At 50.8% G+C, this 70,653-nt stretch overlaps 2 protein-coding genes across 9 annotated transcripts in view; one reads left to right on the plus strand and one right to left on the minus strand.

Moving 5' to 3' along the window:
• The first annotated feature begins 3,476 nt into the window (after positions 1-3,476).
• On the plus strand, positions 3,477-38,904 carry ANGPT4 (angiopoietin 4). Of its 5 annotated transcripts, none has more exons than XM_072943960.1 (9): positions 3,477-4,384; positions 19,123-19,278; positions 20,668-20,789; positions 23,362-23,594; positions 27,187-27,302; positions 28,475-28,576; positions 30,036-30,202; positions 34,941-35,071; positions 36,044-38,904. In XM_072943960.1, exons 1-9 carry the CDS (start codon positions 4,076-4,078, stop codon positions 36,202-36,204), a joined length of 1,497 nt encoding a protein of 498 aa, XP_072800061.1. In that variant the 5' UTR covers positions 3,477-4,075; the 3' UTR covers positions 36,205-38,904. The 5 variants fall into 5 exon arrangements, with proteins under 5 accessions (XP_072800061.1, XP_072800066.1, XP_072800063.1 ...); XM_072943965.1 differs by having other exon boundaries at positions 3,477-3,825; XM_072943962.1 differs by lacking the exon at positions 34,941-35,071 and adding an exon at positions 30,722-30,801 and having other exon boundaries at positions 3,838-4,384; positions 36,044-36,171.
• A 25,619-nt stretch (positions 38,905-64,523) lies between these two features.
• Positions 64,524-70,653, minus strand: part of FAM110A (family with sequence similarity 110 member A) — a 10,270-nt gene continuing 4,140 nt past the window's right edge. Inside the window, exons 1-2 of one of the 4 annotated variants that reach the window (XM_072943972.1) lie at positions 69,433-69,556; positions 64,524-66,098 (exon numbers count right to left, since the gene is read on the minus strand). In XM_072943972.1, the coding sequence (XP_072800073.1) occupies positions 65,112-65,999 (888 nt within the window). In that variant the 5' untranslated portion in view covers positions 66,000-66,098; positions 69,433-69,556 and the 3' untranslated portion in view covers positions 64,524-65,111. Of the gene's footprint in view, positions 66,099-69,432; positions 69,557-70,653 lie in introns of those variants that run through there. The other 3 variants (XM_015241786.3, XM_015241785.3, XM_072943970.1) reach the window with 3 other exon arrangements.

Genomic DNA, 70,653 nt, shown 5'->3' on the forward strand with positions numbered 1-70,653 from the left:
ATTAAACTGATGGTGGGACTCTTCTAAGCTCTTGGCCCTGTGTGACTCCAGAGGCCACACACCCATGAAGGCGGCCCTGCCTCCAGATTTCTGGCCCAGGTGCCTGGTCAAGATTGGGCGATTCAGAAGAGGCTCATATGGGGTGGAGTCAGGGGAGAAGATGAGGAGTTCTGTTTGAGACTTAGCAGGTCACTTCCAAAAGGTAGATGGTTCTGGGTCTTGTGCTCAGATTTCAGGGTCAGGAGTCCACAGCGCAAAGCATGCCGGTTACCAAAGGCCCTTCCAGGTCCAGAGTTCAGTGCTTTCTTCAGTCTCCCTGAGCTTGCTAACTAACCTCAGATGGCATCTTTCCAATTACCTCTCCGGGTTCAGTCACCAGCTCCTCCTCCCTGCTACCACCTGGGCACCTGCTGCTTCTCATGGGAGCAGCTGGCTCCCTTTCCCTGAAGGTCAAGAGGTGGCTTTGTAGGCCCTCCACCTCTGGGCTAGACTGATGCCCAAACCACCTCCACCACTGGTCATGAGGCCCCATGTTCAGAGATCCTCAGTGGTCTGGCAGCTTGTAAACTTTCCCCGGGGCTCACCCCGCGTGAGAGCTCAGGAGACGTGGGTAGATCTGTTCGCGCTCTCTGACTGAGGAGCAGAAAGCTTCCGCCCCAAGCAGTCAGATCTGCTGCCCGAGGTCTCCCAGCATCTGTCTCAGCTGGATCTTGCCCTGATGCTGCAGCCCCAAGGCAGCTCCACAGAGCTCCAGCCTCCTGCCCCTCATCAGCCTGACAGGGAGATCCTGGCTCAAGCATTCACTCCTTCATTCATTCATTCGGCAGATATTTATCTACTGAGAACATACTATATATCAAATGCTGGGGATAAACAGAGAGAGATGAATAATTACACAAGTAATTAACCTCTTTGCACCTTGAGAAGGGTTAAGACAAAGGGAGAGGGCTCCAAAAGGGGAGGTTCTGGTTTAAGACATGATCAGGGCTGAGGGGTCTATGTGAGCATATATCAGTTCCCCTGCCTGGAGCATTTCTCAGAGACGGCTACATCCATGTTACCCCCCACCCCCCATCCTGTATGCTCCTCTGGTGACACTGACACACCTACATCGAGAGGTAGGGTCTAGGTTCCTGCTTTGAACCCAGGCAAACACCAGCCAATAGAATACGGTAGAGGTTCCACTGAATGACTTCCAAAGCTTGGTCACATAACTTCCACCTGGCTCTCCGGGCATGCGCCTTTGTAGCTGTGAGGGACCAGGTAAGAAGTCCAGCTGCCTGAAGTCACCAAGCTGGAGACTCGAGCATGGGGAGTGAGGAGGATGCCCAGGTGCTGACAGGTGAGAGGAAAAGCTTTCAGGATGATCCTGGCTCAGCCACCATCTGACTTCGATCTCATGAGAAACTAAAGCAGACTGTCTAGCTGAGCCACTCCTGACCCACAGAAACCCTGAGAGATAATAAATGGTTACTTTTTTTAAATCACTAAGTATTGGGGTAATTTTCTGGCAGCCACAGTAACTGGAACACTGCTGAAAGCTGGACGTGAGGGCAGGTGGACAGCAGTGTTCTGGACAGAGAAAGCAGCATATACAAAGTTCCTGAGGTGAGAAGGAGGTGTTGAAATGAAAAGTACAGAGGTTAGCAGGGCCATCTCCCAAGCTTTCCAAAACTCTTCTTTTGATTTTACCTGCATTTCTCCTGTGAACAGACAATCCTCTTCTGTGCAGAGAGCCATTCTGTATTAGCATAATTATAGAAACTGTCTATTTAATTAAGCCTGTGTTGGGGGTTGTGGGATTAACATTCATTCTTTCTTTCACTCAGTAAGATTGAATGCGTTGCCTATGCTGGGAGCTTCCACAAGGAGGTATTAATGCACCTTCTAGTGCTCAGATGGGGTGACTGAGGCTGGTGGGTATAGGGGAGAAGGCATCCTCATGCACTGCCTTGAGGGGTAAGTAGGAGGAAGTGGGATGGGGTCAGGGGCCAGCCTCGCTGTTGAGCCTACCCTCCTCCCCCAGTTCCCGGTCAAGCACCCCCAGGCTGTGTGACTTTAGGCAAATCACTCTCCTTCTCTGGGTTTCAGTTTTCTCCTCTATAGAATGGGGTGAATAATAATGCTGGCCTCATTGAGATTATCACGAAGTTCAACCAACACAATCCTAACAAGAGTCGCCTTTACTCTGGGCCCATCTGTACCAGGCACTGTGAAAAACTCATGATCTGCATTAACACGCTCTTCCTCACAAGGTCGGCAGCGGTATGACCCCATTACAGTCATGGAGGCAGAGATGGGCAAGCAGGGCTCGGCGCCCGTGGGAAGCTCAGAGAATGCTGGTGGCTGATGCCCAGCTGCCTTTCCTTTTCCTGCCAAAGCCTCACACACCTGGTTTCATGTTCTCAGTCCTCCGGATGAACCCCCAGCTTGTGCTGTCCCAACCAGATTGCCCAGTTCACAACTCTGTCAGGATTTGGGAAAACAAAGGGAAAAAAAAGAAACAATACCAAATAGCCGGATAGGCACCCAGTCTGGGAAAATAATCAGAGAAACCCAGAAGACTGCCCACCCAGCTGAGGGCCAACCAACTCCTGGGCACCTTCTGCCCAGCAACAGGGTCCCCAAGGACGAATCCTTGCCCTCCTGGGGTTTACATCCCAGCAGCTTGGGGGAGGGGAGATACATAATAACTATGACACTGACAACAAGAACAAAAAAACATTTATTTAGTGATCATCTGGTGCCAGCCCTGCTCTATCTCACATAGTTTTTTGTATTATTTCTCTCAGTTCACCAAGAGGAAATGGAGGCACAGGGATGTTAAGCAACTTGCCCAAAGTCACACAGCTGGTAAGTCATAAGTCAGGATTTACATGAGTAAACAGGTAAACAAGGAAATCAAAAAGCCCTCAGTCCTCCTGCAGAGAACCCACATACATTCCTCATGCAAGAAATGGGGTTTACCTGGCTTAAACTTTAGGATGGGGAGGCTGAGAGAGGTGAGGCTGCCTACCTGGGGTCTCAGGTCCCAGCAGCTGGGGAAGGGGATTTAAAACCAGCTGCCTCTAACTCGGGGGGCTGGTTGAGACACTGCTGCACCCCAAGCTCTTCTGTCCACTTTTCACCTCCCAACTCCAGCCAGAGGTGGTCCCAGATCAGTGTGTCCTAAGATGAGACAATCTCTCATGACTGTCACAGCAACGGAGCCAGGGACACCCCAGGGCTCAATGGCCCTCCAGGCCCTGAGGGAGAAGGGAGGATGGGAGCCAGCTCCTAGCCAAGGCGCCCGCTTCCCTGGCTTTGCAAGGATTTTCTGTCTCTACAAACAGATTGGACTGGCTGCCTCCTCCCCAGCCTCAGCCCTCTGCCCCCTCCCCTTTGCTCTCTCTAGGGTCACTCTGCTCTCGCTTGCTCTCTCTTGTTCTCTCTCTCGGTTTCCAAGGCTAACATGGAATCAGAGAGGGGAAGGTGGAGGGGGGAGAGAAGGGGAAGGCATGAGGGGCTGAAATTTGAGATCCCAGCCTGGTGGGGGTTAGGTTAGAGAGAGAGAGAGAGGAGAGACAGAGACAGGAAGAGAGAGTTCAGTTGTCTTTGGTTTTCCAAAGCGGGCAGCTTGGGGGTTTGGGGTGCGTGTGTGTGTGTGTGTGTGTGTGTGTGTGTGTGTGTGTGTGTTGTTTTCTTTCCTCCTCTCTCGCAGGGAGGCCAGGCCTCCACTGGATAATAAAAGGACTCAGACGCAAGGCAGGCAGAGCACGCAGTGCTGGGACTGGCAGCGTGTGGACAAGAGTGAGGAGGCAGGAAGGGAAAGAGGCAAGAGTAGAGGTGAGGGGGTGTCTGGGGGCGGGGGGCGGGAGGCAGTGGGAGGAAGCAGAGCAGCTGTGGTATTTGGAACGAGTATAAATAGCCGCCGGGACAGAGCTCCGTCAAACAGGGCTTTGCAGCTGCAGCAGCCCCGCGGGCAGGCCTGGCCACTGTTGGCCACCGCGGGTGCACCCCGGGCACGGAGACGGCGGCGGGCAGGCTCGGCCCCTGGGCTCTGACCAGACACTCCTCGCCATCGCCCCGTCTCTGGATGCCCCCTCGGCCAGCCATGCTGCTGGGTGGCCTCCTCCTGGTTGTGGCCACCACGACTGTGGCCCAGCGGAGGGGACAGGAGGCTGGCGGACGCCGCCGGGCACACCGAGTCCAGCACGGCCAGTGCAGCTACACCTTCGTGCTGCCCGAGCCTGAGCCCTGCCCCCCGGAGCCCGAGACCTTTGGGGGCTCCAACAGCCTCCAGAGGGACTCCCCAGCGGCTGCGCTGAATCTAGGGGACTGGCCGACCCAGCGGGTGCGACAGCTGGAAAAAATGCTGGAGAACAACACGCAGTGGCTACAGAAGGTAAGGGCTGGGCCTGCAGAGGGGTGGTGGGCAGCAATCAGCAGGTGGAGCAACCACCTCAGAGGCCTGTCCTGGACACAGATGGCCAGGCTGATAGGACTCTTGTCTCTGAATTGTGCAGACGGGGATGATGAGGCCCAGAGAGGGGCTGAGACTGGCCTGAGACCACACAGCAAGACTGGGCAGAGTCAGAACTGGAAATCCAATTCCCTAACTGCCATTCATTCATTTGTCCAATAAAGATTCTTTGAGCACTACCACAGACCAGGCCTATCTCAGGTGCCAGGGATATAATAGTAAACAGAACAGTACATCCCCTTCTGGACTAGTGGAGGGAAGGAGGCAATAAAGAGATGAGCAATAAATATCTACTACATCAGATGGTGAAGCAAAATGAAAAAGGGAAAAAGGCAAGGAGTGATTGGGCGGCTATTTTAAGTCAGATAATCTTAGAGGACTTCTCGGGAGAGGTGGTATTTGAACCCAGAGAACAAGCGAAGGAATGGAGCAGCCCATTCAGGTATCTGGGTGAAGGGCATTCCCAGCAAAGGGTCCTGCATGTGCAAAGGCCATGTGGTGGGAATGTAGTTGGGATACCTGGGGAACAGCAGGGTGGCCAGTGTGACCGGAGCAGAGAAGGAGAAGGAGACAGGAGTGAGGGAAAAGATCTGAGAGGTGAGGGGAGGATAGACCATGTTGGGCCTTGGGAGCAGCCACTGGAAGGACTTTGGCTCCTGCTCTGAACACCACAGGAGCCATTGAAGGGTTTTGAGCAGGTGAGATACACCTGATTTGGTTTTAACAGAATAGACTGTAGAGGGCAGAGTAGATGCTGGGAGCCCAAGGAGGAGGCCACTGCAGCCACCAGGCAAGAAGGGATGGAGGCCTGAAGCAGGATGGAGCTGGGGGAGGGGGTGTGGTCAGTCAGATTCTGATATATTTTGAAGAGAGAACTAATGGGCTATGCTGACGACTTGGATGTGGAGTGGCAGACATCAAGGAGTGGAGGACCCCACTGCTATTGTGGCCCAAAGCCGGGGCCACTCTAGTCTCTCCTATCATCATTCTTTAAGCAGACACTCTGAGCACCAACGGTGTGCCAGGCCCAGGATGATGCACTGAGGTCCAGACGCAGGTGTGGTCTGCTGTGGGTGTCAGGAAGGGAAAAGCATCCTGTGGTGTCCAAGACTGGGAGCCATCCCTTTGTCCCCTCTGGTTTCCAAATTGTGCAAATCATTTGCCCAATCAGCAAACAATGTCCACTCCCCTGATAAATGCATATTTATTTAATGTTTACATGCAGGCCCCCAGATTAATATCATACGTACAGGTATGGCACCAATGACGTTGGAACTTTAAGAAGATGACACATGAAATTAGGTAAATTGAAATTCTGGTAGTTTCCTCCTGTTTTCCAAAGGATTGCCTTCTGCATATCCTGAGTTGATCCATCCTCCAGGTGGAGAGGTTGCACTCCAGTGTGTAACCAAGCTGTTTTGTGCACACACTCGCATACACACTCCTGCACACACATACTGAACCTCCTGTTTCATTCCTGCCCCGACCATCTATCTCCTCAGCGCCCCACTCACCATCTTCCCACAGTCCTCTGCCTACTTGCCCCCCACGCCTACTGCCCAGCAACACTTCCAGCTGTCACCATCCTACCCCTGGCATAAATGATGGATTTAAATCAATGGATTTCAGATCAGGAAGTCACTCAGCTCACCTCTTCAGCTGTCAGTGGCGTGTCCCCTGATAATCCCGGCCAGGGGTCACCGTAGAATGCCGTGGGGCTAAAGATTGCAGATTTGGGAATCAGGTGGACCTGAGTTCAGGTCCCAGCCTGGCCGTGTGGCTGTGGATGAGTGAGTCTCAGTTTTTCCATCTGCAAAATGGAGAACACCTCAGCATGGAAGGACCGGTAAAAACACTCACGCCCTGCTCTCAGCCTGCTGCCCAGCTGCTATACGTGCTTCACCTCGGCAAGAATACGGTAGATCCACAGGCTTTTGCTTACTTCACATAATCTCTATTTTGAGCCCTGCACCAGTGGGCAGGGGAAGCTCAGTCATGGTCAAGTCAGTCCAAGGGTGACAGGTAACCTCGGGGCTGAGGATGTCACTTGTCCATGCTGGTATTCTGGAGGGTCCCCTATCCTGCCTGGTCGCTGGTAGGGTCCAAGCAGGGGTTTGTGGTACATCGCTTGGGTGCCCTTGGGTTGAGTGCCCCCTTCATGCCCTTTGGCTTTTGGGTCATTGCCAGGTCACCCTGTGTAGGTGGAACCTGCCACAAGATCAAACCCATCAGCCTAAACACATCTGGCAGTCACTTTCCTCTGGTTCCTGTCACCTCTTTGGGCAACAGCATAGCCGAGAAGATGAGAGCCACGAACCTGGAGCTCAGTTTTTGGGATTTGAGACCCGTTCTGCCCCTTTCTAGCTGCGTGACCTGGGGCAAGTTGCTTCACCTCTCTGAGCCTCAGTTTCCTCACCTATAAAATGCAATGACAGTACTACCAACATCTATGAATATTTAACAAGATGATGCATATGAAGTCCTTGGCCCAGCAGCTGGCACACAGTAAATTCTCGTGTGCGTCAATTGTTCCCATTAGGAGCTCTTCCAGGAAAGAAACACAGATCCTATGATTCTTGAGTCCTTCCTCCCCCGCCAGATGAGACATGTGGCCTCTGACTCAGGGATATGTGGCACCTGAATAGTCATGCCTCTCCCTCCAGCCAGGGATGCTTGCTACCTTCTATGACCATGACCTTCCTCTGGCTCTTCTCTTGTACGTTCTCTTGGTCTGAGTTTGTCTCAGAGTCCTTGAAACTTGAAAGCCTCTTTCTGGCTTCTGCTCTAAACTCCCAGAAGAGAAAAAAATGAGTTTCAAAATATTCTCATCTAGTAGCATTACCTACATCATCATCATCGCCATCTGGGATGACCAGGGATGACTGGGGATGACTGGCCTCCCAGACCAAGCTTTTAGCAAGACTCATTCATCTGGGAGGGCCCAGGGAAAAGCCTCCCTGTTGCAAGCTTGCTGTGGCCAACACTTGCGCAGCCCGTACCCTTGCCCCAACTCCCTGTCCCTAGTGTCCAGGGGAGCAAACTGAGGCCAGAAAGGGGAGAGGACTTGCCAGAGTCACACAGCAGCAAGACCCAACCTGGCTTCTCACTCCAAAGTCCAGGTTCCTTCTCCAGCTCTGGAGGGTGGCAGGGAGGTGGAGGAGGCAAGATCTGAGACAATGGGGTGCCCCTGTCTGGCTCAGAATTCCCAGATCTCCAATACCCATTCTCTTCTTCCAGGACTCTGCTGTGGTGTCCTCCTTCCTGTGCTCAGAATGCACGGGGGGCACCCCACCCCTGTGCCCTCACCCCCTTCTTCACTCCTCTTCCCCTCCTTCTATGGATCTCTCCTTCCTCCTCCCTCTCCCTCCTCCTTCTCCCTCCTCCTGGAAGCCTCTGCCACAATGACTCACGTCTGGAGTCCACTATCGGTGGGCTGCACATAAGCTCTTGGCTCTGTTCTGCCCTCTCGTCTGGGTGAAGAGCTGCAGCAGGAATGCGACGGGGGGCAGGATGGAGTGGACAGAGCCAGCTGGAGAGCAGGCTTCCCTTGCTGGGCCAGACAGCACAGTGGTTAGTGCATGGCTCCTGGGTCCAACATGGACTAGCTCTGGGACCTGGGACCCGGGGCCAGCCCTTCACTCATCTGTGAGATGAGAGAATGAAAGCACCTCCTCCTGACCTCTGATGTGGGGTCAAGAGAGGCAGAGCCTGGAAAGCATCTGCCCACAGCAGGTGATGGATAAAGGTCCACCGTTGTCCTGTCATTGCCCCAGCGGCCCCAGGCCTTCCAGCCAGGAAGTGCTATTCTCTGCCCTCTCCCATGCCCCCAGCAGGGACCTTGTCTTCTCACAGGAGTGGGAGGAGACAAGCCCCCAAGCTTTATTCCACCCCCAGCACCTGAGGACAGTAAAGCTACTCGATGTCTCCCGGTTCCCAGAATTGGGGCAGACTCCGAACCCCGAACAGTTGGATCGTCCACTTTCTCGACTGTGTGGAAAATGCTGGCCATCTGTCTCCCTGGGTGTCTCTGCCTTGCTCTTTCTATCTCTGCACCTCCATGCCTCTGGTCCAGGGCTCTCAGGTGCCCCGACTCACTCACTCTGCCTCTATCACTCTGATCCTCTCTCCTGTATGGCTGGCGTTCCCTGAGCCTCTGCCTGTCCCTTTCTCGGGTACCCCCTCATCCCTAGGCTGTCCATCCCTCCTGCCGCTACCTCCCCAGGCCTCTACACGCTTTGTCCACACTGGACAACCCAGGACACACCAGCCCGATGGCCAGTGTCCACTCCTCAGCCAGGATCAGCTGGGGCCTCTTTCTCGTCCCCTTCTGCACCCAAGCCAAGCAGAGAAGGGTCAGGGGCTGGGCAGGAGACCCCCAGCCTCTGCTGTTCGCTCCAGGTCCCTGACGTCAAACCTCAGAATAACTCAGCCCCTCAGCCCACGGTCACAAGGCCTCGCCTGGCTGGACGCGGGTCAGAAGCGCATCCAGCAGGAGCACAGCGTGGGGTCCTGGCCCAGCCAGAGATCCTCCCAAACTGGCCAGGGCTCCCAGCTGCCCCGGCCTCCCCAGGCTGCCCGTAAATTCTTGGCATTTTCGGCCTTCGGTTATCCAAACAAAAAATGAATCTCGGTTGCCGAACAAAATGTCTTGGGGTTTGATTTCCTAACCTCACCGCTGGCTCCTCTAGACAGTTTGGGGCTGGGGAAGGGGGTGGGGAGAACGGCATCTGCTTCTTGGAGGAACTGGGGTTTTTCTTCCCAAAAGGGAGCCTAGAAACGACTGGCACAGATGCCTGAGCCGAGAGATGACTGGAGAGCAGTGGCGGCGGCAGCCCCTCACACGGCCTCCCCTGGGGGAACAGGCCATCCCACGTGGGCTGGGCCCTGGGTTTCTGGCTCTCTCCTCCCAGGCCCCAGAGCTCAGCCGAGCCGGGATATTTACAGACCCTCTCCCCTCCTCAACTTGGGCAGGAAATGTGAGAGAACAGGCCCTTGGTCTGCCCCCTAAGCCTGCATCTCTGCACAGACTCTGGCCTCTGAGCGTTTGCTTGACCCCAGAGTCAGCTCTGAAATGTCTGGAATGGAGATTGAGTCAGGGGTTCTGTCCCAAGGGTGCCACCGACCAGCTGTGGGCCCTGGGGAAGCCACCTGCATCAAGCGGTTCCTCTGTCAAGTGGAACTTAAAATACTCCGTGCTTCCCAGCAAGTGTGCAGGATAAACAGGAGTCATGGCCAGCATTTATTGAGCACTTACTGTGTGCCAGACACTGTCCTACATGCCGTGTGAGAATTATTGCATTGAGTTCTCACAATGAGCTCATAAAGTAAGATTGTTTGCCCATTAACAGATGAGGAAACCGAGGCACCAAGAAATGAGAGTGCTTGTCCAAGTTCACACAGCCAGGAAGGGTGAGGTCCAGGTCACACTTAGGCTGTCTGATGCCAGAAACCTTGCTCGCAGCACTTAGACCAGTTCCTGGTTAATAAACAAGACACTGTGACCTGGTCCCTGGGTACCAAACTGGGACCTGGGGAACAGAGTCCCCTGACCACCAAATGGGAAACTCATAGGTGCTAGATTTTTCCCTTTTTCCAGGAGGCCCTCAGCCAAGGAGAGCTTATCTAAGGTTCTTCTGCCAAAGAAGATTCAGTAGGACCTCAGTCAGCAGGACCAGAACTTGAAAGCTGAGAGGATCCCAGAATCTCCATCTAGGCTTCCTCACCATTACATCCTCCATCTTCAGCCCAAGGCCTGGGGTAAATCCCACAGAGGCTGGGTGTGGGCCTTGGGGCTCCACTGACTCAATTTGACCTGCCTCTCTGCTGCTTGCTGGCTGTGTGTTCTCAATCACTTTGTCAGTCTGTGCCTCAACATTCTTGTCCATGAAATGGAGCCACTAATCAAAGCCACTTTGCAGGTTGTCACAGAGATAAAATGAGTTAATACACATGCAGGGCCGGGGACAGTGCCTGGCATAGGGTCAGAGTCCAGGAAAGTCGGCTGTTGATAATAACACACTTGGGATGCTCGGCACAGGAAGGGAATTCACTTGGAGTCAGCGCAGGAGTCCAGCTCTCACTTGTCTACATCCTGCCTTGGGTGATCTTGGGAAAGTCCCTTTTTCTGCCCCCTGGCCTTATGTTTCCTCATCTGCAAGGCAGGGAGCATGAAAACAAGTACCTCAAGTAAGGACAAAAAGAAGCAAAGCATGCAGAGGTCTGGCGGGGTCTGCAGGCGAGGAGATGACTGGGGAGCCCTGGCCCTGAAACTGAAAGCAAAACGAATTCCCCTTGGACACAGGAACAGAGCCTCAGAAGCTTAGGCTGGCAGGACCTTATGGCCTTTCACTCCTGACTTCAGTCTAACACTCATTGGTCTACAATGTGGCCACCAAGTGGGGCGGAAGGAGGGAAGGCGATTCCCTGACAGCTGAGGGGAACCCCCATAGGGAAGCTCTGCAGGGGCTGGAAATGGGCCCCCTGGGCGCAGAGATGAGCTGGAGGGCGGCTGTAAGTGGGGCAACTGGGGCCTCTTTCTCCAGGTCCCGCTGAGCTGGGTTCCGGTTTCAGCTCTATCTCTTGCTAATAGCCTAGCTGTTTTTCTCAGCTTGTGACTAATTTTCAGTGTGCAAAAATTGGGAAATATGGAAGTGTGTGAAGACACAGAGGGAGAAAAATCACTGTCTTCCCAGTCCCTGATCATCTCCTGGTTAATTTCCTTGCTGTTCATTCTATGCATTTTAAAATTTTGTCTGAAATATTTTAGATGTAGGAAAAGGTAGAGAGAAAAAGCAAATGAATTGTCTTGTTCCCACAACCCAGCTTAAGAAACAAAACCTCCTGGGTTCAATCCCCAGGACCTCCATTAAACAAACAAACAAACAAGCAAACCTAATTACCTCCCTTTCACTACCCCCTCAAAAAAAGAGTAAGAAAAAAGAGGTAATAGCTGAGAATCTTTTTTTAATTAAAAAAATAAAAACCTTCCTAGATCAAGGTTTAGACACAGACAACCACAGAAGGATAGCCAAGCCTGAGGCCGAGGCCCTGGCAGCCCCTCCCCAGCTTGTGAGAAGCACCCATATCCAGGTGGCAGAAATACCCACGCCAGCCCCTCTGCAAGGAGGAATCAATGAGCCCCATTTTCCGATGAGGCCACTGAGGTTCGGAGAAGCTACCTCACTGTAAAAGAAAGGAAGCTGCAGGGCTGTGACTGAACCAGCGCCTGACCCTCAGCGCCGCCGTGCACCAGGCCCACACAAGCTCAGCGCTGCAGCTGAAAGTTTGGCGAAGCCAGGCCTGTGCCGGGAACCCCGGGTGGGGCGAGAGTTAAAAAGCACTCCCCCCCTCAACAGCCCTCTCATCCCTGACCCTCTCTACCCCTGGCTCCCTGCCCACTTGGTCTGATCTGGTCTGCTCACTCACTCGAAGCCCTGACCCAGAAGAAAAGCAACAGAATCTGCTACAGGGAGGAAAACAGCTGAGAAGGCCGGGCCTGGTTGCTCAGAAAAAATAAGACAAACCTCCCCTCTGCCATGAGCCAAGGGTCAGGGCCTGTGTGGGCCCCGAGGGGATGGGAGGGGCTGGAGCTAGGCAAAGAGGGAGGGGCCAACCTTGGCCATTGGGCTCACAAGCCACAAAGTTAGTGCCACTGGAAAAATGAGGCATCTGGGGCCTGGAGATGGCAGGGCGGGATGTGATGCCAAGCAAGGAGGGCAGGGCCTTGGAGCAAGAGGGTCTGAGCTCTGTAAACTCTGCAAAAGCAGTGCATTAGTTACGTGTTATGACATAACAAATTACCCTAAGCCAGTTAGCAATGTAAAGTCACCGCAAGCATTTATTATCACTCATAGTTTCTGAGTCAGGAATCAGGAGCAGCTTGACAAGGTAGTTCTGACTCTATTTTTTTCACTCTGACACTTGGCTATAAGCTGGGACTGTGATCATCTGAAGGCTTGACTGGGGCTGGAGGATCAGCCTCCATGGTGCCCAGGCTGGGAGAGTGGTTCTGGCTGGTGGTGGGAGGCCTCTAATCCTCCCCAGATAAGCCCTTCCTCAAGGGTGCTTGAGGACCCTCAGGACACGGTGGCTGGCCTCTCTCAGAGCGAGAGATTCACCAGGTAGCAAAGCAGAAGCCACAGTGTGATGATGCCATCAGGGGCTCACCTCCAGCGTTTCTACAGCATCCCTTTGGTCAGCCAGTCCTGACTGCACTGGGGCAGGAGTACCGGAAAGGGGGTCACTGGGGCTGTCTTGGAGTCTGACTCCCTCAGGCAGCCCACCCAAGTGGTAAAGGCTATGGTCTCAGGAGCACGAAGGCCCGGGTCCCAAGCCAGCCTCTGTCACTCAGCTGTGTGACTTGGATGACAGGCTCACCTTCTCTGTGCTGCTTTTCCTCACCTGGACAATGAGGGCGGGCGATGAGAGAACCAAGGACTAAACGAGCTATATTTGTAAGGCCCTTGGGGCCACGCCTGGCACACTTGGTGCTGCTGAGATCTGCCTTCGGAGGCCCTGGCGGCTGCGCAGATCTCAGCCCACCCCTCAAGTAGGAACCCGCCTCCTCTGATCACTGCTCTCTCCCAGGGCCCCACACAGGTCCTGGCACTTGTGAATGAGTTTGTTGAACAGGCAAAATGACAAAACAGACGAGCAGACAAAAGAGCCTCAAGACTGGGTCAGGTTTCTGGAACATTTCTCTTGCAAGTGCCCTGAGCTCCCTCCCTCCCTTGCCGTGGGCCTCCCTCTGTTCCTCTTCCCTGCCCTCCAGTCTCCATGCTGTGATTACTTCCCCATTCCTCCTGCCCTTGGACCCTTTTCTCTCCCACTCTGCCTTCTGGCCTCGCCTCTCACGGGGCTCCAGGAGCAGATGGAGCTGGGTTGGGATGTCCAAACTTATTTCTAGCCACCAATCATTCATTCAGTGGAAATTCAGTGCCCCTGACATAAAATGGACCAATTTGTTCTGTTGACAAATCCTTATTGAGCACTTTTAAGGGCTCAGCGAAGGGGGTGCTGAACCCTAGGTCCTGCGCTAGAGGAGGAAGGCACTGTTTCTACCTGCTTCGCCCCTGCCCTCCCCTCCTGTGCCCACCAGACCTGACCACCCGGCCTCCCAAGTCAGCAGAGCTGCGTATGAGTCCAGCAGCCACCAACTTGATAGGTGACGTCAGGGAAGTGACTGTGTGTCCGAGCCTCCATTTGCTCCTTTGTTAAAATGTGGTCAATAGCAGGGCCTCATAAGGGGACGGGGTAAAGGGGGACTGAGAGGCGCTGTCTTATGTGCCCAAGCACACCTAGCACGTCGTGGGGTGCCAGAATGGAACAGAAGCTCCAAGCATTTCTATTAACAGGGCCCTTTTGTATGAGCTGCACATGCCCCCCTCACTCCAACCCCCCAAAGTGGTACTGTCACCACACCATCTATTGATGGGGAAATGGAGGCACAAAAGCCAGACGTACAAGCCGTGAGGCAGCTCAGTCTGGGATTTAATATTTTTGTAAAGGCGCTTCTTTCCTTTCCTGCTGTTCTGTTTCCCAGTGGCTGCACCACAGAGCCACGTGAGGCAGTTTCTTTCAAAGCGAACTGTTCCAGGAAAGGAGATGTCCAGTTCATTCATTCATTCAATCAATAGAGCACCTACAGTTTGCCAGGCATCCTTCCAGGCAGCAGAAGAAAAGACAGGCAAATCCCCTGCACTCTTGGAGTTAGTGGTCTAGTGGGCGGGCACTGGGCTGGGACCTGTGGGGGAGGAATCTTCAGAGATCTCAACTTTTCCTGGGCCCAGGGCCCCTCTGGCATCTGGTAAAGTTCAGGACCCTCTCTCTGAAGCATGTCTTTAAAAACATAAAATTAAAGGTACAGGTTTACAAAGGGAACAAATTGCCTTGAGACACAGATATCAAGTATCTTTAAGAACGGATTTGTGTTACAGCCACATATGGCTTCTGTATTCACCCATTAAATAACAAGACCTGATGATGGACCTAGTACCTTCCATCACTTCGAGGTTGTAATGAGTATAAACAATATGATGTAAATGTCCACAACACCGTGGTGGGACACAGGAGTATCTACGATTTCTACTGACGACGAAGTTACAGATGCCACCAGCACTGCAGTCGTTTGTGGCCTATATTCATCACTGCAGGAAAGCTTGCTTCAGTTAGAGGTTAGCAAAACAAAAAAGCAAAACCCAAAACACAATTTCCCATCCAAGTCCATAGATTCCCCGAATTCTATTCACAGATCCCTCGGGGTTCCAGAGACATCTGTTAAGAACTCCTGGTTGATAAAAACTGGCTTTTAGATATGTTAATTATATCTGTACAAGCACACTTCGGAGATACTGTGGATTTGGCTCCAGACCACCAAAATAAAGCCAATATTGCAATAAAGCAAGTCACATGCATTTTTCAGTTTCCCAGTGCATATAAAACTTATGCTTACACTATACTGTAATCTAGTAAATGTGCAATCACATTATATCTTTTTAAAAAGTACATGCCTTAATTAAAAAATATTTTCTTGCTAAAAAATGCTAACCATTGTCTGAACCTTCAGCAAGTTGTGGTCTTTTCACAGTAGTATCATCAAAGATGACTGATCACAGAGCACTATTAAAAATATAATAATAATTTAAAAGTTTGAAACATTGCAAGAATTACCAAAATGCAACACAGAGACATGAAGTGAGCAAATTCTGTTGGAAAAATGGCACAGAGAGACTTGCTCAACACCAGGTTGCCCCAAAACTTCACTTTGTAAAAATATGCAACATATGCAAAGTGCAATAAAATAAGTTATGCCTGTATACATCTTCATTCTATCTTTTTAGAATCCAAACAATTTACAGGTATGGAATGTAAAGTGAAAACACCATCGCCATCACTTCCATTGTAATCTCCTCCCCGCAAGCAAATCACCGCTAAGAGTCTGTCTCCAAGGTCTTTATCTGAGTACATGTAAAAATAATCACTTGCAATTTTCTTACACACATGGGTCCAAACTGTAGGTGATGTTCTGCATCTTGCTCTTTTCTCTCAAGAGTGTGTCTGGGGCATCTTTTCACATCTGCCCCTGATGAAGGTCGACCTCATTCTTTTTTACAGCTGCTTGGTAACCCATGACACGGACATACAGACCTACCAGAATTTGTCACATTTTGATCACATAACCATGCTCCCGGCCCTTTACATGCATCGGGTCAGGAAACCTCCCTACAACCTGGAGGTAGGAGCTGTGCTTATCCCCTCTCTAGAGAAGAGGCGTAGACAGGTAGAGGTGCTTGCCCAAGGTCACACAGCCACTAAGCTGAGAGCTGGGTTTCCAACCCAGGCTCATCATATTCAAGGCACTCTTCTTTCTGTGTTGGCTTCTATCTGCAGTTGACAAAATGTTTTTCCCAAACATGAACCATGTGCACCATTTCCATGAAAGGGACAGGTAGGGCATATTGTTTTATTGATCATCTTTTTGCTTCTCTAACATGCCAGGCACACTCCCACCTCAGGGCCTTTGCACTTGCCTATCCCTCCTTCTGGAATTCCCTTCCTCCTGACTTTCCCACCACGGACTCCTTCACAACCTCTCAGCTCCGATGACTCCCTCTGGTGTGGATGTCCCTGCCACTCTGGCTAAACCTGGCTGTACCCACTCATTACCCCATCTTATTTCCTTCATAACACTCATCACTACTGGAATTTAACTGATGTAGTCAGTGGAAGTGTCCCGAAATCAGAAAACTTGCCGATTTTGTTCATTCCTGATTCCTTAGTACCTAGGATAGGACCTAGCACATAGTAGATGCTCAAGTAATAATTCAATGACATACAGAGGGTGAGGGATTCATTTGAGGAAATCTATTTATTATTATAATGCATATTTTTATATAGAATATCCTCTAGAACCTTGTGTTGGTGGGTTTGTTTTCTATTGAGACATAGTTCACAGTGAAATTCACCCTTTTAACGTACAGCTCCACGAGGTTTGGCAAATGTATACACTTACGTAACCACCACAGTCATGATACAGAACACTGGCAACACCCCCAAAAGTTCCCCCGAGTCCCTCTGCAGTGAATCCCCTCCCCCAGGCCCTAGCCCCAGCAGCCACAGATTCTGACTTTTCCAGAAAGTCAAATAAATGGAATCCTACATATGTTGCCTCTTGAGTCTGGCTTTTTTCCTGCAGTGTAATACATCAGAGATTCAGCCAGAGTGTTGCATGAATCACCAGTTCATGCCTCTTATTGCTGAGCAGAATCCGCTAGAGGAATGGACCACCGTCGTTTATCCAGTTGAAGTCTCCTGTATTTAGATCATACAGGAGACAAGCAGGCCCGAGCAGCTGTCCTTGGTCACTGGGACTGCGCATCCCCACAGGCTCGTCTGTAGTCTGTCCGGAACACCCTCCTCCCCTCCCCCAGCCCCTGCCTGTCAAAAACCCTTTCCCTTCCTTCAAGGCCCGTTTCAAATGCCCCTCTCCAACAAGGAGCAGGATTTACTGTCCCCATGTCACAGGTTGGTAAACTGAAGCTCAGAGAAGTGTACCCCTCCACTACTAGAGGTCCACAGCCAGAGTGTAGCAGAGCCCAGACTCAAACCCAGAGATGGACATAGAAGTGTCCCTTGATTCTCCCTTGTCAAGGGCGGCTATGAGTTACAGAGTGGGGGGGCTCCCCAGGCCTGGGAGGCAGGTCGGTGTGTCATAAGATTCAACAATATGGCCTATATTTTTTTCTTGAGTGTGGTAAATACACAGATTTTATTATATTATTCTTTATATGCTTTTTTGTATGTGTGAAGTACACCATAATAATATTATTAATTTTTTTAAAAGGTGAGAGTGAGGATGGAGGTGAATAAATGGAGGCAACTTGTTCAAGAATTTTTTTACTTGGAGGAGCAGAGAAATTGGAGGGCCCTGTGGAGTTAGAGATATTTTTTCTTTAATGTTTGGATGGGAGCCATTGACGTACATTTGTCTGTTGCAGGGGACAGCGCGTGGGGGGCTGATGGTGCAGAGGAGGAAGGATGGGGCCACCGGGACAGACGCTTGAGAAGTTTGGACGTGCTTCTCTCTCTGGTCCTTGGGCCCCTTTGTGACCTCTACACTATGAGTTCTCACACTCAAGTGAGCGTCTGATGGCTGGGCCCCTCCTCAGAATTTCTGACTCAGTAGGTCTGAGGTGGGAGCTAGAAACTTGCATTTCTCACAAGCTCGGAAGTGATGCTGCCCCAAGGACCACACTTTGAGAACCACTGCTCTAATCAGTGCTATGTGCGCCCCTTTCAGGATGTGAGGTTGCACTACAATGGACCGTGCCCCTTCAAGTGCTCTCAGGGAGGAAGGTATGGGAGCAGACAGTTGAGAAGAGGGAATAAGCAGCTGGAGCCAGGCCCCACCCCAGCCAAGGTCACCATCTTTCCCAGGGGAGCACCAGTCTTCCCAGAGACACTGGGAGCTGCCCTTGGACCTCCTGGAAGACTGAGTGACAGAGGAAGGGAAGGAGCCAGGGCTCGGGGGTAGAGATTGTGGCGAGAGGCCAGCAAGTGTGCCGAATGGAGAGGGAGTGGAGGAGGGGCACCGGCGCTCTGACCTTAGGCACTGAGCCTTGAGAACACGCTGTTCACCTTTGCAATTTGATCCTGGTCTCACTCCGGACCAGCTTCTCCTGCTCTTGGGAAAGAGAGCAGTCCTGTCAAAGAAATGAACATCAGCTTGTCAGATCCGAAAACATCCAAGCTGGGAGAACCCCTGGAGACTGGCCAGTTCAGCCCCATTTGGCAGATGGAAGGGACCAGAAAATAGAAAGTCCAGCGTGGTGGATGGACCCACAAAATCCTGTATGGGAAAGATGTGGCCTCACTTCCTGCTGCTGGCTCAGCCCTAGAAGGCTGGGTAGTGGGCATGACATTGGGGGCTATGCTCTGACCCTTGCTGTTTCCCCTTTTCATCAATTAGTTGAACATATATCTTTTGAGCACCCTTTGTGTGCTAAGCATTGTGTTAAACATGATGATAAAGTGGTAAGCAAGCCCAAGCCTTTGGCTTCAGGGTAAATAAAACAGGCAATAAACAGATAAATATATAATACAAAGTCACAGAGTGATAAGTGGTAGGAAGAGACCTGAAATGACATGAAGGAGTGAACCATGTAGATTGGAGGAGGGGTGTCCAGCCAGAGGGAATAGCATGTGCAAAGGCCCTGCGGTAGGCATATCCTTGCTATAGAGGGGGTATCATAGAGGCCAGTGTGTCTGGAGCAGAGTGAGGGAGAGAGTACCAGGAAAGGAAATCAGAGCTGTAGCAGGAGACCAGGTCATGGAAGAATCTGCAGGGAGGAATTTAATTCTCCCTCAGAGTGAGATAGAAACCGTGGCAGAGTTTTGAGCAGAGAAAGAATGTGACTTGACTTAGGTTTAACACTATTCCTCCAGCAGCTGAGTGGAGGATGGGCTGTGGATGGGGAAAGGATGGAGGCAGAGAGGCTAGGGTTAGAAAGCTACTGAAACAGTCTAGGCAAGAGGTCATGGTGACTTGACCTGGTAGCACGGCCTCCCCTGATTGCTCTGTGTCCTTTGATGGGGCCATAATGAAGGGAGAGGCGCTTTCCCCAAGTCCCTACCCATGACGCCAGCACACTGTCTTCCCACAGATAGAAAGGTACATCCAGATGAACTTGAGGTTGGAGCTGGCTCAGGCCCAGCAGCACATGGTCCAGAACCAGACGGCCACCATGCTGGAGCTGGGAAGCAGCCTCCTGAACCAGACCACTGCCCAGACCCGCAAGCTGACCGACGTGGAAGCTCAGGTACCAGAGTGGGAGGGGGTGGCACTGGGGGTCTGCGGTTGGCCAGGCTGGCTCACAGCCCTGGTCATCTTGACCCCTGTCCCTGGGTGAGGGCAAGGCCTCCTCTGGGCCTGTTCCTCCTGGTGTCCCTCCCTGATGACCCTGCCACAAAACTGTCTCCCACCAGGCCAGGAGCCTGGAGGGGGTGGGGGTGGCTTTGGCTCTATGCCTCTGTGACTTCACATCCCCCTCTGCCCTCAGGGGCTCACAGTGCCCCAGAGGAAGAGGGTACAGTGGGTAATAAACAAATCATTAGACCTCAGGGGCTGTAGGTTCTGAAAGAGGCCACGGGGAGCAGCAGGAAGCGAGGGAGGGGACAGGTATACAAACGAGTCAGTGAATGGCTGAAAAGATCACCGACAAATGGGCACGTGTTTGTTAAACCCCACTTCGTGCCAGGCAGTGTTGGAAGTGCCTGGTTCTCGTTTACAGCAGTAAATAAAACAGGCCTGCATCTTTAGCCCTGCGGAGCTTCCTTTCTAATGAGCACCAAGAAAACAGACAAGATAAGTAAGATCTGTGTATGAAATGGTGAAAGCACTAGGGAGAAAGGAGCATAGGCGAGGGACCAGTGGGGAGTGTGTGCTGGGAGTGGTGGGAGGGATGAGCTGCAAGTTGAGCTGGTACAGCCAGGAAGGCGGCATTGGGAAGGGAGGATTGGAGCCAGGCTTACTGGGAGGGCCTGTCAGACAGGGAGAACAGTATTGCAGAGGTCATTCCAGTGTAGCTGGAATGACCAGGGGAGAGTGGTGGGCCAGGGGTCAGAGAGGCGACGGAGGCAGAAGGCATCACAGGGTGCTGCAGGCCACCACTGGGTAAGGTGGGAGCCACAGAAAGATTCTGAGCAGAGGGGCCACATTTTAAATGTTTGTCTCAGACTACTGAGCAGACAACGGTGTGTAGGGGGCAAGGGCAGAAATAGGGAGCCCAGTAAGGAGCTGGCACAGGACACAGGACAAGAGATGATGGAGGCCGGGGCCAGACTGGGGCTGTGGAGGGACAGGGAAGTGGTCAGGTACCCATTTGGAAGGCGGAACTCATGAGAATTGCTAATGGATTGGCTGTTGGGGCGGGGAAGGTCAAGGGTGACTCCTCCTGGGGTCTGAGCAGCAGGAGAAGTGGCACTATCAGGCACAGTGACAGGGAACAGCAAACTTAGGAAACATATCATAAGCTCAGTTAGGGCCTGTGAGTGAATGACTTAATGAACAGCCACAGGAACTAACAGGTGGGAGGGTGGAAATAAGTCATCAAGTTTCTGAAACGGCAGGGCCCGAGGGCAGGTGTGTGGCTGCTGGGCAGGGCTCCTGCAGGGCTTATGTAGCTCCCCTCATCCACTTGCCGGGGCAGGTCCTGAACCAGACATCGCGAATGGAGATCCAGCTGCTGGAGACCTCACTGTCCACCAACAAGCTGGAGAAGCAGCTGCTGCTGCAGGGCCATGAGCTGCACCGGCTGCAGGGCCGCAACAGGTGGGCACTGGCCCCCAGCACTGGGCGGGGACCAGGGCCAGGCTGGGACCCAAGTGGGTTTGGGGACCCTGGGTGAGCATCAGAGCCAAGGCTGGGCTTGGGCTGGGGCCAAGGTTGAAAGCTGGACTTGGGTTAGTGCCTGGGACGGGGGCTGGGGCCAGAGCTAGGGGCCTGGATTAAGACTGGAGTGAGGGGGCCTTTGGGGGACTAGGGCTGGAACTAGACCTGGGACGTGGCCACAGTTGGGGTAAGGACAGAAACTAGGGTTGGAGATAAGACTGAAGCTGAGAGTGAAGGTGGACACAGGGGCCGGGCTGAGACTGGGGGGCCCTGAGGTTGGCCAGACGGGCTCACAACCCTGGTCATCCTACCTTGACCCCTGTTCCTGGGTGAGGTCAGGGCCTCCTTGAGGCCTGCAGCCCCCTGGGGGCCCTCCTTGATGACCCTGTCACAAAACTGTCTCCCACCAGTCCAGGAGTCCAGGGCAAGGCTCTTCTGCCTCTGTGACTCCAGTGCTATTCAGCCCTGGGTGGGGACACAGGACAGGGCTTTTCCTGGGGCTCAGAGCACCCTAATTATTTCTCCATTCTTTCTATCTTTCTCTTTCTTTCTTCCTTCATTTATTTTGTAAAGTTTTAACAGCTCTGTTGAACTCCAGTTGACACACCATATAATTCACCCAGTACATTTTAATTCAACTTACTTATTTGTAAATAAATAAATCTGATCTCATCCACCAACTCCCCTTCCCAGAAGCAAGCAGTTACCAGTTTCTTGTTGGCACCAGCAGACAGTCTCTGCATTTATAAGCAAATACACACATGGAAACACACTTTAAATTACAAAGAGTCATGGGGTACAGATAAGGCAGAGACATGGACATCTGAAGCTGATTTCATCTCGGTTTTGAGCTGAGTGGAGAAAAAACTGCCAAGGTCAGGCTGCTGGAGGAAGCAAAACCCACACACGGAAGTAGCCACAGGCCTGTGGATGGGGTGCGATGTTACTGTTGGTCGTGTGCTGGGTCAGGAATAAAGGCATAAGGCTCCTGCAGCTCCCTGTGATCTGGGGGCTGTTAATGTTAGTGTGTGTATCTTCTTAGTCTTATTCCCTGACCCCAGGTGGGGAGGGCAAGGACTGGGACACTATCAATCACTCTGAATTGGCACTAGGTGTCCAGAAACCAGTGAAGATGGAGGATGTCATTAATAAGCTCTTGGCCCATGGAAACAGCTAAAATTCCAGAATCTGAGAGTGTCCAAATTCTTCCTCTTCCTGCAGCATCATTTGGGGTCAAGGGGAAATTCCTCCTGCCCTAGCTGGACTCATTTTAGTCTCGAGAATAGGTTGGCATAACGTCATATATAGGAGAACATCTCCCTCCTACTTCTATTCCTCAGCCACACACCCGCCTGCAGCAGAGGCAAATACATATGCATAGTCCCTTTTTTTACCCTTCTTAAACCCCAAAGGTGCTTACCACTCCTTGGTACCTTAGTTTTTTGTTTTGTTTTGTTTTTTTTCAGTTATCCTGGAAATGGTTCCCTAACTCGATGACACACTTGCTCATTCTTTCCTTCAGCTTTATGATGTCCCACTGTCTGGCTGTCCCCACATTTATTTCTCCATTCCCAGTTAATGGGTGTTGAGGTTGTTTCCAGTCTTTCACGCTTCCAGCCAGTGATGCCGTGAATAACGTTCCCATATCTCCCACACATGGGAGCAAATCTGTAGGTTAAAATGCCAAAGTGGAAGAGCTGAGTCAATACCTGTGCAAAAGGAAAAGGAAAGTCAGACCCCCCCTCCCCTCCCCCCTCCTCCATCTCCATCCGCTCAAACCTGCTCTGCAGAAGTAACAGCACATAGTGGATTTTTTCACCTTCTCTATGAACAGAGGTACCACCCTGTCCTTCCACGTGTCTTTCAATGCCTTTTCTTATAAGCTTTCCAGTTTCCCTCTACATTTACATTAATACCTGTTTTCTTTCCCTTTTAATTTCCCACATATGGGGTTAGACTAGAGGCACCGCTGCGCCCGGGCACCCACTCCAAGTCCTGGGCATCTTTCCGAATCTGTGCAAATGTACTTAAGCCTCCTTCCTCTTCATGAACGTTTCCAGGGACACCAGAACAGAACAGACTCAGCCAGTCCCGAGCCCAGTGGCTGTTGGGCATTTAGGTTGTTTTGTTTTCCCCTAATACAACCCAACCCCCATCAGGCACTCTTGCCCATGCGCCCTGGAGGTTATCCCCTGAGAGTGGTTGGCTAGGTCAAAGGGCAAGCGTATGGCTACCTGGTTACTGGTGTGTCCCTCCCACCCCATTTCTTCCCTCTACTAGACTCCAGTCTATTTTACTCCAGGGCCAGGTCTCTCTTTCCTCCCCCTCCTCACTCTGTGCTGTCGGTGGGCACGGACTTCCGGGCTGTGTAACCCTGGGCAGGACGCTCTACCTCTCTGAGCCTCAGCGCCGGTTTGTACCGCAGAGTCACCCCGGGCTGCAGGGAAAAGCCCGCGAGTGTGACTGCACGGTGGGGACGGCGGGTTCACCCCTGTGCGCCCCCGCCCCGCAGCGCGCTGGAGACGCGGGTGCAGGCCCTGGAGACGCAGCAGCAGGCGGAGCTGGCCAGCCTCCGCGGCGAGAAGGAGCGGCTGCGGCGCCTGCTGGGCCGCCAGAGCGGCGCCCTCGCAGGCCTCGAGCGCAGCCTGCGCGCCGCCAGCAGCAACTCCAGCCTCCTGCAGCGCCAGCAGCGCCAGCTGCTGGAGTCCGTGCAGCGCCTGGTGCGCGTCGTGGCCCAGGGCCCGGGTGAGCGATGGGGGCGCCCTGGTGCGGGAGAAGCGCGGGAGAAGCGCGGGAGAGGGGAGGGAGACCCCCGCTTCCCCGCCGGGTTCGCTGCGGGGCCTGTAAGCCACCACGGGAAAAGCCCCACCCACCTCCCACCGCATATGAGAGAGAAATAACACAGTAATCATCATGGTGACGACAGCAGGCCTAAGAGGACCAGGAGCTTCCCCCTGACTCCATGAGTGACCTTGAGCTGCCCTTCTATCTCCCTTGGCCTTCGTTTCTCCACCTGTTTAATGGAAGTGGTGACAATAAAGACACCACCAGCCCAGACTGACATGGTCAGATTCCCAGATCCACTCTCCACCCCAACTGGTTTGGCTTTGCCTAACCCGTCCCACCCTAGGCCTCAGTTTCTCTACCTGTAGAATGGAGAGGTTGCACTCAATGCCCCCCAAGGACTTCTCTCACCCTGATGTCTCTGCCTCTAAGCCCAAGAAGGCCAAACAGAAGTGGTGAGGCACCTCTGGCCCCGGCTTCTGAGAAAGGAAGATAATGGCTGGGCCTGGCTCCCCAGCCCTCACTTCTAATGGGACCCACTCCAGGTGGACAAGGCCCTCCCGGTCCAGCTTCAGTCACTTGGTCAACAAGCACTTACTGAGTGAGCACCCACCATGAGCCAGTCCCAGTGCTGGGGGCTGGGGTTACACAGCACAGTTGGAGCCCCTGTCTCTTACAAAAAATACCCAACTCACGTCTGTGGGTCTCTGAGGGAAGGAAGAGGAAATGCCTATTTGTTAAGTGCCTACTCTGTGCCAGATGCCCTGCCAGCAGTGTTCCTGACGATTCCAGACCACAGAAGGCCTAAAAGGCTGTGCATAGCAGAGGGGATTTAAACTGAGGGCAGCCACGGAAGGGTTTTGAACAGCATGGGACTATGTTTTAGAAAGTGTAATTGAAACCAGGGAGGGGAGAATGACTTGGTGAGAGAGAAAGACAGTGAATGAAAAGTGTTCCTACTGCTGCTGGGTCCCCATAGGGGAGGTTGGAAAGCCTTTAAGGCATAAGAAATGACAGTAGTGATGGATTCCAGGCACTGTGGCTGTCAGTGATTTGGGGACAGAGGATGGCACCACGGCTCCATCTAAGTCAGGCAGGCTTGGCCAGGTAGGGGCGTGAGGCCTGAGGTAACTCCAGGTAAGAGAGGTGGTTATCTTCCAAACCGTGAAGTTATGAGTAACCTGAACCCATCACTGGCTTGTGCAGAGCCCTGGGAGTGAGGCTGCCTAAATCAATCCCATGTGTGGGGTTCCTGTAGCTCAGCCAAAGGCACAGGGCCTGGGCCCAACCCCTCTCCCCACAGGCTCACTGCTTACCCTGTCTCCAGCTGTGGCCCAGTGTTTGCTCACCAGTCTGGGTGAGAGGTTGTGTAAGGGTCCTCACCTCAGACACCCTTTGCCCAAATGCCTGCCCTTTTGTCCCACTGTCACCAGGGAAAGGCACTATGGGTTATTTCTCCCCACTGTCTAGATGGAGAAACTGGAGGAGGATTAGTCACTAGATATAGATCAGAAGATTGGATGGAGACAGGCCCAGGCACCAGGCATCCATGAAGGCCAGCAGGAAGCCTGCATCCCGTCTCTGCAAAGCTTTGTCCTTGGCAGGTAGAGGCTGGCAAGGGGTGGAGAACTCAAGGTGTTCAGAAGTTAGACAGACGGGGACACAGTTAGAAAAGACCTCACCCGTGCAAGGTATCAGAAGCAGCTTCGTTAACGAGGTCTGTTTGCCCAGCCTTACATAGGCTCAGTGGTGGAGACCCAAGTGGAGGTGGGTAGTAGGAAAGGCAGTGGCTCGCCAGTCAGATGGATCAGAATTCAAGCTCTGTCTCCTTCACTTACTTAACACTGGGACTTTGCACACGTCATTGAATATCTCAGACCCTCAATGGGTGAAGCTGGTGCAAAGATTCGGGGGATTCCAGACTGGGGCCAAATTATGTTGCATGTCGATGCTAGTCCATTCTTGCTCTTAAGCTCCCTGAAAATACTTGTCCTGGCCCCAGACTGCCCCTTGCAGTACCTGGCCAAGAAACACTACAATACATAGTGGATATTTCACTTTTATTGCTACTATTGTTGTTAAGACTATTGTTAACTAAGGAAAACACTAATGAACAGAGCCTTGGGAATCGTGGCTGGAAATCTGAGGCCAACTCTTAGCTCTGTTCCCTTGCCTGGCTGAGAAAGTTGGGCCTCTCCGAGCTCGCCTCTAGGTCAGCACCCTACCAGGCTTGGCTGGACTCCAGTTCTCAGGACTAGGGGGCTGGCAGGTGGGGCCATGGGATCCTGTCCAGGGAATGTTTGTACACAGACTGGTATAGATTTGTCACTTCATTTGTGATCTAGGAACAACAGCATCCTTTCAACAGGGTCCCAGCTCGGGGATTCAGGATCCAGGTTCAAGAGTGAGGCCAAAATAGGAAGTCCCACTCCTTCATAGTTTTCTGGTTTCTCATTGGTGAGAATATCCATCCATCTGGAACTTTATCCTTAGATACCCACCTACCCAAAAACTAGGTTCTGGTGGAATCATAGCCCAAACCTCTAACTGAATCCGACAAAAGGAGCCAGAGAGGGGATTTGAATCCTCTGTAGTTTATTTACCAATAGTCACTTTTTCAGGCTAGGCCTGGAGGCCACTAGGGCCCTGGTGGGATTTAGCCATTAAATTAATATTTTCCCTTAAGGCTCATGGTCAGCATTATGAGGTGACCCACCTCCAAGCCTGCAGGGATATACAACTGGAGGAGTGGGCTGTGGAGGGGCCCCGCGCCTCCTACCCAAGGGAGCTCTAAGGACAAATCCCCCATAAACCTGGAGAGAGAGAAAGCTCTGCCTAGCCTCTCCCACCCTACTCAGCTCTGTGCCCTTGAGCCAGTTACCTCACTCTTGGGCCTCAGCTTCCTGGTCTGTGAAATGGGGAAGTACCTCAGTGGAGTCTAGACCACAATGACCTGTCCTAGAAGACTCTTGCACCTCATCTCTGGTCTCCCTGCTTTGAGTTTCAGCCCCTTCAGTCTCTGTTCTACACTCTGGCCAGAGTACTTTTCCTTGGCACAGTCTGGGCTCCTCGGCCTGGCATTCAAGGCTGACCTGGCCCCTGCTGAAATCCCAGCTTCATCTCTCCTTCCTGATGCGTGTATCTGTGCCAGCCTCTCCCTGCTCCTTTTGGGTCCATCGAACAACCAGACTTCCCTCTGGCCTCAGTTCTGCAATCAGGGTCTGAATCATCTCCGTTCCTGTCCTCAGTCAGTCACCCTCACCACACTCTGTTCCCTGCGAACAGCAGGACTTTTTCCCCCTTGGAGCCTTTGCATGTGCTGTTCCTTTCGCCTGGGATACTCTTTCCTTCTTCAGCTGGGTGCCTCCTGCTCCTCTTCCAGGTCCCAGCTCACTGCCAGCTCCTCTAGGAAGCCTTTCCAGGTCCGATACATCTCCCTGTCCCCAGAACCTCCCAGCCCAGAAGCTGGCACAGAGCAGGCAGTAGTGCTGACCAGGCCCCTTCCCTCTCTCCTTAGCTCACCTCCAATTGTTTTGATTTTGTCCCATTGCAGCCTCCATGAGGGCAGCTGAGCAGGTGTTCCAGGACTGTGCAGAGATCCAGCGCTTCGGGGCCAATGCTAGTGGCATCTACACCATCCATGTGGCCAACATGACAGAGCCCAGAAAGGTTAGAGGGTTCCCTGGGGGGCTGAGGCCAAAGCACCAGAGGGTGCTGAGCTAAAGGCCTTTCAGACAACCCTCCAGTCTCCAGCCCTCCCCCTGCCAGCCCCCGCCCCCGCATCAGCTTCAGACCTTGTCCAACGTCTGAGATTTCGGAGAAGGCGGGGCTGGCTCGACTTTCTGGAGTCCCCACCTAATGAGGGGTCAGATCATGAGGTTAAAGCAGAAGTTCCCAAAGCTGGCAATGCATCCTTCTCTGGCATCTTTACCAGAGATCCTTTTAAGTTGGAATAGTAGGAAATGGTTCTGTGTTGGTTCAGGTAATGCAAGGTGATAAAACAGACAAACCCTGAAATTCCAGAAAAGTTTATTTCTAGTATACATCTTGTCCAGTTGAAGGCAGGTGTGAGAGCTCCCTCCACATGGGAAATTAGGGGCCAGGGCTGATGGAGGCCCCACCATCTTCAATGAGTAGCTCCCAAGGTTGCCCTGAACTCTGAGGTCTGGTTATCAAATGTGCAGGGAGATGGTGGTCAAGGCAAAGTGTGGATGTCAAGAGGGAGGGTTTTCAGGGCCAGGCCCAGAAGCAGAAGAGTTTGGGGAACAACTAACCAGTCTTCCCACTTCATATTCCCTTTCCAATTTTCTTTCAATTCTTCTGAATATATCAAGGAGAATGGCTCAGATTGTAACACTTCTCGCACACCTGCTAATCCCATTTCCTGAGTCTACACTGTGTGCCAAGCACTTTACATTTCTTGGCATTTAATTCTTACAGCAACCCTGCAAGAGTAGCTAGTGAAAAGCCTCCATTTACTTTGTTCCTAGTAGGTGGTGCCAGGCTCTGTTCTTTAGACGAATGACTCATCTCGTTTAATTCTCACAATGATCCCAGTTTGCACATGAGAAACTGAGACACAACAAGGTTAAGGTATTAATATCCTCATTTTACAAATGAGGAAAGGAAGGCTCTGAGAGGGCATCATTTGCCCACCACTTTAGAAAAACGAAGGCAACAGGTGGGGAATTTGGACTTGGATCTTTCTGATGTCTTTGAATACCAGGCTCACCTGTTGCTCTGTGAAGCTCTATCAGCCAAATCACCCTTGGGCTGGCCCAGACCTGGCTTCTGGCTGCCTCCAGGAGCCTCCAACTCCCCAGCTCCCCAATTCCCTCCAGGTGTTCTGTGACATGGAAGCCAATGGAGGTGGGTGGACCCTCATCCAGCGCCGAGAGAATGGCAGTGTGAATTTCCAACGGAACTGGAAGGATTACAAACAGGTAACATTGCTGCCCTGGGGAGGAAAATTTTTTGCCCTGAAAACCAGGACAGGAAGTGGGTTATGGGCAGGGGTCTGATTTGCCCTCAATCCTTTCCAGAAAAAAAAAATCAGCACACCTAAAATCAACCATCTTCAAGCAGATTTGCCCAGTGCACATTTGCTGTCAGGACTCCATCACCTGAAATTGAACATTATTTTTGAAAGTTCTGACATATATCTAAGAATGAAAGTTTGATTTTATTTTCATTCAGTTTGGGGAAACACTAACACATATACATTGCTAAAAATTTTTAAAGAATACAAAAAAGGGAACAGAGAAAAGGGATCTCCCCTGCCCGCCTCTGGCTGCATTGCTTAAATGAATGCTCTTGTCTTAGCACACATATGTGACAACATCTGCAGAAGACATTTTTTTTTAATGCAGAATTGCTGGCTCAAAGACCCTATGCATTTTACAAGACAAGAGTGCCTGATTGTCTTCCAATTTTTAATTACATTTTGAATAAAAACTTTTTGGCAGACTGACCTAAAAGCTCTTAAAGTTTTCAAGAGCAAAAGAGATAGGTAAAGATACACAGAAATACAACACAATTTTTTTGTGTCTGCTTGCTGTTCGATACTTAAATACAAATTAAGCTATGAGTGTCCTTTAACCAATTGGGTTTTAAAGAATCATTAAGATGCAAAGAGATATAGGGTGCTCAGAAGCAGAAATATACAAAAGAGAGCTGAATATTAACCATAAAGCTAATCAGTGGTACAGCATGACTAAAATGGGGAGTGGGGGGTTGAGGTGTGCCCTGTCCTTGGTGCTGAATTATTGTTCCGGCCAAGGGCGTTGATTTCTTGTCACCCTGGGACATTGGTGAGTCCCAACACTCTTAGCTTTACATTTCTACGTTACTGAAGCCTTGCAGTGGCTGCCATGTTGCTGAACAAAGTTTGCACTACCATTTATGCAGCTGATTCAAGTTTTCATTTTTTTAAGTTGAAATTTAATATATGTGCAGCTGACTATGCAAATCTTAAGTGTAAAACTCAGTGAATTTTTACGTATGCATTCACCCACGTGACCACCACTCAAAGCTAGATATACAACACCTCCAGCACCCCAAAAGTCCTCCTTGTTTCCCCTCCAAGTCAGTACTCCGCTAAAGGTCATTGCTATTCTGACATCTATCACCACAGATTTGTTTTGCCTTATTCTTGAGCTTCATAGAAATGTGATTTCAATTATTTTTAACAGGCTTTTATATTTACAAAAGTCTTAGCCTTTTTGCTCTAGGAGGTGAGGTGCTCCCACCCCTAGGCCTGCCCTCACTGTACTTTATGAACTTGGTCATTAGGCAAAATGGTTTGGGGTAAGTGTCCCTGGAGCCTGACTCAACCCAACTCCTTAACCAGAGGCATAGCCTCCTCCTTGGCATGCAGCCTACCCCCATTCTCCCCTTCCCTAGGGCTTTGGCAACCCAGCCGGGGAGCACTGGCTAGGCAATGAGGTGGTGCACCAGCTCACCAACAAGGCAGCCTACTCTCTGCGCGTGGAGCTGCAAGACTGGGATGGCAACGAGGCCTACGCCCAGTATGAGCATTTCCAGCTGGGCAGCGAGGGGCAGCTGTACAGGTGGGCTTGGGGCCCAGGCTGGTGGGTGGGCTGGGGTGCCTGGGCTAGTGGCCACAGAGTCTGCACCAGGGGTCAGTCCCTGGGCGTCTCCTGTTTCGCCATCTGTCCCCCATTTGGGTGCACGTCACAGGATCTGGAGGCAGCTGGTTAGCACTCAGCACATCCCGGCCACTGGGTAGGGTAGAGAGAATGTCACAGATGCTGCCATCCCGGGAGCAGGAAGGGGCTTTCAAAGGTCAGTCACCCCAAGTGGGTCATTTTACAAAGGCCCAGAAGCGGGGAGGTGACTTTCCCAGCCTGTCCGATGCTGTGGAGTGAGGCAGAAACGTCCCAGGGCTGGCAACTGGGGGACCCAGGATCATTCTGATTCTGCTCCCACTCGCTTTGTAAACTCAGGCGAGTCAGGTGGGCTTCTCTGTACCTCTGCTTCTTAACTGCAGGATGAGCTTAAATACAGCATATTATAAAATCATCAGGGTGTCCCATCCCTCCCTCAGCCTGGTTCTTGGCTCTGTTTAGGAAAAGGAATGAGCATTTATTGAGCATCTACTGTGTTCCAGGCACATGACTCCATTTAATCCTCCTCACAGCCTTCTGAGGTAAGCATTGCTGGACCTGTATTAGCCATGTGGAAACCGAGACACAAAGCACAGAGCTTAAGTCCCCTGCCTGAAGTTACAAGTTAGGTAGGGCCTGGTTTTGAACTCAGTTTTGCTGCCAAAAACTCATGGTGTTTCTCCTACATGAAGTTGCCTCTCTGAGAAACTCAAGGACTTGAAGATAAGCTATCTTGGAGCCAGGACAGAATTGAATTCATAGGCTCATGCTCCAGGATCTCAAAGGACCTAATATGTTATCTGGTTCTTCATGTGATGCTAGAATCTCCTCCACAGCCACAGTCATCATCCAGCCATGCTGGAATGCCTCCACTGATGGGGAGGTCACCTCTTCCCAAAGAATCTCTGATGACTCTCTGTCCCCCTGCACTGTATGCCTAACTCTACATCTGAGGGCCTCAGGTGATGTGCCCCCAACTCTTCTCCTCTGTTATATGCCCTGGTTCCTCTAGCTATGTGGTTCTGACATCCTTCCTTATGGGACCCACCCAAATCTGATAATATTCCTCTTTAAAGTGGAGGTCCAGAGATGAATGAAATGTCCCTGATTTAGGCTAGGCAGGGCTGAGGTGGAGACCCACCCGACTCCTCAAACTGATCAGTGAGTAGCCACAACACCCTGCTGACTCCTATTTTTTAAGCCACTGACCACCAGAGCCAAAGCTTAAGTCCTAACTGCGTCCCTATCTCCCTGAGTGACTCTGAGCAAGTCCCTTCACCTTCTCACCTGCAAAATGGGTGTCCTGGCTGTACCCACCTCATTCGAAGTGTTGTGAAGCTTGAATGAGATATTACACATACAGCATTAATGGTGGCACTTAGTAAATATCCAGCAAATAACATAATTACTGTCCCTGAGCCAGCTCTTCACACACTTGGCTGGCCTACTCTGTGTGAGTTCACTGCTGTTCCCATCCCTAGTGCCTGGGACATGGTAAGTGCATCACGGGAAGCTAGGGGAGCCTCCCAAGTCTTTCCTACACACAAAACAGTTAAGCCTCATCTCCATGACCCAATTCTTGGGTGGCAGCTTCTGGGACCCTAAGTCCAGGATCTGCCATTTTTCTTGTGAAAGAAGGATCAGGAGAAGCATCTCATGGCACTAAAGCACATGGCCCTGGATCCAGACTGCCGAGGTATGACTCCTGATCCTTATGACCTGTGGGATTCTTGACCTTAGAAAAAGACCTTAGAGTTAGTTAACCTCCCTGTGCCTCAGTTTCCTCATCAATAAAACATAATATATATGCCAGAATTGACATAATCTTTGGAAAAATACCTAGCATATGGTTAAAATTAAATAAATGTTGGAGATATACAAACAATATATTCAAAGACAGAAATAAAATATTCCTGCATCTATGTATATCTCTGTTATATATGTCCATTTATACAAACATATACATGTATGTTAACTTTAGAATCCCTTGCCTTGCTCTCCTATGTGAATTTCACACACTGCCTCTGGCTTTTTATCTGAGCCATGGAGAGCTCCCTGCCCATGATTCCGGACTGTTATGCGCAGGCCTCAAGGGATCCACAACTACTTGACCTTCTGCAGAGCCCTAAATAATAACAGTATACTGAACACTTGCCCTGTGCCAGGCATGGGCTGGCTCTGTTCATTTGGGAAAGAATTAGACCTGCTCTCTACCCCTCAAAGTTGTTCATCATCCAGTGTGTCCTGTCTGTCTGGGGGTATGTCTCCAGTAATCCCACACCCCCAGGAAGATGGGAGCTGCCTAAGAGGAAAGCAGAGGGGCACAGAGATGCTTGTGCAATCAGAGAGGGCTCCCTGGAAGAGGTGATGAAGAGTAGGCATTCTACAGACAGAGAAGATAGGGAGGACATCCCAGGCAGCAGGTATGTTCTGGAAAAAGGCAGAGAGTTGATATCCAGCTGACTACAGAATCCCCAAACCTGAGCAAGGCTCTTTCCAGGGCTGCTGGGATTATAAGGAAGAGACCCTGCTCTTTCAGGAAAAGCTTGGAAGATCCTGGAAAACACGGGGCAGGGCTGGAAACTGCCAGAGAAGGATCAAGGGGAGAGTGACAGAAGCAGATGCTGGTCCTTGCACCCCCACCATACAGAGTGGTGAGTGCCTGGTGAGGTGGGGAGGATCCGCATAGGAAGCCCAGAGGCGGCGAGACATGGCGGTCAGCAGCTGGGCATGGGCGTCAGAGTGGGCGGGGCACCTTGATTTTCAGACCCAAGGATGGGGGCCCTCTGGAGCCCAGCTGGGGTACATGCATAAGCCTGCAGAGAGGTGGTCCATGGGGAGGGGTGGAAGAGGCACAGACAAGGGACAGGCCTTGTGTGTAGTGACACAAGCAGACACACACCACCCAGACATGTGTGCAGAAGTGCCTCAGAGAAGCCCTCGAGGTAAACATACACAATCCCAGGCACAAAGACAGATTCCAGAGCACACACTCAGACTCACCGTAGATGCTGCAGCACAAACTCGAAGCATGTGCACACATTACACACGCTGGCACAAAGACTCGTATTGAAACGCTCGCTACTACAGACACACAGACTCCTGCACAGATCCATGGACTCATGGAAAACACACCTGGGTGTCTGACTTAGGGATGCTCAGAGACTCGTGTGCAGTTTGGGTTCCCCAGGCCTGAGCCATGCATCTGATCAAAGTGCATCTGAACAATGAGTCAAGTGGGATTTCCCAGCCCATGACTTGAGGGTCCCGGAGATCATAGGTCCCCATTCCAGCTCCCAGAGGGGAGGGGAAGAGAGACAGAGACCATGGGTGGGAGGTGCAGGGACTGAGCTAGGCCATATGTTCAGGCCCCATGTTCCTTCTGGATCCCTCTGGGAACATCTCCCAGGCCTTGCCCCGGGGAACCAGAGCTTCCCTGAGCTGCCTGGCCTGGCTGCATCTGGTGTTCACTTGCCTTTACCTGTAGGATTTTTTTTTTAATGGAAGTACTAGGGATTGAACCCAGAACCATGTGCATGTGCTCTACCACTGAGCTATACTCCCCACTCCCCTGCCTACAAGACCTTCTTGATTGCTCCCAAATGGGCTCCTACCTTGACTGCCAGAGCAGCCCCTCCCCTGCTCCAAGCACCCAACACTCTCTCCAGCCAGGATCAGTGGGAGCCTGTGCCAGCCACGTGCCACAGGGTGGGAACACAGGAGTAGGACAAATAACAAGCACTGAATGCACTGGGCACTTACCGTGTGCCAGCACTACTCTGCGCTCATCACACGCTGAGGTCATCCAATCACAATGACCGAATGAGGGCATCACTGTTAATATACTATTACCATTTGAACAGATGAAGAAACTGAAGCTGCGCTGCAAAGCAATCTGCCCGAGGCCACGCCGCTGATAAGCGGCAGAGCTGGGATTTGAATCCAGGCATTTTGCCTCCAGAGCTCACGGTCCTAATCACCACACAACCACCATGGCCTCATAGCTTGACAAGGAAATCTAAACCTTCCCCAACCAGCTGCAGAGGTGGAAGTCACGAGGCTGGGGGTGCCTCAGGGCTCCGATCCATGTGGGCTAATGTAGTAAAGGAAGGCTTCCTGGAGGAGGTGGGTGGACATGAGGAGGTGTGATGGGGCTGGCTGTAGGATGGTCAGCTGGGAAGGAAAATGCGCACAGCTTCTGAGTCAGACCAGACAGGACTGGGATCTGGCTCTCATCCCCATTCGTTCTGAGACCTCGGGCAGGCTCCTGTGGCTCCTGGGACCTCTATTTCCTCTTCTGTAAAGTGGAAGTCATAGGGTATGGTGAGGATTAAATGAGAATGAGTTAATCCATGGAAAGCACTTTAAACAATGCCTGGCACATAGTAGATCTTCAAAAAAAAAATAACTTTAGCCATTGTCCTCATTATTATTATTATTATCATGATCATTCTCACAACTGTCCAAGACTTGGATTCGGCGAGCTGAGGGAGGCTTGGCACATGGTGGGTGCTCTGTCCCTGGGAAGCAGCAGACTGGGGGGCAATCCAGGAGGGGAGACGGCTCAGCACCCCAGGCTGGGGCTCCCCTTCCCAGAAGAACTGGAAGGGAGCCGCTTCCTCAAACAGCCCCGACCTGACTCTGGGCCCCTGTCCCATCACCACCTCCGGGTGGCCTCCAGGCTTTCTCTGAGCGGGTACAGCGGCTCGGCGGGGCGCCAGAGCAGCCTGGTCCTGCAGGGCACCAACTTCAGCACCCGAGACGCAGACAACGACAACTGCCTCTGCAAGTGCGCCCAGATGCTGTCCGGAGGTGGGTGGGCGGCAGGGTGAGGCCCCACCTCCCCACAGGTTCACCTGGCTAGACACCCCTGTTCCCTCCCTACTCAGGTCCTCATGCAGCCAGATGCCGTCAGGAAGTGGGTGCAGATTGGGGTCTCACCTGCCCACAGGCTGGTCTGGCTGTGCCTCATCCACATCAGGTCCTTGAGGTGCCTTCCAGGGTCTCACCTCCTCCTAAAGCTGCCACCACCAGGTCTCCTCTGAGACCAGACTAGAGGAGCACTGAAGGTGGGGCCCAGGGTGCAACCTAAGGAGACATAGTGCCTGATCAGTCCCAACCCCAGGCCTGACACTTCCTCCCCACCCCCTACACCCCAAGCCAAGCAGGAACAGGATGAGGAAGACCTGGGTGTGGGGCAGAGGGGCAAATGCCCACCAACACTGGCTCAGGTAGTGTTTTTTGCAAGGAGAGGGGTCAGAGAAGGGGAGATGGGGATGAGTGGGAGACAGAGACAGAATGGGAGGGACAGAGATGGGAGGAGACCTCCGGAGACACAGTGACGGGGACAGATGGAGGCGAGAGAGACACCAGGAGTGACAGACAGAGCGATGGACACAGAGCTACACAGGGACAGAAGTGCAGAGGGAAAGATGGAGAGAGATGCAGACCACGGAAACACAGGTGGACACAGTATGTGAAAGAGAGACCAGAAAGGCAGGGCAACGGAGAACAAAGAGAGACAGAGACATCAGAGAAAGACACTCAGAGAGACAGACACAAGCACGGAGCTCATCAGAACGCTGCCCTCCAGAGACCCCATGCAGAACAGAGGGTCTGGGAGCTTCCCTTCCCTCCAGGCCTGGTCCCACCCAGGCCCATCTCCAGCTAGCTGGCTTCCCAGAGAAGCCAACAGCCCTGATTAAATCTTTGGGGTAGGGGGCTGCCCTCACCTCACTGGCTGGGCCCCCGCCTCCCCAAAGCCTCTTTCTCCTCCTTCACCAGGGTGGTGGTTTGACGCCTGCGGCCTCTCAAACCTCAACGGTATCTACTACCCGGCTCGCCACCACGTGCGCAAGCTCAACGGCATCCGCTGGCACTACTTCCAGGGCCCCAGCTACTCGCTGCGCGCCACTCGCATGATGGTGCGTCCCACGGGCATCTAAGGAGCGGCGGCGCCTGGAGGCTGGACTCTCAAGAGGACCTGGACACGGTATCGTCTGGACAAGACAGACCCAAATACAGGACACAGTGCCAGGACCTTGTCCTGAACACCCTGGCTCCCCTGAGCCAGCCCTCCTTGCCCCAGGAGTCCGGGAGAGTCACCTGCCTCCCTATTCCCCTCAAGTTGTGAAACGGCAGGTGTTGGGGGGGGTTCCTGCCTCTATAGTATCCCTCTTGCCCCTTCCCTCCTGTCTCCTGCAGGGACCTCCTGCCAGCTTGAGGGTTGCAGTACCCTGAATGAGCTGAGAACAGACTTAACTGGGCTCCGCGAAGGAATACATGACTTGTGATGGAATTTCAGGCAGGTGGGAAGGCATTTATGGGCATGAAACTACCCAGATGTAGGCCCAGATTCTGTCCCCCTTTTGTTGGGCAGGCCATCTTGTGTTTCAACCTTTCTCAGCTTTGAGAGGTCCTTGGACTTTCTCTTCGAGACTGAAGGAGCTGCATCCACCCCACAATGGGAATCATTATTTCCACCCTCACTGTCTGCCAGTCCCTGGCGCCAGCGTCTAAAGCTCAGACCTGGTTCCTCAGGGGCTCCAAGAGATCTAAGAGGGATTCCTTTACCCCCCAGAATGTCCTAGAATGTGTTCCAGACAGAATAACTAGAACTCCCCTCTAAAAGTACCCAGGGTCAAGGGAGGGAAACACCAGGTTAATCAATGTGAACAGGCATTCTCAGCTGCAAGACTTGTCAGAGCCATTAATGTGGTCATGTGCTTTGTGACTTACCCATGAAGGGGCTAGAGTGGGCAGCTTTCCCCAGCTTTGCTTATTTGAAAATGGGGGCTGTTTATCCCAGAGTATCTCTCAGGGCTGTGGATACCCTTGGAAATAGCTAGTCTTCGCGTGTCATGAGCTGGAACCCCGGGTTCACATCCCCACCCACAGCTGCACTCACCATTTCTAGCTGCAATGGCCACGGTGATGTTCTCAAACAGCCTCTAAAAACAACTGGAAGAAATCTTTGGGTTAAAGCAGACACACATCATCCCTGAAGAAGGGTCTAGAACTAAGTTTCCTGTCTGTGCTAGGGGCTGTTGTCCTCCAAGGCTCCTCTGGCCCCAGGAAGCCAGATCTCTGCCTGGGGTCTGCCCTCAGCACTTCCTCGAACTTCCTGAGTCCCAGCTCAAGTTCAAGGACTGTTGGGGACATCCACTCTGCCTTGAGCAGGACGCCAATCCCTGGGTCCAGATCCTTCCTGTCTCCAGGCTAGAACCCCTAACGTGCTCCTGCCTCACCCAACAGTGATGCTATAGCTGAGGTCCACGGAGACTGGGCCTTTGCTGAGTCTGGGAAACCAGGGGCTCCTCACGAGCTTCCTTCAGATGATAGGGGCAGAGAGGAACCACACAGCCACGCTGCCACCCACTTCCATTACTGTGTCACCCTCCTCAGTCCTGGTGAGGCCACCATAGTCCTGTCACCTTCAGCCAACACACGGGCCCAGCCAGGACCGACTTGCCCCACCACCAGGATGTGCCTCTCTATTAAGAACACTTTCTCCTGGATAAGGCTATGGGGTGGAAATGAGGCACATTTGTCCTGCCTGGCTCTGCCCGAGCCCCTGAGTAAACCTAGCACAGATTAACGCTGACCTCCTTCTGGGAAACCAAAGGATGTGACTGCTGTTGGTGACATTTCAGGTAGGAGGGAAAAATACTTAGGGGCAGGTTGCTACCCAAAAGGCTGATAAGGCTTTACCCAGCATTTGCTGGGTGGGCCTTTATTTAGCATCTACTGTGTGCAGTGTGATGCTGTAGGCAGGACTTTGAAGTCAAACAGACCTGCTCCAGCTCTTGAACTTGAAGCCTGGGGCTCAGCCTCTCAAGGCCTCAATTGTCTTATCTGTCGAATGGAGACAGTGGTACGCCCCCGTTGCTGCACTGGGCCAAGGAGGAAGTGAGACCATGCATTTCACCTTCTTAGCAGAGCCTGGCATGAAGCAGATGCCTAATAAATGTTACTTCCCTAAGGGGTGAATGGGGTGGAGAAGTTGGCCCCCTAGTACAGGCCAGCCCTTCTCCTGGACCCAGGGGAGGTAAGCGTTTTATTTTGGCAAACATCTACAGTATTTATTTTTGTACTGCAAGTATACAGAGCAGCGCTGTGAGCGCCAGGGACAGAACTCCTCTGGGTGGGGTGAAGGCCCCAATCCGTCTCTGCACCCCCATTGTCTACAAAGGCCAAGAAGCTGATTTGGGTGACCCTCACACACCTGTTCTTAAAAATATTCATCCTTCCATCTTACTTTCCCTCCTTCTCCATGCCAGGACTCTCAAATGCAAGGGATAGAAACCTTACCCTAAGGAATGGATTGATTCATGTACAGGAAGTCTAGGGGTGGTTTCAGGTGTGGTTAGATCCAGGTCCTCAAATGATGTGGCCCTCCCCACCTCTCAGCCCTGCTATCCATCATGTTGACCTCATTCTCCATCAGGTTCTCTGCCAACAGATGGTTCTAGCAGCCCCAGGCTCATGTCCTGCCTGCTCAGCATCCCTAAGACAGAAAGCTTCTTTGTCCCAGTGATTCCATCAAAGGCATGATTCTTTCCAGCCAGGATTGGTCCTGTGTCCATCCCTGTGCTTATCACTGTGATTCTGGTTGACCAGGCAAGAACAAGTGTTCACTTTTTCTCCTTCCGTCTCTCTTATGTCTATCTCTGCCCTCCTCCCAGCCTCCCTGCTCCGGAGGCCTGGCCCTAGGCTCCAGCTATTTCCTAGCTTGCCCCAGACTATCAAGGACACCACTGTGTCATGCCCAGAGATGTCAGACCAATTCATAGTCCGAGCTCTGTCCCTGGGATAGAGCCTCTGGCCCCCTCTAAGCCTCCATTTCCCATCTGTAAAATAAGGACGGAGCACCTGCAGACTCTAAAAGACAGCGACGCTGACTCACGATGGCTGCAGACACAGCTAAAGGATTCTGGGTGCACAGGGCCCTAGGAAGCATGGCTGGTGTGGCCTTGGCCCTGGCTGGTTCTCCTGGAGGCCACCACTTGCAGGAACTGGCTTCTGGGGTACCTGCATCTGCAGGTTCCTATGTAGAATACTTGTCACTTCTCCCTGCATCAGACCAGTGTTCTCATTTTAGTGATGAAGAAATTAGAGATCAGAGAGGGAAAGGGTTTCATCCAAGCAGCACAGCCAATTAGCATCTCCAGTGCACTTACATCTATCAGCTGCCTCCCTTGTCCACAGCTTTTTGGAGGCATCTTGGCACTGACCACAAAAATGCTGGAGTGCTGTCCCCTCCATTTATATCTAGGGCTGAAGGAACTTTCTGGAAAGTTTCCCAAGGCCAATCTGTCTTTCCCACTGGCACTTGGTAGGTCTCAATTGGAGCCAGGCAGGCAGAACACATTGTTCTCAAGATCTCTGCATGTTCCCAGAAAAGAAAATTTCTACTCTGGGGGGGAGAACTCACTGTGCACACCCCAGAAACAACAACCCAACAATAGGGTGGGAGGTGGCCCTTTGTAGAGGGTAGGGCAACCACCAGCATTAGGTTGGTTTGTCTTGGTGGCAAGGGGATTTGACACCTTTTCCAGACTTTCCTGCCCCTCAGTATCCATGTGGGCCTTAACCTCTCCCATTAAAGATGCTTCAGAAAGCTAACAGGTTGCCTTGGCAACAAAAGCATCAGCATATTTTGATGGACCATCCCTATGGAGAATGGAGTCTGGTCCTCCACGTCCAGCAAAAATATTACTTTCTTTTGTTTACGTGGGATGGCACTGCTGAGGGCATGTGTCCTGTAAGCTGATGTGTATGTCCTGAGCGTGGGGGAATCCAGTGGCCTTTAGCATCCAATATATTCCTGCCTTCTCCTGTGAGACCTCTCTGAGCCTCACTTCCCCATCTGCACAATGGGGAGATTGAGAGCTAGTCATGGAGAAGTCACGCAAGTTCAATGCAGTGGTAGACCCAGGCCTGGCATATTCACATATTTATTCGTTCATAAACGTATTTATTCATTCACATCGCAAGGGTGTACTGAGGACCTGCTGAGTGATCTGGAGGGAACAGCAAACAAGACAGACAGAAGACCACAGTTCTGAAATCAAAGTGCTTAACAGGCTAGAAGGAGACACTCACTAAAATCAAATTTTTAAAAAATTTTAACTAAATTGACTAATTAATTAATATATTATAAATGAAGAAAATAAACAGGAGGTACAGATAAAAGATTTCAGAGGGTCCAACTAAGCAGGGTGATCAGGGATAGCCTCTCTGAAGAGGGACACTCAAGTTGAGGACTAAAGATGAGAAAGGGGCAGCCAGGTGAGGAGCTGTGGGAATAGTATGTCCATTAGAGGGAACAGTAAGTGCAAAGGCCCTGAGGTGGTTGCAAGGAACTAGAAGGTGGCCAGAGTGGCTGGAGCACAGTGAGCCAGGGAGAGAGTGGTGGGAGGTGTCCGTAAGCACCTCTGTCAGTGATGAGCTTTCCCCCAGTGCCTATCAAGGACTGGAGCCAGCATCACTCTGCCTGAGTTGCTGTGGAGCTGGGGCAAGTTCCTGCCTTCTCTGGACCTCAGTTTCCCAATCTGTAAAGTGCAAGAGAGGGATCACCACCTTCTGAAAGTCATCCAGATCCAGTTATGGTATAAATATGGGTCAAGAGCCTATTGTGTCCACTGCCTCTGAGCTCTGGGCCACCAAGGGAGTTAGAAGGCGGAAGAGAAAATAAAAAACTTGCCCTCGGGCCAAGTGGGAGTTAGCAGTGTCTCCTCCACCAGGTCAGCCTGGGGGCTTGGGCAGGATAGCGGGGATTCACTGCATGCCCCCTCTGTTTTATTTCTACATGCACCATTTCTGAATTCCAGCAGTTTCTATTATTACCCCCATTTTACAAATGTGAAAACTGAGGCTCAGAAGCAAAGTGTGTTACCTGAAGTTACTCAGTGAATACAGGCTAAGCTCCTATGGCATAAAGACCCCAAAACTCAGTAGGTTAAATCTTTCTCTTCCACACGAGTCTGGAGTGGTGCCGTCCACGCCTGGTGGGTGACACTGCCATCCTTGACCACTGCCTTCCCCTCTGGGGCCAGGACAACTGTTCCCAAAAGTGACATTTTCCAACTGGCAGGAAGGGAAACAGGAGAGCTGGCACTGCATCCCCTCCAGCACCTCCTTTTTCACCCTGGCCTCATCTTTTGCCTGGAAGATCCTAACAGCCTCCCTAAAGGGCCCCATCTCCAGGTCTGCTCATTCCTGGCCTATAATCATGACACTTCCCCTGCTTGGAGCCTTCAGTGGTTCCCCAGCACCCTGAGCTCAGCCTGCCAGCAGGATTCTTCATAACTGGTTCAACCCTTCTCCAGCTCCACCCCTACTGAAGTTCTTAAACTGGAGATTAGAGGCTTCGGGCTGAAGCATTCCTTTTGAAGAAAGGGTCCCAGATGGCCATCAGTTGTCCTGGAAGAACTGTCCATTTTTGCCCTTTATGTCTCTGTGGCATTGAAAGCAGGGCCCAGCATGCAACAAATGCTCTCTCTAAGTAACACATTTTATTGGTTCAGCCCTCTAGCTCTGCAGAGAGCTGGGTCCCTGGCCCCACTTCTGCCCCTTTCAAGGATAATACTAGAGCCTTCAAAACCCCCATGACGGCTTTGTAAATTGCAAGGCCCCCAGGACAGGGCCTGTGCACAGCAAGCCCTCTGTCATGCTCTCTCCAATTACTTCTCTGTGCCAGGCAGAACTTCCCCAGGAAGAACTTCCCTTAGAATATCCCGGGAAGCCCTATAATGCCATTCTGCAATAAATGCTATTATCATCTCCTCCTTTCACAGATGGGGAAACTGAGGCCCAGAGAAGCCAAGTCATTTGACCAAAGTGACACAGTTAGGGGTTGTGGAGCCGGCTTTGGACCCAAGTCACCTGCTCCAGAGCGTGTTCACCTTGACTTTATGTTCCCAGCAACCAAGGTTAAAGGAAAATAAATAAATACCTAAGCAGTCCCTGAGTTCAAGCTAGGAAGCGGTTGAAGCACAGAGGAAGATAAAGGCCCACTGTCTGCACTGCATCCTCCTGGGACAGGGACAGGCGCTTCCTTCCTGCTTCTAACTTCCTGGCTCCTCTGCCCTGGCTTCGGAACACATGACCACAACCCCGCCACCCATCCCTGAGTAGGATTTAGCTTTTTTCCTTCTCAGCGTTCTTAACTTTCCTGCCCCGGCACTGGGCCCTGGACAGGGGAGGCACAGGGATAGGACACATTTGTCAATCCTAATCTGGGGAGCAATGGGGGGCTATGGCAGCCCAAGAACCCCCTAGCTGGCTGAGGGCCCCCCTCAGTCTGGAAGACATGTCAGGACCACAGTCACCCAGGCCTGGCTCTGTCTACAAATCACAGGGGACTGGACCCCTTTCCTCTCCAGACCTCAGTCTCCTCATCTGTAAAATGGGAGTGAGCAGTCTAGCTCTACTTGCTTCACAGAGTTGCCATGAGACTCAAGTAAGATGGTCTCCTCCCTCAAAAAATCTTTACTGAGTACCTACTATGTGCCAGCAACTGTGCTAGGCATTCCAGACACAGCCATGAACAAGACAAGCAAATACCTACTCTAAGGTCCCTATAGTCTAGGGTGAGTGGGAGGAGACAGAAATTCAATAGAAATTAACCAAACAACAAAACGTATAGTGAGTATGATAGGGGACCTAGACGGTGCTGTTTGAGCAAGGATGTCAACTTAGGGAAGCCATCCTTGAAGGACAAAGAGGAGTTCAGTGAAGAAGGAAAAGGGTTCCAAGCAGCGGGAGCAGCACATGCAAAGTCCTGGGGGCTGGCTCGGGGGAAAGTTTCAGAGCATTCAGGAAGGGGAAGAGGCCAGAGCTCTGATAGAGGCAGAGGTAGGCTGGGCCTTGAATGCCAGACTGAGAAGAGGACACAGGAAGAAATGACCTAAAGCGAAGGAAGCCAGGACCATGAGGGAACCCAGAGCCCACAGGCTTTCCCAATCCTCCAGTGCGAGCATGGAACCTTGAGCAAGTTGCTTCCCCTCTCAGAGCCTGGGTTTTCACTCCCAATGAAAGAGGGATCACCATACCTATTTTGCCAAGGTTTTTGCAGATTAGAGAAAATCGATCTACTGCATGTAAAAGACCTGTCCGAGTACAAGAGACTTCTCCGTAGATGATGACCACTGTTCCTCTCAGCACAGCCATGGAGTTTCTGGGTTTTCCCATTATTTCCTGTTTCTGGAATATCTGCCATTGCTGAAACTTGGTAGCAGACAAGTTGGAGTGAACTCCAAAGGTTTTAGGGAAAATTTATCTGAGAGCAGCCAACCCATGCGTTTGCTCTTTTCCCATCATTTGAGAAAGGACCCCAGGGTTCCACAGGAACCTAGTTTGAGAATAATAACCCAAGAGACCGGTAAAGGAGGATCTAACAAACCTGACATCTGTGCAACAGGTTCTGATGACGATAATAATAGCCAAAGAGTATAGGACGTATTAGCCCCTAACTGGAAACAGCAAGAGGAAATTGGATAAATAGTGGTAAATTCATACCATGGAAGGGAGGAGTATGCACTGGGAAGGGGGACTCGGGCAGCTTTTAGGGTGCTAGGAATGTTTGTTTCTTGACCTGGGTGAGAGTTACATACATGTGTTTTGTTTCATCAAGAATTCATCAAGCTGTACCTCTATTTGTGCATTTTTTTCTCTATGTAGTTTTCTTTGTAGGGATGGAGGGAGGGGGATTATACATACGCAAATATACTGTAAACACAAAGAAGGCTAATTGGGGGAAAATAAGAGTTTAGAGAGGAATTTGGCAACAGGTAGAAAAATTATGTATGCTTTTACCCTTTGACACAGTAATCCTCATTTCTAGGAATCTGCCTTGAATCTACATAAACTATGAACAAGCCTTGCTTGTGTTAAACAAAGATTGGAATCAACCCAAATGAATCAACTAAGAAACATTTATTTCTGTCTATCAAACTAACACAATCTCTGGCAAAACACAACCACTGTGTGTTTTATTTTGATCATGGATTCTGGAGGTCGGGAACCCAGACAAGATACTGCAAGATGGGTGGTCTCTACTCCATGAGGGCTCAGCCTCAGCTGGAAGACCTAAATGGGTGGAGGTGTCCGGATGTTGAAGTGAAGCTAGGGGAGGGCTCAGAGAGGTAGGGATGAAATCATCTGGAGGCTTTATTTCTGTCACCTGGGCTGGGATGACTCAAAGGCTGGGCCTGGGCAGGACTACTGACTGGATCCCCCACACGTGATCTTTCCATGTGGCTCGGGCTTCCTCCCAATATGGAGGCTGGGTTCTAGGAGGACACGTCCTGACAGCAAGCATTCCAAATGGGGCCAACACGATTTGCAGGGCCCAATGCACAATGAAAATTCTGGGCCCTTTGTTCAAAGAGTAGGGAAAAAGTGCCAGTATTGGTGCTGAAATAAAGAGCTTTTTCCTTTTTTCTCATCTCTCGCTCAACTTATCATGGTGTTTTTTATTTACTACTAAATGTTGCTCTAAGTAAAGAAAAATTTAAATTTAAAATTATTAGCATGAATTTTACCATTCATCTCTATATGGTGCAATGACAGTTTTAAATGCCAATGTCAGAGCATGTAACTCAAATGTGGAATCACAAACTACATCACTGGTATTTCATAGCTCATACATTCTTACTGGGACAGTGGAAATGCTGCACCAAACTAACTGAATTGCTTTTATTTAAATTCTTGATATTCACACATTCTACCAACGCTCCCTACATCCTACTTACTGATGAAACAGGAAGGCTGAAAGGAAAGGAAACTATGGGGTTCCCTATCTTTCCTCTTCTTTCTACATCATCATTTTCAGGGTAAGTGGTTGGCGAATACAGGAAATAAAATGGAGAGGATAGGATATGATAAGGTTCCTTGGTTGTCCTTGTTTCTTGGAACAACATTACCTTTTTTTCTGTGACCAAAGAAACTTCAAGTTCTAACAGAAAGCACGTTCTCTCTGAGCTGTGCCCCTACTTACTCAATCATAGACATAACCTGCTCACCTCGTACTCATTTTGAGTCCCGCTGAATGTCCATGCCTTGTGGTTCACCAGCATTCTGTGCTCCTGGGGCGCCATGAACACTCCATGTGAATGGTGAACACCCCTATTGCATGTATCCCTTCTGCTCACGTGCATGATCCATTGCCCATTGGACTTCACTTCTGATACACAAGTTCAAAGATGAAATTTTAAGTTTCAAGATAATTGTTAAGAATTTCAAGATGTGATAGCAGAGCATTAAGGGAAGAGCCCGCTCCTTTTTTTTTTTCAGTAGCAGTGCTGGGGATTGAACCCAGGACCTCATGCATGCTAAGCATGCATTCTACCACTGAGCTATGCCCTCTCCCCTAGAGGAATCCTTCCGAGCGTGCAGCCCTACATACAAGGTAAGCTTGTTGTGGAAGCCAACGACAAACATCACAAATGCCTAAACCAACAGAATGGCAGGGAACTAGTACACACGTATCCTCTGCATGGACTCAGGCTCCATCGGACGTCATTTACACAAGTTTGAAGATATCATCATCAAGAATGTCCAGACTACAGCAGAGCATCAGCACAAGTGAGTGACCCTTCTGAAACTCACAGACAAAATCCCAGCCCTCTGAGACAGTATTAGTCTCTAAATTACACACGTGGAAACACTTATGGGTGGTGGATTATCTTGACTGTGGTGATGGTTTCACAAGTGTACACACATGTTAAAACTTAGCAAATGTTTTGCTCTAAATATGTGCAATTTATCATGTGTCAATTTTACTTCAATAAAGTTGGGTTTTGTTTTTTTTTTAAGATAGTAAACATTAGATAAGATATAAGTTGTTATTTTCTCTTGGTACCCAAAGCTCCTCAGACATAGCATCAGGCTGACATAGAGAATATCATGTGGAATTGAAGAAATACAGTATTTCATTTAATCCTCACAACTCAGCCAGCAATTGTCCCTGTTCTTTAAATGAGATAATGAGATGAAGTGACTTTCCGCCCTGCCCCCCACTCCTTAGAAAGCACATCACAAAGCTGTCATCATGGAGCCAGTGTGGCACAGGTGTGAGGATTAGCCATTGACGACCACAAATGATCCATGTGGTATGTATGTAGTATCGTTATTGATACCATTTAACTTTGGGGAGGAAGACAGTTAAACAGACTTGTTGGCATTTGGGGAAAGATAAACTGAGAGGCACCCCTGGAGAGGAGGGAAGGATATTCAAGAACAGGGGGCTTGCTATCAAAGGGACCTTCCTAGGGGGAGGGTATAATTCAGTGGTAGAGTATGTGCTTAGCATGCAAGAGGTCCTGGGTTCAATCCCCGGTACCTTCGTTAAAAAATAAGTGAATAAACCTAATTACCTGCCCCCCCCAAAAAAACAAATGAACAAAAAGAGACCCTTCTGGGGGACTCCTATCCCAAGGACCACAGGGTGGGAAAAGACATCAGCTCTGTATCTCAGATGGCTCACATCCAGAGACCCTTGGGATACGAGCCCCAGGACCCCTGTGTGGGTAGAGGGTGGGCTTCACTAGTTTCCTTTGATATTGTGATTTATAATAAGATGTATATAGGTTTGGCCTTCATTCTGTTTCTGGCACAAGGCTCCTAAACCTTTGGAGGAGAAGGGGCTGGAGGCTGAACTGATCACTCACAGCCAATGATTTCATCAACCATGCTTATGTAATGAAGTCTCCATCAAAACCCAAAGGACAGGGTTCAGAGAGCTGCGCTGAAGAACACGTGGAGGTGCAGGGACAGTGGGACACCCAGAGAGGGCATGGCGGCTCCGTGCCCCTGCCACATGCCTCACCCTACGCATCTCTTCCATCTGGCTGTTCCTCAGTTATATCCTTTTATGATAAACTGGTGACCTAGTTAATAGGACATTGTTTCCCTGAGTCCTGTGAGCTGCTCTGGCAAATTAATTAAACCCAAAAAAAGGGTCTTGGGAAACTCTGATTTAGTAAAAAAGCACAGGTGAAGCTGGTGTCTAAAGCAGCAGGTGGGGCACTCTTGTGAGATGGGATGCTAACTCCAGGTAGATAGTGTCAGAACTGAGTCAAATTGTAGGACACACCCAGCTGGTGTTGCCTGATGTGTGGAAAACCCACATGTCTGGCATCAGAAGTGAAATCGTGTTGTAGCGGGGTATTGAGAGCAGAGGAGCCCCCCGAGAGCGGGGTTTTCCTTTACATCTCCTCGCAGCACCCCCATCCCCACAGGCAGCCTGGCACAGGGACTGCGGTCCCAGATACTCTTCAGTCACAAGTGCCTAAGAGAAGGGTTCCCTATGGGAACAGCGACCCCCTTCCTCCAGACTCCCCTTCCCCCAAGCTGTGCCCTGGTCACATGTCCAGCCTCAGGTCAGAGGCTGAGCCCTAGGGCACACTTGCCCTCCAACCTGGCCTTCACCTGCTGCCCCACCCCCCAACCCCCGCCTGGCCCCACTGTCTTTTCCCAGCCCAGCCCTTCAGTTTCTAGGACCCAAGGGATGTGGAGATGCGATTAATCAAAGTGATCCCAGAAATCAGACAGAAGGCCCAGAGTGGACAAGGGCTTATGGTTCCCTTTTCTGCACCTAGGCATTCCACACACCCACATACAAAAATGGAGATCCACGCATCCTAAGGCATGACACTTGCCTGGGGATATTCACATGCTTATGCAAAATACAGAGAACCAGCTCACAGCAGCCCATAGGCTGAAAACACAACTGACAGATTAAATAATGCGCAACCACTCAATAGCTGTGTGACCTTAAGCAAACTGCACAACTTCTCTGTGCCTCATGTCCATCTCTGTAACAAGCCGGTAATGATATCCGCTCGTGGGATCATTGGAGGATTGAGGAATCTTCACATTTTTCTGGTCTTGCATCCCTTTGGCATCTGGTGAAGGCATGGAGCTGCCCCTCAAAAGGATGTTTTCAAATGCCTGAAATAAAATGCATTCAATTTTAAAGGAAAGAAATTTCTTAAAATTGTAGTTACCAAAATATTTTTGACATACACAACTGTGGTAGAGTACTGCATATGCATCATTGTGAGCACTTAGAGCAAGATCTAGTGGAGGAGGAACTGCAATTTCAAAGTAATGGTGAATGTTAACAATATTCTGAGATGTCCGTAACGAATATGGAATATGAAAATAGCCATAGTTTCTAATGGTGACAAAGTTCCAGGCCCAAATATCACTGTGGCTTGTATCCATGTTCCTAACTGAAGAAAGTGCTCAATTTAACTAAAGATGAGTAAAGAAAAATTCAATCCGTGGATGCTGGTAAGACCCCTGATTAAGGATCTTTAAATGAATAGATGCTTAGAAAAAATGCCTTAGAACAGTCCCTGACACATAGCAAGTGCTTCCCAAATATTATTATTAATCTATATTATTAATAATAGAATTCATTTATGTATAATTAGCACTAAACTATATGATTAAGATATTGTTAATATAATATGTAAATGGGAGAGGAAAACTTCTGGGAGGAAACAAAGTGCCTAAAAATGCCAGTTTGAGCAGGAATGAGCCGTTGCTCCAACTTGAGAGCTTTAAAAGGGGAAGGAAACTCCCAGACCCATCAGTGTGGACATAAACTGAGAAGGGGAAAAGCAGCCCTCCATTCAGGAGCTGGCCTGGCTGGTGGTCACCTAAGCCTGACACCCACAGGTCACAACTGATGTCCTGCTGAATGTAAGCAACTTCACAGAACACCCACGACAGACAAGGCGCTCTGGGACTCTGATGAATCAAGGTGGAATCGAGACCAAAGCAAGACCTCTCTGTAATGTCTCAGCACAAAATGACCAAACACCCCGCCATCCCCGCTGATACGGTGACTGCTGCTTCTTCACCACTTACCAGCGTTAGCCTGGCCCTAATCGGCCTTCTCTGCAGGGAGGATTACCAAGATCTCAACCCTAGAATGACTCTCACTTCCCAACAGCATCCAATCAAGATAAAAATCCCACTTCCTTAAGCTTTCCTCAAAATCGCCTAACACAAACCGGAGTCCTATAATCAGCCTTGTCTGACCTCTCTCTTGCTGAGACACCAGGGTTCCCCAGGATGTGCGTTCCCTCCCTGCAGTGGGTAACGGAACCCACCTGTTCAACCGCACATGTGCTCCTGACGGCCTCAGACTGGAGGCATGGGCAGAAAATTACTCACAGAATGAGGTCCCAGATCTTCCAGCTTACAGTCCTCAAACAACTGCAATCTGAAACAAAGTTACAAATTAAATACTAACACACTACAAAACTAATAATAACTACTACATAACTATAGTAGTTATTATATTGTATTTATATATTCTATATCTTATATAAATATAATTACATTATTATTATTATTATTAATTCACCCAGGTACTGTTATATGTACAGTCCTGGCCTCACTCATTCAGATTCTACAAACTCCCTGCAAAATAAATTCTGTGTCCTTTTAGAATTAGGCTTGACTTCCTGTAACAGGAAAATCAAATAACAGATCTGTAAGACAGTGGCTTATGTAGCAGTTAGTTCTCACTTCATAACAAACAATCTTACAACTTAGTGGCTTAAACTGACCGCGGATTTGCTTATGACCCTGTGGGTCGGCAGTGTGGCCTGGGCTCAGCAGGGACAGCTTGCCTCTGGGTTTGTCACCCATCTGCAGTCCACTGTGCTCAAGGGCCTCTCGCACACGGCTGTTGTCTGGCTGTAGGCAAGGGCACTACAGGTGACTGGGCCACCGCTCTCCTCCTCCACAGGCCAGCCCTGCTTGCTCACATGGTGGTCTCAGGGTCCCAGGGGCCGCAAGCTCAGCCCACAAGCCCCTCTTATACATTGGCCTCTTCCCATTGGCCAAAGCAAGTCACAGCATCCAGGCCAGACTCCAGGGATGGAAAGAGAGAGTCTGATGGAGAAGCTGCAAAGTCTTTTTGCGAAGTCACATTGGGAAGGCGTTGGGCATGGAGGAATGGGAGGAATTTGAGGCCATTGTTGCTAAAAATCTACCTCAGTTTGTTTTTCTTTCACATCAAGAAGTCTGGGGAGCCAACAGAAAGGGCTCCCAAGGGCCAAAGGTGGAACAATTTGAGCAAAAATAATAGTAATAAAGTTGTGCTGGATTATAATCCAAAGAATAAAATAAATATCCATGAGTCCACACTGAACTAAATGAATGAATAAATAATCAAACAAACAAATAGAAGAGTTAAATCTCCCCTGCAGAAGAATCTAATTTATGTAGCTACTCCACCCTGAAGGAGGGAACATCACTCCCCATTCCTTAAGTACTATGCATAGTGACCTTAATCCAAAGAGCACAGCATGGAAAGAGAGGGGGCAAAAAAAGAGTGACTTTACTGGAAGAACCTAACAGTGATCAAAGTTCACCTCCACACTGATCAGTCACGTTGATAGGACCTACCCTTGGCAGACCACGCGGAGGCTGCCACTCTATCTCGGTGACCTCCCTCCCCAAACACATGACCCAGTTAAACTATAAGAAAATCATCAGGCAAATCCCAACTGAGGGACATTTTACAAAATACCAGACCAGCACTCCTCAAAACTGCGAAGGTCATCAAACACAAGAGAAGTCTGAGAAACTGTCAAAGCCAAGAGGAGCCTAAGGAGACATGCTGACTAAATATAACGTGGTGTCCTGAATGAGATTCTGGAACAGAATGGGATATTTGGGGAAATCTGAATGAAAAGTGGACTTTTTGGTTAATAATAATGTCACAATATTGGTTCATTAATTGTGATAAATGTACCATACTAGTATAGGATGTTATTAATAAGGGAACCTGGGTGTGGGGTATATAGAAAATCTCTGTACTATCTCTGCAATAATTCTGTAAATCAAAAACTTTCCTAAAACTAGAAGTTTATTTTAAAAACAAAGTCTGGAAAGATCAGACCAGGCCCAGGCTGGTGCAGCCTCCATGATGTCATCAAATTCTTGGGTTTCTTCCAGCTTCATGTTGCTTCATCCTACCACATGGTTTCATCCTTGAGGTCCTTCTTGAACCAAGATGGCTGCTGGAGCTCCAGCCTTAATGTCTGAGTTCCACATAGGAAAAGGAAAAGGGGAAATTGGTTTTCCTCTCAGCTGCATCAGCATTGTCTAAGGATATTTCCCAGAAACCTCACCTAACAACTTCCAATCCTCGGCTACCAGTAGCTGTAACAGAGGCTAGGAATGCAGTGTTTGGGCTGGGTACATTGCCACCCAGGGCAATGACCCAGGGTTTGGTCAACAAAGAAAAAGAAGAGGTGGGAATTGCGTAGGGAATCAGCTGTCTTTCAGGTGCTATTATAATTCCATTTTAGAGATGAAAAAACTGATGTTTATCGAGGTTCAGTGACTTGCCTGTAGTCAGAGGAGGAAGATGGATTTGAACTCAGAAATCATGACTCTTAAGCCATAACCACTAAGTGATGCTACCACAGCATCAATGTAACAACATTAATTTAGTGATATGGACGATGTTGCTTTGCTAAACCTGAATTGTCACCAGCAGTGTGAATGTGGGACACTCAACTGTGCTGTCATTTCTTGTGGGTTCATCACAGACTTCCTCCCAATTCCTATTCTACCCACGGTAAATTTCCTTCCCACCCTCTACCTCCACATCACTTGACCTTCACTTAGTAGGAATTCATTTTACATATCAAGGCCACCTCTGCCCTTTTCTCACTGCTCCAAGCTGGTTACAGTGGTAAAGCATTGTGGTCAAGATCACAGGCTCTGAAGTCAGCCTGAGTTCAAATCTTGGCTGCACTCCCTCACTCGCTGCTGACTTTGTTACAAGTTACCTAACCTCTCTGTGCCTCAACTTTCTCTGTGAAATGGGAATGATAATATTATGTATCCTATAGGGTTGTCATGAGGGTTAAATGAATAATACAATTAAAGTACAAAACACAGTACCTGGACCATAGTTAGTTCTCAATAAATGTTATTCTTTGATGCCATTGTGACCCCAAATCCAAATACAATCTCAAGTAGGACCCACCAGTCGTCATGCAGATGATTCATGATTTGTTTGTTAACATTTTTAGGATTACCATCAAAATGAAAGCAAACAACTTCAAAATCCTTATGGAGAACTCACTACCCACGACTCCCAGTGCATCCTCAAATACCAGCTTGGGAAACACTGATTTAGAGCAAAAAGCACAAGCTTTTCAGATCTGGCTCAAACTGCCTTGAACTTGTGGTATATAACCTTGGACAAATCCCTCTTGAGGCTCTCTAAGCTCAATTAGCTCAGCCCCTGAGTGTGACATTGACAGTATTGCTGGGCCAAATGTGACAACTGTTTGGTAAAGGAATTTGTGATTTGTGAAGTTCTTGGGGGTCCGAGGTTTATCTGGGGGAAACAGAACCTGCAACTAATTAGAACAAGCTTCCTACTGTGGGACTGTCCCACCCCCAGGGTTGGGATTTGGGGGACCCAGGTACTCTCCAGGATCTGTCCAAAACTTGCTGTGTGGCTTTAAGCCCCTTCTCTTTCTGTCCTCAGTTTCCCCATCTGTCATTGAGGTCCCCCCAGTCCCATCCCACTGGACCACACCAAGAGGTTAAGTGATTTGCTCACACAGCCAGTAAGTCACAGAGAACCAGACTTGGAGTCCAGTGCTCTTTCCACACAGAAGCACCCCACAGCTGCCTGCATGGATCAGAAGGGTCACTGCTCCATCCAGAAGGGCCACTGCTCCATCCATAGAGTATCCAACAATGTGTCTCCTCAGTCACCACATCGGCCAAGGGAAATTGGGTGACAAACACCAGAAAGTGACTAACCGAGGGGCCCAGCAGTGGATTTATGGAAGGGGATCTGCCTGTGTGCCCTTCCTTCAAGTTTCAAGTTCCCAGGAGAGATTCTGGCCTGCCCATCCTGCAGTCAGGATCTGTTGATACAAGCGAATTACCTGTGGTCAGAGGACCGCGTGCATAATTCAGACACAGCCAGAGGGGACCATTGTGAGACCCACCCCATTTGCGTCTATGACCCACATCCCCACCTCCAAGTGTTTGCACAAGCTACTGCCATCCCTCTAGAGGAAAGCAGGAGATATTTTTCAGACCCTGGAACAGAAATAAATGCATATTTTTCTTTCCCAAAACCTTCCTGTGGGGTTACTGTTTTTAAGCAATGTGATACTTGGGGCCTGGTTCTAGATGTGTGCAGGGCCCCAGGGCTCAGGGAGAAGAACTAGTTGGGGTTTTTTTTCCCCCCAGAAATGTTTGCAGGTCCAGCCCAGCCCAGCCCACAAACATTTGTCTCCAAGGAAACCAAACTTCCCCTACCCTGGGAGGCTCTGCCCTATCGCCCCTGCCAGCAGGCGGGACCTAACTCACACACTTAGAGAGGTGATAATGAAGACAATAATAAAACAGGCTGACATTTTTTGAGACACATAGCTAGGTCTCTGACCTGCATCTCCCATGTCATGAGAGGTGTTATTAATAGTCCATTTTACAGCTTAGAAACCTGGGGCTCAGAGAGCTCAAGTGGCTTATCCAAGGTCACACAGCGGGTAAAAAGTAGAGCAAGAATTTGGACCCTGAAATGGTCAACTGTTGGAGCCAAAAGGGCCCCCAAAACACATCTCAGGCACAAGGTCAATTAGCAGATGGGGAGCCCGAGGCCTACAAGAAGGAAGAGGTTGTGGATGTGCATTGGTGCATTTATGGCGCGCTCACCAATACTTTCATGTCCCTTAGCTCATTGCCCATTTGGAGGAAGACATTCTTGCTCCCATTTCACAGACTGGACACAGCAGCCTAGCATAGGGGCATCCCTTGTCTAGAGTCCTACAGCCAGTGAGGGGCAGAGCTGGGATTCCAGCCACGGGCCCTCTGACCTAAGTCTGTGCTTTGCCCCTCTCCCCTGGTCTCTCAGACTCCGGCCCAGCTCCTGCACCCTTGGGCCCTGCTCTGCTGTGGGGGCAAGGGTGCTACCTCCTTCCTGGTCCCTGGGCCTGGCCTGGCAGAGGAACCTGGCCGAGCTTGCTGCCGGGAGCTGAGGGTATTCAGTGGGTGGCCAGTGGCCGGACGGAGGAGGTTTGGCAGAGGAGCAGGTATCACAGCCTCCTAGGGGATGAGAGGCGGGGCTCCCGGCAGGGCCTCCGGAGCTGGGGTAGCTTCTGCCTGATGTTGCCTCCCTGCAGGGACCAGGTTTCAAGTCCCATCTACTCTCTGGGCTCATTCCCTCATCTGTACACGACGAGGTTGGACTCAGTGGTTGCTAGGGACTGCTCTAGCTCTGACACTGTAGGATTCTAGTCATCTATCTCTGAGTAAAAAATCATGACAAACTTAGCAACTAAAAACAACCTTCTTACAGTTTCTATGGCTCGGAGTCTGGGCATGCACAGAACAGCTCGGTTCTCTGCTCGGGTCTCCTCTGGCTGAATTCAGCTGTCACCTGGGCTGTGTTCCTTTGTGGAGATTCAGGGTCTTCCAGGTGCACTCTGGAAGAGTTCAGTTCCTTGGGGTTGCCAGCCTGAGGTGCACATTTCTTTGCTGATTGTTGGCTGGGGGTGCCTCTCAGCTCCTAGAGGCCACCTCAGGTCCCCACCATCCTTCACATCCCTATTGCCCTCATCTCCCACATCCAATGCTTCCCCGGTGGCTTCACCTTCAGAGCAGACTCAGAATCTGACACTCCTCACTCCCAGCTGCCTCAGCCCGAGTCGGTACCTGCATCTCCCGCCAGGACTATTGCAGTAGCCTCCTCGCTGGCCTCCCTATTTCCTCCCTTGCTGCTTTACACCCCATTCTCCACTTGGCAATCTGGGAGGGAGGTTGTTCAAATACAAATCTGATCCTGTCCCACCTCTGCTCAGACCCTTCCCATGGGTTCTCAGAGGAAAAGCCTATGTCTTCATCATGACCTAAAGACACCCACAAGGCTCCCCTCACCTCCTTCCAGCCTCTGCTGAAATGTCACCTGGTCAGTGAAGTCTGCCTTGACCATCCTATTTAAAAGCACAATCCTCACTTCTAAAAAAGTTATACATCCGGGAATGGATATAGCTCAGTGGTAGAGTGCATGCTTAGCATGCATGAGGTCCTGGGTTCAATCCCCAGTACCTCCATTTAAAAAAATATCAGATTAAAAAAAAGTTACACCTACACTTCCTACCAGGCCCAGCAATTCCACTCCCAAGAGAAATTAAAATATATGTGCACGCGAAGAGTTGTCTGCAAATGTCCACAGTAGGTGCATCTGTAATAGCCAAAAAGTGGAAATTACCCAGATGCCCGTCAACAGGCTGGTTGAATAAACAAAACATGGGGCAGCCAGACCATGGGACACTCATCAAGCAAAAGGAACAAACACGTAACAACGTGGATGAGTCGCAAATGTATTACACTGAGTGAAAGAAGCCGGTTTCCATTTGTATGAGTTCCAGAAAAGAAACATCCAATCTATAGTGCAGGAAGACTGACCAGTAGCTTCCTAGACGGGAAGCGGGGCAGGAGGTGGGGACTGACTGCAAAGGCGCATGCAGGAACTTTATGGATAGATAGAAATGTTCTATAACTTGTCTGTAGTGGTGAGCACGCAAATGTATACGACTCACCGAACCGTAGACCTAAAATGGGTCAATTTTATTGTATAGCCATTCTACCTCAGTGAAAACAGAAAATACTCAGAGCCCCGCTCCGTCTTTCTGCTGCTTCCTCCCCCCCTGCACTTCCACTCGCTGGGGGGCACTGCCTGTCTCCCCATGGGAGGGCAGGAGGTTTATTTGTTTTGTTCCCTGCAGTATCTTTAGTGCCTAGAAGAGTATTTGGCACATAGTAGGTGCTTAATGACTATTGTACGGATGGATGAATTCTGTCCCTGAAGGCTGAGAACTAGTCCATGGGAATGGCTGTTTTGGTGTCCACACACCCACCTGGAGGTTGCAAGACAAACCCCAGACCAGCAGGGCCTGTGCGACTGTGGGAAGTGTCATCATTCCACTGGGGGCTGTGTCATCACCCGGGCATTTGGATGACGCCATTCCAGGGTGTGTGTCATGCCCACCACCAGGCGGTCCAGCTCAGAACCTGATGCCCATTGGCTGGGGTTTCCTGTGGGTGTTGCGTGTGTGGAAACCCAAATATTACCGTAGAGGGTGGAGCCACAAAACCAAGCCGGGCAGAGCCCAGAATGGGGCCCATGGATGCCCCAGGGGAGTTAGCGTGCTTACCGGGCCTACAAGCCCAATGTTTTTCTGTCTGTTTCAGGTTTCTTGCCCTTTACTTTATGTCACTTTATTCTAATTATTTTTAATTTAAATGTATTTTAATTTTTTTAATTTTTAAATAATTACTTATATAGTATATATTCTAATTATTTTATATAATTATCTATGTATACTTATTTATATATTATTATAATTATTTGTATATAATTATTATAGTAATAAATACATTGTTTTATTTAAATTTATATCAAAATTCAAAAGTTAGAAACAGTAAGAAGTGAGCCTCCCTCCCACCCCTGGCTCCAGCCAGCCAGTTCCCCTCAGGCAGCCAATGTTCAGGGTTTCCTGTGTAACTCTCCACGGAGATTTAAGACCAGCACAGAGGGCTGGGGCACATATTCTGGTTTCAATAAACGTAGCACACAGCAGACACTGTCCCACATCTCACTCTGTTCACTGAGCCCAGTGCCCTGCCTGTCTACATCCGTGCACATAGCGCAACTTTTCAGTGCCTTGTGGGCTCCCATTGCGTGGCCTGGCTGAGCTGACTTAACCACCGCTCCTTGATGGACATTTGCAATTGTTTGCTATTACAAACTCTACCCTTTGTATGGAGTATTTTTACAGTTAAGTAATTACTTGCTGACAGTTAAACAGTGAGAGCATAACAGACTGAATGTTTTCTGAGAGCTAGCTTCTCATGAGAACTCAGAAGCTTTGGCCCCACTGAGCCCACATTCTTGGGGGTGATGCTGGCTGGGACACCTGCTGAATAAATGCCACTACGTCTCAAGATGCCCAGAAGAATGAGTGCTGGGGTTTCGTGCACCCCTAAACCCACCACCCTCCTCGCCTCTGTGACCTTGGGTGCATGGCTTCACCTTTCTGAGACTTTGTTGGAGGACATGATAAATGGCACCCGCTTCACCATGGCACTTACGTACAGGAATGAGCTCCCCTGGGAGCACTCTGCTTTGTGCCGGACACACCATGGGGGTTTGGGGCCTCATAGATGCTCATTGGTTTGGTTTGCATGTGTGATTCTTCCAACTGTTGAAATGCTTAAATACTGACAACAAATTAATTTTTTAAAAACCTAGTCAATACATATAATGTTAGTCCTAATGGTGTCCAGATTTAAGGGATTGGTCCTATTGGCAGACACTGAGATGGGGGACAATGGGGACCCAACAGTCCACTCAGTTAGGTTGCAGCAAAGCTGGGATTTAAACTCAGGGCATCCTGGATCCATGAGCTGTTAACCACCACAGCCTATCAGAGACCCTGGGAGCTGGTGGTGAAGGGAGGGCACTAGTAGTGAGGTTTAACAATGATAATGCCACACTACACACACACACACAGAGGCAGGACAGGACTATGTTCCACTGGTTCCACTACAAACTGCACTAGCTCCTAGCTATTTAACTTCCAATAAGGCAGCTGTCCTCTCTGAGCCGGAATGTTCCCATCAGTAAAGCAGTTACCATGCAGAGTGAAATTAGACACAGACCAAGAAAGAGTTTTGCAAACTGCAAAGGCTGCAGGCACGTAGAGGATTAAGTGATTTAACCCTCCAGTGGACACTGAGGGAGGGGGGAGAAGTGGAGAGGGAGGTGGGGACATCTGACAGGCCCAGTTTGCCCTTAAGAACCTCCCAGGGCTGCCTGGCCCAGCTGTCAGGCAGCCTGATTCTGGCCCAGCGCCAGGCTGGCAGGCTCCAGACAGAGCCTCCTGGCTCCAGCTGGATGCCATGGTGAGGGCAAGGGGCCAACCTAGGGGCTGAGCTAGGCTATTTTCATCCCCAGGAGGGCCAGGGAGAGGGCCCCGGCTCCCTTCCTCTGCCACAGGCCCTAACCCTCCACAGACTGGAGTCTTCCTTTCCAAACCCAAAACTTGCCTACAGACCACAGATACCTCACAGCAGAGTGGGGAAACCAAGGAACAGAAAGGTATGTAACATCTCTAGGTCACTCAGCTGGGGCTTGAAGCCAGGCCTCCTACTTTCCCAGAGCCAGTTCTTTCCAGCATGTCATTCACTCATTTCTCCTTATTCATTCATTCCATCATCCAACAAGTATTTGTGAAACACCATCTGTCCCCCAGGGCCGGGGGACAGCCTAAAGCAAAGCAGAGCCCCTGCCTCCTGGAGCTGCATTCTAGTGAGAGACACAGACAAGAAACAGAACATGGCCTTCTTTACTGTAAGCTGGGGGGTGGATATTTTTCTAGCAAGAAAAATAAACCAGGGCAGGGAACTAGTGGCTGTTGGATGCTGAAGGTTTAGCTGCAGAGGGCAATGAGTGGGTGGGTCAGAGAAGTCCTCTCTGAGGAGGTAACATATGGGCAGAGACCTGAATGAAGTGAGAGAGTGAGTCACATGATACCTGGGATAGGATAGATCTGGCAATGGAAAAAGCAAGTGCAAAGGTCCTGAGGTAGAAATGTGTCTGTTGTGTTTCTGGAACATCAGGGAGGCAGCGGGCTGTAGCAGAGTAGGTAAAGGAGGAGGGGGAGGAATAACAGGGATGTAGGTCATGAGGGCCTTATAGAACACAGTTAGACCTTTGGGTTTTATTTCAGGCTGCCTGGCAAGATAGACCCTCACATTGTTCAAAGGTTCCAGAAGTCTCACAGGTCTGACCTTTATGCTCCAGGTTCAGCTACATTCACCTTCTCTCTGATCCAGTTACTCCTCCCATCACAGGGCCTTTGCACATGCTAGTCCTTCAATCTAGAATAATCCTTTTCCACCATTATGCCCTCTTCTCCTGGTAAACTCCTACCTACCCTTCACATGTCAGCTCAGATATCTTAAGCTTCCCAAATCTTCCTGGCCAGGTCACCAACCTCTCCTTCCTTCAAGACCTAATCTTAGTGACCAGAAAATTATTGGGATGATCAATTAGTGTCTGTCTGAAACCTAGACTAAGCCTCTCAAGGGCAGGTGTTTTGGTTTATTTTGTTCACTAGTCTCTTCAGAGTGTACCTAGTGCTTGGCACACAGTAGGCCCTAATAAATATGTGTTGCATTAATGAAGAAATGAATAGAATAAGCATTTATAAAGACCATCTCATGTGATTCAATTTTATCCAGTTTACAGAGCTCAGAGAGGTGAGGCAACTTGACTAAAATCAGACAACAACTGGTAGTACCAAGAAATAAACAGATTTTTCTGATTCCAAAGCTGTGAAGTTTCCCCATTACTTCACCCAGCACATATAGGCTGTGATAAACTGATACCAGCTACAGAATTCCTCCATGCCTGTACTCATGCCCTTTGCAATGTGACTAAGAGACAGCGTCTATTTCTCCACCCCTTGAATCAAGCTTGGCCAAATCACTTTAGCCAATGGAACACTGGTGATCATGACCAAAGAAGACGCTTCAAAAAGCACTAGTACACTGCAGCTTAGCACAAAACCTTGAGAGTCCCATGTGAATGAGCCTGAGCTAGCCTTGTGGAGGTGAACTGAAGCAGCCCAGCAAACACCTGCCAACTGCCAGACATGTGAGCAAGGCCTTCCAAGACCAGCCAGCCCCGGCTAACTGCAGCTACATGAATGAGCCTAGGTAAAGCCAGAAGTACCCAGCTGAGCCCAGACCAGATTCCCAGTTCATAGGATCATGAACTAATAAATTGTTGTTTGAGGCCATTGGGTCTAGGGTGGCTTGTTACACAGCAAAGGCTAACTGATAGACATACCTGGTGAAGACACTATGCAGACAACAACCAATAAGCATGTGCACCTAAATGCACACAAATGACCTTTCATAGAAAATCTGCTGGTAACCACAGACACTCAAATGCCCCTACACGTCACACACATATATACCAAGCCACCACCCAAACCCCACACACCTCTATTCAGACCACTCTCCTGGCTTCTGATGTAATGTAACGCCAACGTAAATGCCAGTCTGGGACCAGATGGGTTGACACTGCCCGAGCTCTATATTACTGGTACTGCCCAGCCCAGTGCCAGGCATGGAGAAGGACCCAGCAGACTTTTGTTGAATGAATGGAGGAATAAAGTTAAGGGCATAGGACAAGCCAGAGGTTGGCAGCAGTGAGCAGACAGTGCTGAGGGAGTCTCCTGCATAAATGGAGAGGCCTGGGAGTGGGGGTCACAGCTTCAGTATTTTTTCCTCTTAGGTACCCACGTGGGCAGGGACAGAGAATGGGTGCTCACAAATGCTTAACTTACAAGTTGTACTTGTGCTTGAGATTCTAGTCTTTAAATAGTTTCCACTGTTGTCTTTTAAAGGCAGTGGGGATTGTGAAAAAGCACTTGAAGATTTTCAGGAAGGAAACTGGAACCAATAAAGTATCTTGTATGTGTAACTATGGGGAAATTAAGGATGGGTTAAAGGAAACTGCTAAGCAAATGAAAAACAAAGCAAGGAGTAGCTCCAGGAAGAACAGAGTTGCACCAGAAAGGAAGTGTAACTAGAAGGAGCAACTTGGCAAGAAATAACATTTATATGGTCACACTGTAAATAACATTAATTAGTCATTCAATGAAAAATTAGGATAAATGCATGTTGAAAGGAGAAGAGGGTGAGAAAAGTTGTCTTCCTTGATAATAATAACTCAGTTTTGACTACTTGGGTGATGTACATTCTTCTAGGCATTTTACATGTTGAATCCTCATAACGATCCAATAACTTCAATATTCTAATTACTCTCATTTTACAAATGAGGAAACTGGGGCACAAGGTGGTTAAGTCACTTGCCCGAGGTCATACGGCCATTAAGGGAAAGGATTCAAACCCAGGCGGGCAGGCTGCAGGAGCCACACCGTGGGGACAGCAGACCTGAAAGTCAGTCAATATTTGTCTAAAATTAATGAAGCAAATGGCAGGAAACCATGTTACTTAGAAATATGGAGGACAGTACCAGAAGAAATAGTTTAAAAAGCTGAATGTGGCTGCTTTGGGGAGCAGGGCTGGGAGTGGGAAGGACAGGGCAGGGAAATATTTTTATTAATAGTTTTTAATTTATATAGATAAATAGATATATCCATGAGGTGGGGACAGGAACTGACAGGGAATGAAGATGAGGGGACCTCTCATGGCTCTAGATCCTGATTGGGGTTTGGGGTACAGAATGCACTTCTCTAATTTCAGCAGGTGGTACCTTTAAGGTCTATGCATTTCACTGCATGTAAATTTTACCTCCCACCCTCACGAATAACCAAAAAATATGGAGCTTTAGCTAATGATACACATGCTGAAGTGCCTTTAAGGGGAAGTGTACTGATGTTTGCAATACACTTTGAAAAGCTTTAAAAGAATAAGTTACCTTAATAGATGGATAGAGAAATAGATAGATGGAGACTTGCATAACCGCAAATCTAGCAAAATATTAACAACTGTGTATCTAGTAGGTGACATATAAGTGTTCACTGTATAATTATTTCAACTTTGAAGTTTGAAGATTTTCTTAATAAAATATTGGGGAAAATATACAAATATATTATCTGAAAAATAATATTACATTTTTAAAAATCTGGATAGGGTTTTTGTCTTGGGCCGGGAGGGACCTGTCCACTCCTCCTGGACACAGGATGTCAGGCAGGTTGGAGTCTCCTCCCTCGGTCCGCTTGAACAACTCATTAGCAAAACCAGAACCATTTCATCACGGACAGGAACAATGCCCCCTTGCTACATCCCATCCTCTGCCAAAAGGGTAAACTGAGGTCTGGTAGGTGGGGATGGGTTTTCCCAGGAGTGCATCACATCCTCGTGACAGAAGTGAGCAGCCAGGTTGCCAGTCTCCCAAGCCCACGTGTGTATAATTAGCTAGTGGGAAATAGATCAGGGAGCAGATCTCATCTCTGCCTAATTAGGGGTTAGGCAGCTGGGGCCAGTCTGGCCTAGGGAAGCTGCTCTGGAGGCCAGGCAGCCCCGGGGGACGGGGCAGCAGCTGCAGGCCCTCAGAGGAGCTGAAACACAGCGGCTGCCCCTCACTGCCCCTCACACTCCAACTGGAGGCGAAACAATAGAGAGCCTGTTTCTGCAGATTCCCAAGGCTGGCAGGCTGGTGGGTAAGCCCCTTGCACCTCCCTCTACAGAATCCTGGTGGAGAGGAAGCCCTCCCAGAACTAGGCAGCCCCTGTCAGAGAAGTCAAGGCTCAGTCTGGCCCCTTCCCCTCCCTGCTCTCTTCTAATAGATCCTCCCAATGCCCCTCTAGGCCTACTCTGGTCCAGCTCCTGGGAACAACTCTGGTCTTCAGGCAGAAGTCCCTGAGAGTATCTGCTCCACATTACATGACTAGTTACTGCTTAGCTGCCCCTTCCCTCCCCCTAGACCTGGCAGGGCCCATGGCCAAGTTGTCCAGTGCTGGGCATCCAGTAGGTGCTCAATAGAGACTAGGAAGAAAGACTGCCAGGGTGGGGAAGAGAGGTGAGGCATGTGTCCAGAGAATCAGGAAGCCAAAGTGTCACTGACTGGGGTGTCCAGCAGGCGGGCTTGATCCTAGGCTGAAGTACAGACTTGCACTGTGACAGCCCATAAGCCACTCCCCCTCCCTGCTCTAAGACAAGATGTGATCTTCTGAGGTGACCCCTGAAAGATCTCCTGGAGGATTCAGTGACAGGTTGACTATGAAAGGTCTGAGTCTAGCACTTAAACTTCCTCCAGGAACAAGGGGTGTCCTGGCCCATCATCCACCAGTCCTGTGATCTGAACCTTAGTTACTTCACATGTAAAATGCAGCCAACACACACACCTTCTTGGGTTTCTGGGGGACAGGCAGGTCACAGCAAGGGGCAACCCTTAGCACAGAATTCTGGCAGGGTTGCCTGGAGAGAAGGATCTTTGACACCTCAAAGGATAACAGCTCTGCAGAGCCTACCCAGGTTATCCCCTCTGAACCCGTCACTCCTGTAACATGGGGACCAGGAGGCCCAGCTCCTGCACTGCCAAACCTATGGCAGGTCATCACCCTCTCTGTGCCTCAGTCTCCCCATCTGTATCATAAAGGGGTGAACTCCATTCTCATGAATTTGAACACCATCCTCTTCTATAACTCGATTTCCCCTTGTTTCTCAAAACAGCCCAGGACCAGACCAGTCCCCTAGGGGCTTGTTGTGGACTGTCAGACAGACAGACAGCTGGGCTGACCTGGATGTTTGTCAACAGACCAACGGAAATCTCCTCTTTATGCTTAAAATAAAACCTACATCAAACCTGTCACCAGGGCCCCCACTAGAGCTTCCTGTTTCTCAGTGCTGCAGCCCAGGCAGCCTGTGGGAGAGGAAGCGCCACCCAGTCCCGCCCCCTCCCATGGGGGAAGGGGGGTGCGGAGGCCACCCAAGCTCTCACCCTTTGTGTGCCTGGCCCTAGACCTGGCTGCTCCCCCAGCGAAGGGTGGGGTCTCCTAGCAGGTAACTAACCTGGAGGGAGATGGGAAGGAGCCAAGACCTCAAAGCCCAGTGCCAGCCCCCTCCTTCCTCTTGCCCCCACCCAGAGAGGACCGTACCGCCAACTCTCCCACTGAGGCCCAGAGAGGGAGACTGGCTTGTCCAGGGTCACCCAGGGTTGGAGGCAAGGCCACTCTTTTGCTATCCACCCTAAGTCCCTCTGCCTCTAAGAACTTCCACTTCCAATCTCCAATCCATGGCCTATGTGACCTCAAGTTCAAGGTTTGCCCTCTCTGAGCTTCCTGTCCCCTTGGGAACTGGGCATGGGGTGGGGAAGGGCAGAAGACTTATGGTTGGGGAGGGTTCATGTACCTATCAGCCTTTCCCCTGCAGGTCCCCTTCCTAGTGCAGGGGAAAGTCCCCAGTCCTCACCCCAGTTCTATCCCGAATCACTCTGTGGCCAGAGCCAGTGTCCTCCACTATGAAGAATGCTCACCAGCCAGTCTCCCAAAGGTGGTTATGAGGAGGCCCTGTGGAGCACATCTCAGACCAGGCCAGCCACTGGCCTCATGCCCCACCAGATCCTGGGGTGGACAATTACTGAGCTTTGAAGGCCCCACCCCAAGACTTTCCCCACCCCGTCCCTTTGTGAACACAGAAGAGTCTACGGACCCAGCCCTTGAAAAACAAGCATTTGTGTTTATTTACCAAAGGGAGGAAAGTCAAGGCAGTGCAGACTCCTCCAAGTCCCTCTTGTAGTCTACCCACATAGGCCAGGCTGCCAAGGCCCTTGAAGAACAGTACACAGGCCACTCCTCCCTGCCCCCACCCCAGGGTGAGTTTCCAGGAACCAAGGCCCACTGGATAAAGAAGAGGAAGTCGGCAAAGGACCGAGGCCAGGGAAGGAAGGAAGAAAGAAACAGAACTGCTGAGTAGACAGCTCTGGTGAGATCTCTTGGCTCCTCACCCTCAGTGGGGAGGGCTACATGCCCCAAATCCAAACCCACAAGCAGGGGTACATTCACATCAAAACCCTACATGTGAGGGGTAGGAGATGGTCCAAGGTCAAGAGGCAACTCTCTCCAGGTCTCTCCTTGCCAGATGGATGCTTGTCCAGCCTCTGAGCCTTGGCCTCTATACCAAGTTCACACAAGGCAGCAGCCTCTGGTCTGCCCCAAGCCAGGGAATGGATAGATGCAGGAGAGGTCAAGGGACCAATGGCATCTCTAAGATCCGCCCTGTGGTGAATTCCGAGTCCAGTGGAGGCCTAGCCCTCAGCCGCAGGAGTCTCCCAGGCTTGCCGCAGCCCGTACAGCCACTTGATCACCCGGGCATTTCGCTCTACCACCGACACGCCATAGGGGACACGCTCCCGGGCCCGCTCCTCGACTGTGGCAGAGCTGCGGCGGGAGCAGCCCCCCTCCGAGCTGGCCGGCCCAGCACTGGGCCCGGCCAGGGACACGATGTCTGAGCTGGCCCGCGCCAGGTGGGCCACACCCAAGCCCCGTGCTTCCTCCGGGTCCAGACCGCAGAAGTTAAAAAATCGCTCCAGGTCAGCAGCTGCCCGCGAGAAGCGCTCACTCAGGTCCGACTTAGAGCGCTGCAAACCAGGGGGCCGGGTGGGGCTGGAGGCAGCGGCAGCACCTGGCGATGGGCAGGGCCGGGCAGGTGAGGCTGGCAGGGGAAGGACATCCACTCGGCGGACCGCAGCAGTACTGGGTGGTGGGCGTGGGGGGGTCGCTGGAGGAGCCTGGCGGGTTCCCTCTGCCCGTCCAGGGGTACGACTAGCCTCGGCAGGAGACACGGGACTATCACACAAGTTGATGAGGCTGCTAAGGATGTCCAGGTCCAGCTGGGGTCGGCGGCCGGGGCCAGGCAGGACTCGGCGGCTGGGCGTGAGCACCGTGCGGCGAGTCCCGGGGCTGAAGAGCGGCTGTTTGGACAGCAGGGGCTGCACAGGTTCCTGGCGGGTGTTGGCCACATGCAGGCTCTTGACGTACTTGGCCTTGTCGGCCTCCAGGCGCTCTACAGCACTAGGTTTCCGGGCTCCACCATCCGCTGGCCGCCGTAGCAGGTAGCCGGGGACCTTGGTCCGTAGACGGAAAGGTGGGGCGGGGGTGTCCCGGGCTCCGGGAGTCAGGGTATCCACAGGCATGGTCGTTACATACCCGGAGGGCTTCTGTCTGAGGAGACTGGAGAAATGAGGAGACAGAGATCCTGATGGAAAGCTGGCAGCTGGACGCCGCCACCGCTGCTGTGGAGGAAAGAAAGAAAAGAGCAGAGCACATTCAGACAAAGGCTCAGCAAAGACTGAAAGAGGATGAAGACGCCTTCCCTATTAAAAGGTAAAGGCCACGCCTCTGATTAACAGGGAGCCAATCAGCAGGCAGAAAGTACGTGCTGAGGGGCCTGTGGCTCCACCCACCCACCCCCCTTCCTTCTCCAAGGGCTTGGCCCAGCGGAGGCAGAGAAAAAAAGGTGCCAAAGAAGACAAGGGCAGCCTGAGCAGAGAAGACAGGGCAAGGCACATTTTAAAGAAAGCAAAGTGGGCTCGAGGCTAAGTGCTGAGCACCAGCCGGCTCAACCTCAGTGGGTCCTCTTAACAATTCCATTTTGCAGATGGGGAACCTGAAGCCCAAGGAGGCAAACTTGATTAAGCTAATTCAGCAAAGTGGCGACTCTGTCCCTGTCTCCAAGAGGGGAGGTGCTTGCACAGGGGTCTTGGGGTTGAGTGGCCAACAGAAAGGGTGGCCAACCCCACACCCCATCTGAAATGCCCACAAGGAGCCTGGTACCACCTCCACCCAACACTTACCCAGGCAGGAGACTGCCCTGTGCCATCCACCCGCCTAGACATGTCAAGCCCCAGGCATAGCAGCAGAGTCTGTAGGGGAGGAGTGTAGAAAGTCCCCACCTTCGCCCCAACTGAGGTCAGACACCCATTAGCTTCCAGTATGAAACTCCAGTGCCAGGCCCACAGTAATGCATGGATGCCTGTCAGGTGGAAACGTCAGCCCTGAGCAATGCTGCTTCAAGAGAAGCCAGAAATGCACAAGATCACACCACCTTGCTTGGGAGAAACCAGCTGACTCTGGATCTGCTAGCAACATAGGCAGGAAGGCCCACACCTGGGTGCACGAGCCTCTACTTGATCACCCATCATCAGGGCCCAGTGCCCCAGCCATCAGGCCATCCCTGTCCCTTTTTCCCAAGGGCAGGCTGGAGCCACAAAGTGCCCCGGCAGTCCCCTGGAGATGGCACAGAAGAAAACCCAAAGACCAAGTCCTGAACCTTTTCATGTGCAAAACTGGGGAAAGGAACTCTGTCTAGGTGATCCCCAAGAGGACCTGTAGTTCAGGCCATCTGGACCTGTATTGTCTAATTCAATAGCCACTAACCACGTATGGCTACTCAGCCTTAACTTTAAATTTAAATTAAATACACACAATTCAGTTCCTGAATCACACTAGCCACATTTTAAGTGCTCAATAGTCATATGTGGTCACTATACTAGACAGCAAGGATCAGAGCATCCATAGCAGAAAGCTATATTGGACAGCCGTACCTAGACATCTGGAATGCCAGGAAAGAGAGTCTGGATTGGGATGGGGAGGTAAGGATCTCTGTGCTCTAGACATCTGACACTATCCTCTCCTGTAATCCTCCAACAAGCCTGTGATATGGGGCACCGTCACCTCATTTTTATTGACTGAGAAACTGAGACGCAAATAAGTGACCAACCTAGGTCCCAGAGCCAATAAATAAGACACAAATTCATATGAAGCCTAATTCACTCATCTAAAAAGAGTAGCTTTACTCTTTGTTGTACACATTCTTCTAAAAATAACTCTATGAGGTGGGGGTCTGTTTTGTTCTCTGTATCTTAGTTTCAAGATATTGCTCTTTATACATAATAGGCATCCGATAATTTTTTACTGAATTGAAATACCTATGAGGGCCAAATGTGAGTGGCAGATCAGGGATAAACTAGAGAGAGGCACACTCAGCCTACTGCAGGTATATGAGTCCAGGATGGTAGTTATAGAATGTTCTAGGAAGCTGGAGAAGTTCATGAAAACTCTAGATTCTTAGCATATTTGTTAATTATTTTAAAAACAGTGCACAGACAGGGCAAGCAAAGCATGTCTGTAAACATATCTGCTTTCCTCCCCCTACAGTTTGGCCCCCAACCCCAAATTGAGGTCTGCAGCAAAGGCAAGTTGAGAATAGAATCTTGGGGGCTGTTGGCCCAGAGCCAGAGTTGCTCCCGAGGTAGAAGGGATGGAGCAGGTGGGAGAGGAAGGCGGCTCCATTCAGGGCCCACCCCCAGGAGACCTCAGGAGGAAAGGGTCACAGGAAAGGCAGCCTTGCTGAACTCTGTCTAGGTAGCTAGACTCTGCCCTACCCGCGGGCCGCCGCCTCCCAAACCAGTCCAACCCGTCGGTGGCGGCGGTTCCCTCCCGGGCACCATCCGGGGAAACAGAGGGAGGAAGGTCAGATGGGCAGGGCTAGGGCAGAAGCCCTGCTTCCCCCTACCCCCACCCCGTACCCCTACCCCGCCGCTCGGACCCCACCCACCCACCCTCTTCGGCCAGACCTGCTGGCCCCAGGGGCTCTTTCGGCGTCGGGTCCAGGACTGACGCGAGGAGCCTAGCCCGGTTTTGGGGCCGCTGGCCGGCTCGCCCAGAGCTCGCCCACTCGCCCGCTGTGCGCCTTGCGTAAGCAGCTGCGCCTCTTCCTGACTTAGTTTCCTTATCTGTGAAATGCTGTTAAAAATAGACCTTCCTGATCCTCCAGGTCACTGTGAGGATGGAAAGATAAAACAGGTCGAGGGCTCTCCTCAGCACCTGGCAAAAAGGCGGCGCTGCATGAACCAGGCTCCTTGTTTTATTTAGGGCTTTGACCCAGCTCCTAAGTCCGCCCCTCTCGCAGGAGCCTCTAAGCACTGTCCAGAAGGATCTGTCTGAGCCGAAGCTGCGGACAAAGGAGGCTAACCAGTGAACAAGACTCATTTCACAGGTGGGCAAACCACAAAGTGCTGCACCTCCTGCGAGTTGAAGCCAGGATCCCCGTTCCCAGGTGGGACACGTACCCTCTCTGAGGCTTCCTCTTATCGCCCAACGCCCCACCCACGGATTTCAAACGCTTCCCACAAATGACCCCAAATATGCCGCCCCAGCTCTTCTCATTGGCATCCCCTGGGAAAGAAGCCCCAGCTAGCTCCCTCCCCACCGGCTTCTCTGACATCAGCCTCAGGAGGCTGCGGAGGGGAAGTATGGGGAGCCCGGATACCGGGTCTGGCTTTTCTGCCCTTCCCCAACTGGGGGCAATCTTGTTGACTCCCAGCGACGGAGGAGGCCGCGAGCCTGGCGGCGTGCTGTGTAACTCTGTCTGCTCGCCGGCCCTCTCTGAGCCCCAGTTGTCTTGGATCTTCTTAAAAGAGGGGGCTGGCTGACGGCAGAACTTCTACAGCCTCGTCCAGGCTGAAGTTGAGTCCCTGACCGGTCCCCGCCTTCCCAAGGAGGGAGAGGTGCCTCGGCAGCCCCCCACCCCGGCCAGGCACCCCAGGCCCCAGCCCGCACACGTACCTGGCTGCCCGGTGCTGCCGCTCTGCGCTGCTCCTGCCCGGCCCACCTGGGGCTCAGGTAGCACGCGTTTGCGCAACTTCCGGCGGCTGGCCGCGGGCAGGTGAACCCCGTCCGCCCAGGTATTACTCGAAAAGGGAGAGCGAAAGCCAGGCAGCGGCCGGAACCGGAGCCCAGGAGGGCTGGCAGCCGACTCGGTGCGGGGATCGGGTCCCAGCCGCCCTTGGTCTATCACAGGAAGCTCTTCCGCGAGCCGGGCCCGCCCATCCCACAGCTGCCCAGGCCCATCGGCACATCTAGCGCGCAGAGTCCTTGAGGCCCACTCGCGTAAGCGCACCCGTCTTAGAGATGGGAAAGCTGAGCCCTGCCTCCCCCACAGTCACGACAATTAATGTTCACTGTGGCAGGCATAAGATAGTGCTTTTCCTGATATCAATTAACCCATTTTAATCTTCCCAACAACCTCTATGAGATGCGCTCTATTATTATCCCCATTTGACGGGCTGAGTCAGTTGCCCAAAGTCACCCTGAAGAGTCCAACCTGGACACTTTCCCTCCAGACCAAGCCTTAATGCCATCCCTTTCTAGCTATGTGAACCCCCGCAGGTTGCTGGACCTCTCTGGCCCTCCATTCTGCCAAGAAAGGAGAGTCCCACCTTCCAGGCCAGGTCAGTGGGAGCTTTTAGGGTGTGAGAGTGCCTGTAGAAGCTTTGTCCAAGCTGTAAACATTAGTAACAACAGCAATAACAGTAATAATAATAACTAGAATTTATGAGTGCTAGGCACTGTGCTTATTTAAATCTCTGGACTCCCCTGGGAGGAAGGAACTATTTAATCCTCATTTTACAGATGAGGGGAATGTAGCCCCACAGGAAGGCATCCCTGGGAGGGAGGTGATTGTCTCCTCTGCCAGCCCCTGCCCCATTATGTCACTTCAGGTGGCATATTTGATTAAGCCAGTTACCACGGGGACCCTGAGGCCCAGGGAAGGATGTACCCACCAGCCTCAGACCTGAGCCCTGGGGAGGCTAAAGAGGGCCCAGTTCCATGTCTGTGCCTGGTCGGGGGGTTGTGCCAGGATTGGGATGGAGGGCACGAGGGGACAGGAAGTGATTCAGGGAACAGCTCTCCTTCCGCGTGGGAGTGAGTCAGCCCTGAGGCCTCCTCCAACCCCTGGGGCCCAATTTTAGGGGTTGAGGGAGGTGACAAGACCATGATTCTCCA

Source organism: Vicugna pacos, chromosome 19 (genome assembly GCF_048564905.1).
Source record: "Vicugna pacos chromosome 19, VicPac4, whole genome shotgun sequence".
Classification (NCBI taxonomy): domain Eukaryota; kingdom Metazoa; phylum Chordata; class Mammalia; order Artiodactyla; family Camelidae; genus Vicugna; species Vicugna pacos.

Coding starts and splice junctions, on each gene's coding strand:
- ANGPT4 (XM_072943960.1), top strand. CDS start 4,076: ATGCCCCCTCGGCCAGCCATGCTGCTGGGTGGCCTCCTCCTGGTTGTG. Junction 4,385..19,122: donor ACACGCAGTGGCTACAGAAG/GTAAGGGCTGGG, acceptor GTCTTCCCACAG/ATAGAAAGGTACATCCAGAT. Junction 30,203..34,940: donor AGCGAGGGGCAGCTGTACAG/GTGGGCTTGGGG, acceptor GGTGGCCTCCAG/GCTTTCTCTGAGCGGGTACA.